Source organism: Acipenser ruthenus, chromosome 28, assembly GCF_902713425.1.
Source record: "Acipenser ruthenus chromosome 28, fAciRut3.2 maternal haplotype, whole genome shotgun sequence".
In the NCBI taxonomy this organism is placed as follows: Eukaryota; Metazoa; Chordata; class Actinopteri; order Acipenseriformes; family Acipenseridae; genus Acipenser; species Acipenser ruthenus.
The window spans coordinates 16,304,677-16,360,612 of NC_081216.1; the positions used below are offsets into that span (position 1 = coordinate 16,304,677).

The window sequence follows — 55,936 nt, forward strand, 5'->3', positions numbered from 1 at the left end:
AACAATCTTCAAATGTGCGCAAAACCAAATAATGAATAACGTCAACACAACACACAAACACCAGGGGGCAGTGTGATCTGGAGGAGGCTGGAAACAACTCCACAAACTCCACAAATTTGTTATAATGCTCTTCTCTTTTTAACCCAAAGGGTTGCTCTCAGATTTGTTAGTTTACAGTCTTCTATTAAATTTATAAAACCGACAAGTATATTCTGAAACCCAAACGAAGCAACCACAGCAAACCATCACGATTCAAGTATTACTTAATTAAAAGGGCAGTAAAATAGCAAAAAGGTCTCAGCTGCTACACATATTGTGTTGATTAAAAAAAAACAAAAAAACATCGTGGTTTGAATGGATGCATGTAATGATGGATTTAAGTTCAAACCAAATCCGTTGTTGCAGCTAATTGTAAATCTAATCCATCGATAAAATGAATCAACAGTGTGCGCAGCTTTAACGCGTGTAGCTGAATTCATGAGCTACTGTTTTGTTAATATGTGGAACATTTGGGCGACTCAGGTCTGTTGTCTTCGGTTTCTTAATATTGTGGTTTTAAGCGATTATACATCTAAATATACAGCACACGTTTGTGTCTCATGCCGTCTATCAATAAGAACTAATTTTGACTTTGTTAGGAAACCTTACCTCAGCCAGTGCCATTGAAATAATATAATAGAATTTGCCTTAGCTGTACAACACCCTGATACAAGGTAACATGAAAGCAATGTGTTTGTTTTACCGACTAGCAATCACTAAGCTTGTCAGCTCCCTTGAATAAGAATCTGTTTGTTGCGCACATACATCATTTTGTTTTAGAGACACAGCCATTTCAAAGGACTGGTTAGATACTGGTGAAAGGATGGGAGCAAACAAAGTAGCATGTGCAGAGACCTTCACTGCACACCCAAAGAGTGTCTCCAGTTAAGTTTGAGTAAAGGGTGGCAAAAAATACTGTGGCTCTATAGACAATACAGAACTTTTTGACAAACCCCAGATGTTGGAAGCCTTCACTGTGTTTCTACACAGATCTCAAGAACTATTGTAGAGATTAATGTGAAGTGGGGAACACAAGTCAAAACCAAGACAGCTCATGTCGTGTCTATAATCACCGACAGTGAACGTAGGGGCAATTGCAGTGACTAAAGCCAAGAGTGGCGTAGCAATATATAATACAATTTAGTTAAGATAACAAGACACAACTGAGGCTACACTCTGGAGTCGGTGAATACATTGAAAGATTAGATCATAATGTACATATACAGAATTTAGTATTTATGGGTTACAGGTGTATACAACTTATTAGGAGAGGATATGTCTACAGTAGACCACTTTCAAATTCTAGTCCATATCTGTGTATTACGATTAGTTGTAAGACGAACTTCAATTTTGTTTAGGAATTACATCAAACAAAGTTGCGGTGCTTTGCTTTATCTTTATAGACAGACTTGTAGTTGTGTGTGTGTGTGTGTGTGTGTATATATATATATATATAGTGGCGTTTGCAGGAAAATGAAGGCGGCTCACACTGATATTTGCAGGTTCTCAGATTCACGGTTTATTAAACCGGGACTCTACACTGGGCAGGTAAAAGCATGCTGCTTTACCAGCCAGTGGTACACTTACAGCTGAGCAGTGTAGTGCTACTCAGACTGTGGCAAATAAAAGAAAGTAAAAAATAAAAACACACACTGTTTCAGCTGTGTGCTACAGTCACTAAGTGTTGTCTCTGGTTTCTTTTTGCTGTAGTCCCGCTTCTCTTCTGCTCTCCTTGGCTCTGTCTTCTGCGTTCTTTTTCTCACTCCAGCTTGTCTCTCCATCTCAGCAGCAGCTTATTCCCATGTCCTGGGCACGCCGCCTGTACACCTGCCACCAATCCTAAGAAGACACGCCTTCCCGCTCTCGATACCCTGATGGTTGCAGCATCTCCTCCCTTGGTTTTGCCAACAATTTTGCAACCAGGTATCGTTCGCGTGGCAAGCGGAAACCCTGATATGTTGGAGTGAATTTCATTTCTCCTGTCAGGGTATGAATACTTTTGAATTAGCATTTTTGGAGTTTTGCAAAAAAAAAAAAAAAATTCTGAAATAAATAATTGTAGACATCTATTTCTTGTAACTTTTTTTTTATCCTCGTCCACAAAAGCAAAACTTTTGCTTCAACAGCACAGTACCGTCTTCCTCCTCCTTCATACATTGACGCACACAATACTGTGTTATTTTGTAGACATTAAATAAATAATACAGTGTAAGGTTAACTTTAACATATAGACTGTGATCTTTTTTAAATTGTATTTTATTTTTAATTAAACCGGTTGCTTTCTGCACAATACGGTGCAACGGGCTTTCCGGTGAACTGTAGTGCTGAAGTTGCTTGCCTACTGTGCTTGTTTTTGAAGTACTGGTGCAAGTTGAATGCAGGGGTGGGGCTTCTGCAGTCGGGAGGTGGGCGCAACTAAATGCTGTTCATAGCATTTCATTTGTGATCACCCAGTTGAACCACCGGGCTCGGCTGCATTGTTTAGTACCAGAGCAAAACCCCCTTTTCCAAAACACCGCTCACACGCTGCCTCCTGCCTCTGTGCCCAAAACAGGGATTTACCGGCTCTGCTGTCCAGCCAAGGGTTCCTCTGCATTGGTCCACGGCACTCGAGTAATCTCAAGGAAAGGTTCTGCTAATGATGCGCGGAGGAAGAAAATCTGCGGAGTTTTTCGCTACCTCTACTGCACCAAACTAAACTCCTGCTATATAGTAGGTAAGCACAGTTAAATTGACCTTATTATTTATATTTACAAACGGCTTTTTAAAATAGATGCATGTGTCAGGGGCTGGTCTTTTGTTGCACACGTGTGTGCGTATGTGTTTATATGTGTGAATTGATTTTCTTTTATTATCTCAAATGGACTTTATCAAAGATGCACGTTTACCAAAGAATCCCAGGACTATGGTTGAAACTTATGAATACTTAATCAGTAAAAATGTGTTGTTTTTCTTGAATAAATATATTATTACGTCTAAGGTACCATACCATACAATATGTGTGTTTTTTAAGCACGTTGTATTTTTATGGGGAAAAAACAGTATTTGAATAAAATGGACGTCATTCATCTGTTTATAATTTGCATTAGACCAGATTTCCGTTTTCATATTCTTTTTTAATACTTTTTATTGTAATAAAAAAATAAATATTTTATAGCATCACTGTCCAAAATAAGTTTGTGACATAATAATATCATTCAGTATTGTCTGTTTACTACATACATCAGTGATCCTTTGTGTACTTTATTAGTAAGCATGCTTTGTTGACAGCCTGGTTTGTTTACACCCCTGAATAGTCTTGTTTGAAGCTAAAACATGGATTCACATTTTTGGTTTTGTGTTTGTTTTATTATTAAATGTACAATTGTTTTTTATTTGATCAGGTAATGCAGTTTTTCTTTTGATGAAAACAAAAGATACACTAAAAGCTAACCCTCTATGTCAGTAAATGTATTTAAAAATACCAAATTGTAAGTGTGATAGGATTGTCAAATTTCTCATTTTATTTATTTATGTATGTATTTATTTGATTGGCTTTATTTAACTTCTATGGCATTCAAAAATAATCCTGATAAATGAACACTGATTGCAATGCTGCTGTGTACTGCTTTAATACTGCTGGAAGCTTCACAAGAAATTAAACAAAGCACAATGGTAACTATAAAAAAACCCCATCAAAAACATGTGCTGCAGTTACGGTTTAAGGTTTGTGTGTCATCTTGTAATTTAATACACTGGGTTGTATTTCAATAATCGAAACCTTGGCAGATCTTTATACTGAGATCCTAAGATTCATAAACCTCTGTTGTGTGTAGGAATGTACAGTGGATCAATAATTTAGCCCTGAGGAAAACACCACCAGAATTAAGTCAAAGAGTAGTTGTATGCAGATCCACTACTGTTTTCTAATAGACACAAATATGTGTTAAACACATATGTGTTATGCAAGTGCTATACTGGACATGTAATCTATAACATATAAAAGCTGCATCTCCCTACTGTAAATCTTTAAGTCACAAAAGGCAAGACAGCAGATCTGACAGAATTTAAATGTGGGCTCAGGGTTGGAAACAAGACTCCCATTGCATAGCAGTTGAATCCATTCCTGGTTTTACTATGAGTTTAATAAAACACACGTGAGCTTGTCACCTATAAACACTGGGGCTAATCAGGTACATATTAAAACCTGGAATGAGTGAAACTGCTGTACAGTAGGAGTCATATTTCCATCCCTATGGGCTGGTAGTTGGCGATGTGTTGGTTGGTGCACGTTACTGATTTTTTTAAATTAGGTCTTAAAAGTGATTATTTGTCATCTGGGGCTGTCTGTGTTCTTATCACTTATGCACAAGCATGTTAGAAGCACATGACTGCATATGAATTTATTAAATTATACATGAGCTGTACATCATATTTGGTCTTTGATGCCAAATGTCTTTGCAGACTGGGGCTATATTAAAGAGTAAGTAGCGGGGTTCCAAAAATATAGCATTACACGACCTCACGTGTTGCTACAACTGTTTAAATCGTGCACCTGTAATTTCTCTTCATTGTTAAAATCCTGACAACTTTTTACACTTATAACTTTAAAGTCTGTTTCAAAGCTCTTTTCAAAATGTCTGCTCTAGTGCACTGATAGTGTAAGGATTATTGTCCACATTGTCAAACAGGTAACACAGCAATAACGATCCATGATGTGGTTTGGAAAAGAAAAGCCAGAGCACTTGTTATGTTTAGTTTTTTTTTTTTAATCCGCTCTTCCTGCAGTGATTTAGAGGACAAATCTTAAACCCCAGAGTGCTAAAGTGGCCATTTTGAAAATAGCTTTGAAATAGACTTTAAAGTTATAAGTGTTTACGTTTAGTATTTCTAAGCTATGCAGTGGAGTGTTGGTCAGTCACTCTGCACTTTTCATAAACATCCTCTCAGTTTTCTTCAAGGCATTTTATGAAATTGCTTCTCCCATTAATGCTTAGATGTTTCTGTTCTGCTAACTGCAAGAATATTACCCAACAAAGTTTGAAAATACCTTTTGGTTTCGGTTGAGTCATGTTCTTATTTTAGGCTAATCAGATTTTCTTCCTTTCTTCTGTTATGTTGAGCTGCATTTTCTATTTTCCGTCTTTCTTCCTTCTGGAAGTCTGCCACAGTACACTGACAAAATAAATGTTGCCTCAGTAAGAAATGTTAAGAATGAGAGACTGTTCGGAATGCTTTTACGTTATTTTTTTTTCTATAAAGCATAGTGCCATCTGGAGGCTACATTTTGTAATTTCCCCTTCAAAGCATTCTCCAAAAGGGAACAATCCACTTTTTGTTGACCAGCATCCATTTTCTAACAAATGTTTTCTATAAAACATTTCAATATTTTCACGCATTTGAATTGTATTCATATTACAAAAGATTATACAGTAACTATAAAAATAGATGTTCGTGGGTGTTGGGGGTGTCATTTTAAATACATTTTCTTCCTATTTATAATCTCCAACAACTGTTTATGCCCTGCTCTGTCATAACTGTGGAGTCCAGGAAGAATATTACTGCGAATGTATTAAAATGAGTTTTGTGTTACTGGTGATGAATTGCAGGAAATATTGAACACTGGTAACAGGTTTAGGAACAGCATAGTGCAGTGAAAAAGCTATGTTTTTAGACCTAGGCCTCTGTGATTCACACAGCTGATGACAGAGCAGAACGCACTCTAGCACTGTACAGTGGCAATAGCATTTCCCCAGCTCTCATTCCTGTTGGGATTCTCTGGTTCAAACACTGCAGCACGGTTTGCACGATTGCTGTGCGTTTTGAGGTTTCTTTTGGAAGTCCCATGGTGCTTTTTAAAGAAAAATAAATATTTTCCTTTGGGAAATATTCCTACGTTTTAAAGTGCTTTTAATTCAGAACCAGAAATAACTGCAGTTTTTAGCTAGTTAGTGGATTAACTCCAGTGTTTCTAAATGTTATCACTAATAACAGTTTAAATATTTATAGGTCTCAGAGGTGCAGTTTTGAAAGGCACGCATGTTAAAGAAAATGTATTTTTGTTTCAAAATATGTGTTTCAACACTAGGAGGACAGCCACTGAACCTTCAGTTCTGCTGAGCTGTGTGGGGAATTGCTGCGGTGAGCGAACGTAATTGGACATTCTAAATTGAAGAGAAAAATAATAGTCCAGTACTCTAAACATTTTTTATAATATAAAACAGAAATATATACAGAAAACATGATGACTCAAGGTATTGTCCCAGCCCTTCAATAAATGCATTGGGTCGCAATAGTTTCTGCTAGACTCACAGCCCATATGGGAGTTGCTGGCTGTTGCTTTTGTCTTTGACAGACAGAAAAGGGATATAAAGGGTCTCGACACAAAACAAAACAAACCTATTAAATCCATCTTGACACTAATAGGACTGGAGCAGGCAGTAAAAGGATAACCCAAGTGACATCTGTTCAGTTAAGTAAACAAGCTTAATTTTGATATCCGTCACACTATTATAGATGTTATAATTGGGGCAACTAAAGCTAACATTGGAGGATGTCCATGAATATTGCTCATATTACAGCTATGGCCAAAGGTTTTGCATCATCCTATAGAATGAACACATTTTGAATGAAATCTGCTGAATAATGTTATGTAACCATATTGAATTAAGTACCGCTTTGTATTTTTCCATATACTTAGCCATAGCTGGAGGGTTGTCTTTTGGTTTAGGAGGGCAGGTGATTGTAGGTTCCTGATTAAAGCAAATTAGAAAGCAGTCGTAGCTGTACTAACTCAGAATGACCTCATCTTCGTCAGGCTTTGTTCTTGCTGGCTATGACAAGCTGTGCTTGCTTTACGCCTTCATTGTTGGTTTCTGTTACAGCAGGTCATCCATTCAGTGCACAAAATGATTTCAGATGCAGAGAATTGTTTCAAAGCTCTCTCTAACCTGATTACGATGGTTTATTTTTTTTTCAACGACCAACATCAGGTCTAAACTAAAATATCTGAGATAAGGTACAGAAATACAATTAATACATTTTAATATTACTGCAGATAACATTAAATATAATTCAAACTCAAGTGCAGTTACAGAGTTAGACTTGGATTCTATTGCATTTGAAGTACCGGTAAAACGCAAGATAGAAAAACAAATCGTGGGGACCAATAAAAATTATGCTTGTTTCAGTTTTTGTCTTCCTCAAAAAAGTAGTTGAACCGATGATCCGATTTGGATAAAAATATACATCTAGACACAAAACGGATTCATTTTCAAGAGAATCCATTAAACTGAAGTAAGCTCTGCCCCCATCTTTTGTAAGGCACAGTGCAGGTGCTGTGAGGGTATTGATGGTGAAAGGCAATTGCTGCATGATATATTATTCTAGTTCCTACTTCGAGTAGCTTCTGCAATCTACTTAAAAACAGTATAGTCCTGTGGCACTGGAGACAGCGGGGCTTCTCCCTGTGGCGCCGGAGACAGCGGGGCTTCTCCCTGTGGCGCCGGAGACAGCGGAGCTTCTCCCTGTTATATTTTTACTTTTATTTCCTGGAGTGCTGTGTTTTTCACTCATAAGGATAGCCGTAGACAACCAATTAACCCCTTAAGGGTCCGTCCTCCTTTGTGAAATAACCACAGTTCTAAATGAACGTTCGTGGAATTTTCTCTGTTTATCCCTGTGACAGAGAGGACACTGTCGCTGGTTCTTGCGCGAACGTATGCAGCTGGGACGTGCAACAGGAGACGCGTTGCTAGGCAACCAATTTAGCAGGTAGGCTCATCTGGCATTGAGGTCCTGATCAGTGGCATAGCCAGGATTTTATTTCGAGGGTGGATGTTTTTTTGTTTAATAACACTGGTGCGGGGTGGGGGTGTTGGCGGGTGCTGGTGATGGGTTGAGAATTTTTGCACATGACTAATATTTTTTAATTGTCTCACGTAGTTGAATAATTCATTTCCGGGAGGGAGTGTTAACACTTGTGTTTATTAAATCTGTGCACCTGTGCGGCATCTCAACACCCAATGCTCTGTGTCTGACTCATTATTATTATTATTATTATTCAGTGACAACCCACACAGGTAACATCCCCCTGTTACAATCCCCTCCCGGAGTTGCATATCCACAACATTTTACCAGAAAACTGAATCCCCACCATCTGCCATAATTTTCTATCCTATTTGTATTGCCCACAGTAAACTGCCAGTGAAGGCACATTTTTCACCTACACTGACGCAACAGTCCATGCATTTTTATTAAAATAAGTCTTTACAACTTCACCCAGGTTACAATGAGGATGTAGTGTGTGCTCTTACCCCATCACCGGGTGTAGCACAAGCCTTCCGAATTACACCCTTGGGGACCAGTATACTGTACCTCTGTACAGCAAATATCATCACCCTCTTTCATCACTGTGCCTCGCCAAAATTAAGTTCCATTCTTTTTCTCTTTGTTGTTCTCTTTGAAAGTCTGTAAATCAACCTGAATGAACTGTGCCTGAAATTCTTTCTGGTTTTGGTAATGACCGTTATTGACGTGCAATGGGTTTGCTCGTTAATGGATTTCAAAATTAGAAACTAAGGGAATTAACTTTATGGGAAATCTAAGGTATTGTCTCAGCTGGTGTTCCAGGACCATTCAAATCATAACATCACATACAAAACAATATTTTAATAGCTGTATAAAGATTAGGAGAGAGTTAAAAAGTGGTAGAAATCTTGTTCCTCTTTTGAAAGATCTTCATCAAACTCAGCACACTTGTAGGGATTGAGATGAACTTTGTTTGAACTCTGTAGCACTCTATAGTATTTTTTCTTATGGTTTTTGATTGAATTTAGTTCAATAAACCAAATGGTTTCAGCAAACAATGTGGTAATTTAGTTCACTAACATTTTCCAATGGGAATCTCTTCGCCTGGGTCCTTTACATGAGATCCAATTCCGCCACAGAACCTGGCGAACACTTGTGACTCCTTCGAGGCTGTGTCTATGCTGACATTTAACCTTTTCTGGGAAGTAAAAATGAGATGTAGTAACCAACTGGGTTTAATGGAGGCAGGTTTAAAAAACAGATTGGATTTGACAGTGTTGTATTTGAATCCAAATCTCACTGCACTTGACCTTTTATTATATTCACAATATGATGCTGTGTGTTGATAAAACCCTTTAACAAGTATTGTATTGGAATAATATAAAGCTGTCATTTTTTACCATGGCATAGCTGGATCACAGACATTATATTTGTGAGGCATTCAAAAGGTTAAACTTAACAAGCCGATAAAAAGTATATGAGATGCTTAAAAAATGAAAACAGAAGAGCTTTCCTTGTGATTCTCAATACACCTGAAAGCAAAGGGAATTCCTTTAGTCCTCTTGTACTTTGTGTTCTGGTACTTTTAACCTCCGGGGGAAGACGTGTCACTGTCCTGATGGATTCGAGACTGGGTCTCGTATCTACAGGGCTGCCTGTTCCTTTCCCTCCCAGCCAGGGATGACAAGAGACTGAATGAGCCAGGAAACCTCTGTCAAGGGAAATACACATTGATTTAATCATTGTGCATTGTCTGTGACTCAGGGTGTCATCTGGTGGCTGTGTTATTATAGGAATTAATCACCATTTCTATATAAACAGATGAATTATAAAAGTCAGTAGGGCCCTTTTGCAATGCTGCTGTAAAAAAGTAAATAAATAATCCTAACTGGGTTTGAAGAATCTGAGACAAGGCGTTATGTGCCCCTCTGGAAATGAATATATGGTATTTTACTATTTTAAGAGCAATCTCAATATTGAAAGGATCAACAATAAAAGTTAATACAATCTGCTTAGGGTGCCTCTAAAGCATTTTTTTTTAATTGAGCCGTATGTTCTATTCAAGGGATCTGTATGAAGGATAACAAGTAGTGGAATTTTGATAAACCCATGCCGGTGATTGGTTGATCTCTCTTGCATGATTTATATGATGAGTAATTTTTTTAGAAGTGATTCCATAATTGCTGTAAATCATTAAATGTAGTGTTGTATTTCACTTCGCACTGGTATGTGTGACTAATGCAAAAAACTCAATACAGTTAATCTGGAGAAGGATTGCCCAGGATCTCTGTTCTATTACAGGAACAGTCAAGAATTAATTACACACCGTATCATAATGTGAAGAAGACATGTAATTTTTTAAACAGGTACCCACAATCCACAGGAGCTGCCACTGAAGAACTGAACAGATTCCACATGTGACCTAATGTATTTACAATCACACTTTAACTGGTCATTAGTCACATACACAGGGAATTGAATTATCTTTTCACATTTCCAATGTGATGAAATTATGCATACTGGATTAAGAGGATACTGCACAGGGATTCTTTGTAGTAGTAATAAAGATTAAAGTGGGTATTCTACCTTCAGTTTTATACAAGATCGATTATAGGATTAGTCATTTACTAATTTAATCGGCCAATTGTGCACTGCCCCCTGGGAACTCCCGTCCACAGTCGGCAATGGAATAGCCTGGACTCCAACCGGCGACGTCCAGACTATAGGGCGCATCCTGCAATCCACGCTGAGCTCCTTTTACTGGATGCCCCACTCGGGAGCCCCCCAGATGAGATGTTTTTGCACCCACTATGCCTGTGACAGCCCTAGTGTGCTTCACAGTACAGGGTATTGGTGTGATGAATAGAACTAGAATAATGTGTGGCTCAGAATATGTTATCACACAATAAAATTGAGTTGATTTTGGTAAATAATGCATGCGTGGCGCAGAATGTGTTATTTTATATAATCTGTTTCTTAAAGAACACAAAAATGAATAACATACATAAAATATTTCTGTAGTTCTTGTTTATCAGTTTTTGTATCTGTTGCAAATGTTACAGGTAAACAAGGAATATAGAATAGTTTTTTTTTTATTTCTATTTTTATTCAAACTGCTGAAAGAATGTATAGTATTTTACATAACAAATGACAGGGAGGGAGACAACGATAGCTATAGATGGGTAGCTCCTTGTCAAAATTATAGCATTATTAAATAAGCAAAAATTCAGTATGAGCTTCATTTTTTTATGTAATTATTTTTTAATAATTTTACATCCATCTAAAAGGTTATTTTTGAATTAACAAATTTGCAAGAAAAATCTGATTTCCTGCAGGGTGTGACAGATGGGAATGAAGTGACAGGCATTCATAGCGGTTTAGTAATTAATTTCCTTTCCACCTTCTGCTCAAAACCTTGGTTACGCATCTACTTAATTTTATAAGGGCTTTGTTAAAAAAAAAAAAAAAAAAGAAAGTAATAACAAGTTAGTGTACAGCAACAACTTTAATGTTTTGAATAATGTATAGCGGCAGTGTTAATGTGTAATAGGTGAACCACATTTATTTTGTTGCTAGTTGTAATATATTTTCTATATAAGATAATAATACAAGCCCCTTATCGTGGGTTCCGCTGGGTGAATCACTCTAGAGTAGAGCTGTTGTTAGTTCACTGCACTGCATATGCAAGACGCTATTTCCTTTTCCTGTTTTGTTCTTGGAGGGAGAGAGTTAATTGGCGATGTACCTGTAAAGCTAGACATCTGCAAAATACGGTGACTGTACCATAAGAAAAGCCATACTCTGGTTAAATAAAACCCTTTGCATCGATAAGCAAGCAGTAGCCTACAATTGGAGAATGGTGTTCAATTTAAATGAGCTTTTACTCCCTGAATTTATTTTCATCACAAGTTTCATCACAATTTGATAAGAGGGTCACTCACTGTCTCGTATTTTTCAACCTATGATGTCAGAGGGCAATAGAGTTTTGACTATTGACTGCTGAGTGACGTCAAAAGGCAATATTGAGTGAATATTGGCTGGTTTGTGGGCAATAGCACTATTTTTGGTCATGTAACCCTGCAGTAGCCAATGGGGTAGCCAAGATTCTGATATGCTCAATTATATGGGCTGAGGAATGTTCAACTCAGTAACTGAGAAACCTTTTTTTTCATGATTTTAAGTTTAATTAATACTATCCAGTAAACAGTATATTAAACATCAATTTATGATTTTTTTTTTCTAATTAGATTAGGGTGTTGCAATATGTGGCAGGAATAGCCTAAAATATATGATTTCATAAAAAATCATGATTTTTTAATTTTATTTTTTTTATATATAAGAAGAAAACAAAGTGGAACATGTGCCTAATTAGAAATAAGATTAACAAAATGTGTCCTTGGCAAAGCCCCCATGCTTTCTCTGTAGAGGACACTGCTGTAGTGGCTTGTGCTCCTCAGGGAGCCGATAGCAGCAGCCTGGAAGAAAGAGAGCACGATTAAACGCCCACACACTTAAGAGAGCTGTTCAGTGCAGAGGGCTGTGTACTAGCCTCTCCGGCTTTGTTAACCTGGTTCCCCTGCAGTGCACTTTATTCATTTTTTTCATCTCAACATCACAGACTTACCAGCTAATTAAACACATCCACAGCTTCTATGGCTTTTTAAGTTTATTGGTGTTTTTAAAATTAAAATGAAACGCCAATTCTAGCTCGTTGAAAATGAGAAAGCAACATGAAAATAGCCCCCAAACGATCGCTTTATAGAAAGCCTTCCGTTTCACCTTATCCTACCCGTAACGGGGTGATGGTCCAAGCTCACCCCCACCCACAATCACATTATACTCTCAGGAACTCAGGCCAATTGTGCGGCGCCCCCTGGGAGCTCCCATCCACGGTCAGTTGTTGAATAGCTTCCTCCACATCCTGCTCTCCACGCGGAGCGCCTTTACCGGATGCGCCACTCTGGAGCAGCAGCAGCACTATTTTTTAATAAAGCTCTTAGAACCATGTCTAACCTCAGCATGTTGCTTCTAGTGGGTGGTAAGTTATACATTAGTACCACATAGAACAAATGTGGCGTTTCTTACATTCACTCAGGGCTGCTATGCAATGGGAGTCTTATTCCCATCCCTGACCAAGCTTTTAAAATCAACAACAATCTCAGAAATCATTTTCACTTTGACTCCTGGAGCCTGTCACAACACTATGAATCCCCTTCCTGTGCAACAGACATAAGGACCCCACCAGGCATAGACTGGGAGTCCTATACTGAGAGAGAGATTGGGTGGGATCCTAAGATAGTACCTGTTGCAGAGGAAGTTCAGTTATAATAATGTAATTGAATATAAAGTCTTAAACTTGACAAGGAGCTGTGTAAATGTCATTATAATGCCAATTGAGAAAATAGGTTTAAAACTAATAGTTAAACCATTTTAAGGTTGTTTTGTGTTTGTAAGGCAGTTTAATCTCCAGTGCAGGCCTGTGTTATTTCTTTTGCCAGTTCCTTTATTTACCATTGGGAGATATGACTGGCTAACATCGTTTGAAATTATGTGCATACATATTTGAATAGAGTTGACATTTGACTTTATTATTATTATCTACTACAATGTTTGTTCTGTGACACCAACTAACGTTTCTTTTCAAAATAAATCGATAGCAATAAACTTAACGACCCAATCTGTTGCTGAGGGCAAAGGCCATCGGTCTAATAACCATCTCCCGTCTCAAAATGTGAAAAACGAACAGTGCTAGAGAGGGCAGTGCAAAAACCTAAGCTGGCAAATGGATGTAGCTGTGGGAAATACACTTTTCACCGCTGCAAGTGAAGCCCATTCATTTGAGATGTCAAACTGAGGGCCATATGTTTTAAAAGTAATTTCTTACTTATAACCTCGAGTCTGTGTAATCCATTCACAGAAAAGAAAAGAAAGAAATACCACAGAGATACTGTACCGTTGAAATCCCAGAGGCAGATTTTCATCAGTGTTTCTCAGCTTTTTAATGAAAAGTAGAAAAAACAAACCACCTATGAGTACATGCAGTAGTGCAATGTTTTATAGGGGTCTTTCCAGCTGAAGCAGGTTGGATTTTTGGCAAGATGTTTCCTCTGTTTCAACTCCAGGTTCCAGTTTAGGTGCCATGTGCGTTCTAAAAAGAAACTGTGTAACTAGTCTGAAGGTGGTAAAGATTTTCTCCACCTTGGATGATGTAGACAAGCTTGTTTCTAAGGGCAATCCAACCAAAATAATGAATATATTAATTAATGCATCTTGAGCTGGAATGACCCATAATGAAGAAGAAAAAAAAAAAACTTATTTTGTTTCCCCTATGTGCATTGTGTACTGTATAATATAATATTTTTCTACACAGTAGCCTTTATTCTTCCAATTATTCTCTATGGATGGGTTTCCCCGAAGGTGTCCAATGTAAGGTGAGATTGGTTTTGAATAAAATAATTTGTACTCTACATAGAGGTGAGAAAATAATTCCAGTAAATCTGAATAGCCATTGCCATCACTGTATGTCTCACACTGTCTTTAAAAAAGACAGACATGGTGGTACATTAATTAATTAGTAATGTTAAGTATTAATGAACAATCCTTACCGATTTGCTCCTTGCAGATATTTCAGTACTTCACTTCTGGCATGGCCCCACATTAATTTCTTGAGGTCACATGATGGAGATCAGAAAGGTTAGAAGCTTGTAGTCAAAAGCAGCAATTGGTTAATGAGGAGAACGAAAACATGAGGCTTCTGGGAGCTTTCATTTTCAGCGTCCATGCATGTGATGCTGGAACGTGCCAGAAATGCAACATTGAAATATCTGCTAATTTGGATTGGATATATGTTAAAATGCACTGGAACTATTCTGTTGTCTCTATGGGCTTTAATAGTGTAGCAAGAACAGTAACCACAAGCAGGTGCTTTTTTATAGTGAAATAAAATTTAAATATGTTTCTACATCCAGGAACATACTAGTCCGTGCTGTGTGCCATCTGGGAACTCATTGTTTGTTTCTTTCTACAAAGTCAGAGGAAATTGAAAAAACAATTGGATTGCAGCCTCCCTGGGACCTCTGCAGGCATTCAGTGAATGCTAATTATTTTTCTGCAGAGAACCTTTTAGCAGAGCTACGTGAGTAGATGAGTCTCATAAATTGCCACAAAATTGGTTTAAATGTTACTTGAACCAAAGCAAGTTTAATATTCATAGTACTGCATTATGCAGTTATTATTATTTGCAAGTTTTTGTCACAGGGATATAGTGGAGATGGAGATTTATATCCTGTGTTTCCATATACATGCCACATTCATAATACAGACCTTATTCAGTTCTCATTTGGTCTGGCTTCTGAAGTCTATAGCGTATGAACCAGTTGACTCTGTTTCATGAAACTTTGCATGGACATATTTTACAATCCACTATTGAACTTGCTGTACTATCCATCACACCACAGGAGAAAATATTTCAGTGTCACTCAATGCAGCGCATTAACTTATCAGGGTCTGCCCAGTATTAAATATCCTACCGGCGACATGACATGTACCTGTAACCTTTATAGTTAAAGAGTTATAGCCACAAATCTAACTCTGTTGAGCTGAAAGAGCACCAAACAGGTGGCTATTCTCTGCACTCTGCCGTCCGACAGAGTGAACAGCATGGCCCTTGAGTCCAAAGATACTCCTAGATAGGAGGCTGTCTGAGAAGGCATGAGCTGGCTCTTCGCATTATTCACTGCAAGGCCCAACCATTGAAGGTGGCCGGTGACAACTTCCGTGTGGGCCTCTGCTGGAGACTGGGTGCAAATGAGCCAGTCGCCCAGATAATTGAGCACTCTGATGCCTTTGAGTCTCATGGGGCCAGGATAGCTTTCATGCACTTCGAGAAGGCACAGGGAGCTAGGGAGAGGCCAAATGGCAATACACGGAACCGCAGGTACTTCCTGTGAGCTGGTTTTATGGGGATGTGAGTAGTTGTAGTCACGCCCTGAAAGGGAGGGGGGAACCGTGCTTGAACTGCAGTGAGTAGCAGGTGGGAACTGTAGTAAGCACCCAGATGTCTGTGGTGCACTGACGCCAATAGTCCAATGGCTCCCTGAGAAAGGGCCCTGGGCCTATGGCAGCAAATTCCCAGGGCTGCTGCTCAGTCGGTGGCTTGGCCTGCGGCTTCTGTTTCTGTGCAGGACAGGGGAACCTATTAAAGCCTCCACTGCGAACAGCCGCGTGCCAGTTCCGAACATCATTTCTGGCTGCGGGCGCAGCTGGCTGTGCCGGTCTTTTGCTTGCAGCTGGTTAATGCACTTGAGGTGGTCGCTTGGGAAGCAGGTGAACCAACTCCTTCTTGGATTCTTGCAATGCAGTGTACAGGTGCTGCCTCAATCTGCTTATAGATGGCTAATTATGTTTTTCTGTGTAAAATGTAATTTATATCAAACATAAACCTCTGTGTCTCAGATCTCCTGTTCTCTTTGCTACAGGCCAGGCTGTTTAAAACAAGGCTGCTTATGTTCCTTTCATGTGTATCTAAAGATTAAAAAAAAAAAGACTTGATCTCTTAAGCGTTCACAGTGGTGGCCCTGCAGTATAGCTCCGGGTTACTCAGTCAGACTTTCACATGAAAGAATCTTGAAATATTAATTGTATTAATTGTGAAGCAGGTTATTGATTGGTCCACTGAAAAGGGCTGTGGGAAAATCCATGTCTGCAGGAGTGTCTACGCATAACTCAGGGATCAGACACCTTTAAACTTCAGGGAACTGTTTCATTATTGTTGTAAGCCTCCGAATGGCATTTTTGAATATTCTTTTTTTAAAATGTATATTTTGTAAAGCAGTAAGAATGTTAAAAATTAGTTTTAATTCCTTTGAGCACAAAGGCGTTTAAGTTTTTGTTTTGTCAGATAACATCAGGGCTGCATCTTATTGATAAGTTTAGAGAAAGGGAAACAGGTAGTAATATTAACAGTTCATAAGAGGAGGTTAAGAAACAATAGATATTCCTGCACATTTGTTTACAATTACTTTGCCTATAAGGGGGAAATATGCTGACATCATCTTAGAAGGAACACACTGTACCTGTGCAATCATTGGGTCAGTGTTGTTATACCCTACTGGGCATGCATGTCATATATATGTATGTGAAAGATTTACACCATGTATAGAGAACCACTTATCCAATTGTGATGAATGTTGCTAATGACCTTCTCACATATTATTGAGTGTATCATAATATCAGGGTATATGGTAGCTGGTCTGTCTGTCAGTTTGTTTGTATATCACACATACCTGTACATTTCTATATTTAGAGTATTGCTTATCTAATTGTGATCACACTTTCTAAGATGTTTTTTTAGCTCAAGTTATTGCATCGTAATCTAGGGGTGTTTGGAGTCTGTCTGACTGACTGCCTGTCTGTTTGTCACACATACCTGAACTTTTTTTTTTTTTTTATTTATCTGGAAAAGTGCTTGTCACAAGTTAATGAGTGTATCTGGGGTTATATGGAGGTGTCTATATGGATTTTACATTTACAGATATCTAGATTTTGTCAGAAGAATCTTTAATTCTCCTGTACAATTTACTGTCTTAACGTGGCTTAACCGTGAGTGACCAATATTAAGTTAATGAAATGTCACCCAACAATTACAATAAATTGTTTTTGTGAAGTCTTGTAAGTCTTACTACTGTTTCTAACATTCTCTCTACATTTCACATCATTTGATGAGCATCTGCAGTAAAACCAATCAATTCAAACATGATAAAACAGACAATAGGACTTCATTTGAACAGCCTTTCGTTTCATTTTTAAAACCCATTAAAAAATAACATTAGTTTTCACCGTTAATATAAACCTCACTCTGTCATCCTCTAAAACTGAATACATTTATTACTACCCCTGTTTTCATTTAGATTGAAATTAACTGTTTTGCTGTCTTGGCAAAAGCAAGCCTAATAAAATGTAATTACCACTGACAAGTGTTGCAGTTTTTCAGTAACATTAAGAATGATATTACTTGCTAGATTATCCAAAACAATCGTAAAGATTTGTATTTTTATTTATTTTTTAAGACCAAGATTCTGATACTTTAGTTTCATCACAGCTGAACAAGCAATTCTAGATATGATACAGATACACAGACAGACCTCCATAAGCCCCACTAGATTATGATACTAACGTGCTAAAGAATGTCCTTACAGTAGATAGTTTCATCAGAATTTGACAAGGGATTCTCTAGATGTAAACAGAACTGTAAAATATTAACTACTGTGCATGTGGTCCAGCTGGGATACTGTATGACCTCACATTTATTAGGCTCATTTTATTAGCTTTGGTACTGAAAGTAGCCCCTTCGCATTTGGGTTGATCCCTGCCTGAAGCCAGAATGGATGAGAAGACAGCTGCATAGATCAGTACCATCGAATATTTCCTTGATTAGCTGACCTGTCCCATACATGATTACATTATAGTAAATGTGTTGTGCTGAGTCAGACAGGCTGCTTTTGAAATGCTGCCTTCCTAGTGATTTTAGCTCATGCTTTCTTGTCTTTAATGTGCTATTCTGCCCTGCAGAATTTCTTATTATTCTCCTTGTGTTCTCATTCCCTGTCATGCGTTTTACCATTTACTGCGGTTGCATTATGTATTGGCTCACCTCACATTATCCTTTAGTTCAGTGTTTCTCAAATGTGGCCACCAGCATGATTTTGTGCGGCCACATCAGCCCCCAGCAGCTGGATAGTGCTGCTATCCAGCTTTCATTCAGCACAGTTCATGCTACTTGCATTCTGATCCCTCATTCTGTGTCGGTATAATCACTGCATGTTGATTGGCCGAACATTCATTGTGATCAGATTTCATTTTGGCATGTGTCACAAATCTCCGCCCATTTTGGTTTGTGTCAGTGCTCACTGGTTGATCAAAGAGAGTATACTTCAGTAGTACGTGAAAACAGCGGTATGGAGTAATACTATTTTCTTTAGTACTGAAAAAACTATCTGAATATTCAAACAAACATTGCAGCACATGAATTCGAAGGCAAAAATCCACACATTCGAAAATGCTTCATGCTTTCCAAACACTGGTCTAACTTGCAAAGTAAATGTTACCTATAGTGATCAACGTTTGGTTTTGTTGTGATTCTATTTTCTGTTATGAGGAGAGTAATAAACAAAAAACAAAATGGTGAGTTTTTTTTTTGTTTTCTTTGTACAACGCCCCCTCATCCACGATTATTTTTTGAAGAGTTTATTTAAGTTAAATTTGAGTTTTCACTTGTCTGTACATCTAGAAAAAAGGCATAAGTACACGTCGATAATATATTACTTGATGAAAATGTGTCTTTTGACAGTTTGTTTATTGTGCAGAAACTACAATGGCAGGGATAAAAAAGCCTTTAAACCTATTGTGGAATATTAGAGTTTTACATGTAATTTTGTGATATAACAGCATTGCAAATCATGATATGTTTCTTAATTTAGCTGGGAATTGTGCAGCATGAGATTGGAACAGGAAAGTCAAAGTAGTTTTTATATTCATTTAACTTAAATACATTAGTAATGTACTTTAGCTTAAGTATTGTATTAATTTATATCAAAGTATATGATTGATTAATCGTTTTATACATTGGTTTAATTTACATGATAAATCCTTTGAATACTGCAAGCTGTGTTAGGCAGACAACTGTGCCGACGAATAGTTCCAGGTCATCCAAAATGTGCTCCGTTGGATTGAGGTCCGGAGTCAATGTTCTGCTCCTCACATAATTCACACACGATTCTGGCAATTCGATAGCTGCATTATCTTCTGGAAAGTAGCCATCATCATCAGGGTACAAGTGCAGCACTAAAGCATGTGCTTGGCTTTCTAGAGTAATCAAGGAATCCAGGGTATACTAGGTGAACAGTCCCCACACCTGGAAGATGCCAACAGATCAGCCATAACTATTAGACACTCCTCAGAGGTGCTGAATTCAGAAGCTTAGTAAATTTAATCAAAGTCTTTTTTCAATGATCTGTCTACCTATTTGGAAATACCAAAATAAACTTAAATGAAGACCTTAAAGTCTTCTAGGTGAAATGTTTGAATGTATTAAACTTCATTGAATGTATGAAGTTTAATATTTCTAAAAAGGGAGATGGGGTCCTAAGAACATTTTCATCTGAGGAGGGTGGTTATCAATTATATCATTACTATTAAAATGAACAACAGTTCTTTACAAATATTACAGATACCAATATTTGTCTGTATTTTTTTTTGGGGGTTTACAGGGAAATAAAATGATATCTTCATGGACATGTTTGTGATTTGAAGCCTAGAGTGAAAATCTGCCCTGTGGATGCCAGCTGTGATACCAGAATAACAAGTGGAAAATCGTTTTCTAGTTACTGTCCTTTCACAGTGCCAGATACTGTGTGCTGGGGAGGGTCGGGACACATCTGATAGAAGGTGAATCTTTTTTGTCTGCATTTAATGATCTTTCCTGCTGTATTAAATATGTGTTTCATAATAACCAGAGCAAATCAGACAAGCTTTCAACTGAGTGAGAGAATCGGTCTGTCCTGCTGTCAATAGAGCTTTTTATTGTATAACTTGGTGTCTTACAATTCAAACATTCTTTATAATTCAGAAATACTAAAATAAACTTAAATTGAGAGAGATCTTTCCAATATTTTCATGTCTCCATTACTTTTTGCACTGTACAGTTTTTCCCATGGTTATACGATGCATTTATCATAGTGGTAAGGATTGTGGCAGTCCTGTTTCTTTTTAATTAATCAATGTTATTAATGATACTTTACAACAGTGAGTAAATTCAGACTTATTTATTAAAGCATACATTATTCAACATTTAACATTCAAAGATTATTAGTCATACAGAAATATTGCAATTATACCTCTAAACACAATTATACCTCTAGACGCTATATAATGGCCATCTAGTTTACAGTAACAGAATAGGTGCACAATATCTACCTGAACTGCCGGTATTCTTTCAGGACAGGAGTGGAGGATGCCATCGTGAGTCTTCCGAATAGCCCACTGAATGTATATGCTAACAGATATTAAGTTATCTCTATAACCCATGTGCTTCAACCTCTGTTCTGTTCACTCTGCCCCATACACAGTCTTTGTTCTGTTCACTGCCACGTATTCAATCTTGATAAGACCAGTTTTAGCCAGACTGGAGGATTGTTATTGTGAACCTTTATAACTCTTATTTCAAACATACAATTAACCCTTTAATAGTTTACCATAGACGTACAGTGCTTACCTACAGTGTCTTACATTTTGAATTACATCAACTTATTGGAAAAACTATTTAGGTATCTTTTAAAGATGTTTCTTAGCTACTAAAATTCCTGAGAAAATCATAACTTTTTTACCATCCTTTCACAAGTGATAATTCTCAATACCGAAACAGTGTACTTGATTTCATTTTCCTTCTGGACATCCAGATGTTTGAATTATTAAATGACTGCAAGACTGTAACTGCACTTGAACAGCAGGGAACATGTTTGCCTGTAATCCAAACAGTCTCGAACAAGCCCTTTGAGCTCTTAAGCAGTTTTTGTAAAAAAGAGTGTGCATCCCAAATTCAAATGTGAAGCTCTATAAACTGTGGAGCTCGGCTAAAAAAAAAAAATGTCCCTGCATTCTCAGCTTGTCTGCATTCAGGAAGTTTCAGATGCACTTAAGCTTGTTGCCACGGTAATGGGCCCTTTCGAGAGAGACATGGATCAATAGAAGCAGCAGTGACATTTTGCACTGGAGCAAAAAGCTTTGAAAGTTGTCCTGTGAGTGTTTCTGTGCTTCATAACACTATAAACTCCAGCTAATTTTCTGGGTGTGTTCTTGGATACATGGCAGAACACTTGCAACTCATTTGTTGTACTATTAAATCAGACATATGGAAACTCAACTGAATAAACAATGTATTACTTGCTTTCAACAGCAGAGGATTTCTATTTAAAGACAAGTCTAACTTGCTTCCTGTATTCAGCTTGATAGGCTGAATACACAAAGTTCAGTTGATTTAAAAACTACGTTCTGATCTTGTCAATACATATTTATTTATTTATTTATTTATTTATTTATTTATTTATTTATTAAAATTGGTATGAAATGTCAAAATATGCTTATATAGAAATAACATTATCTATGTTTTTAATTTAAAAGTTAAAAATGTGAAATTTTGATGTAGGTCATAGTACAACTTACAAAGCAGCAGGGCCCTTAAAACAAAATTCCAAATCTTGACAAATGACCCATACCAAAAAGGAAAAAAAGCAGTTAAATTTAAAAGTACAAATCATGTTATAAAGAGCTGTGTTTTTTCTTTGTTTGATTATGGTGATACTTTATTTTTACATGCCTCTGCTGAGCAATTAAAAAAAATGGATCAACTAATGAACAAAGCAGCTAGATTTGTATTTGAATGCCACCCTCAAACCCATCACTGCCAGTTACTGGATTCTTTAAATTGGAAGAAGGCAATTACACTGGGTAATTTTTGTGTGTAGAACTGTACTAGGTTTGTGGCCAGGTTACTTATGTTTGTTGCTACAGGTAAACATACCCAAGTATAGTTTATGATCTAGTCTTGCACTTATTTATCAGGTGCCTTGGAGAAGGTCCTGGGTTGGCCGATCAGCATTTAGCTACAGTGCCCACTATGGCATGGAATAGTCTGGATAAGAGTATCTGGGATATGATTGAGCATCAGATAAATAACCCAAATATATCAGCTAAACGAAGAATAATGACTTAAGATTAAATGTATTTTAATGAGTAGGCTCCAAGAATTATTAAAGTGTACATGTTTTTGATCCAGATTGAATGTATGTCTTTTAGAGTGATGTTATTTTGAGGGATGTGAAATTACTGCTGCCTGTTTCTGCTCATCTTGTCAGGACACTCTTGTAAAAGAAGCCTCGTGTCAATGTTTTTTATTTTTCCTGGTTAAAGAATGAATAAATGAAATCAAATAAATAAATAAAGATTGGCTTTTCTCACACCTAGCCAATCAGAATTGATAGAGGTGAGATGTAAACACTCTCAGCTCTGTTTTATTTATTTAACAACAGTCTCAAATGTTGAAAGTGAGGATTGATATTTGTTTTCTGACCAGTTGACGTGGACCGATGTGAACTGAATCTGTGCCTGTTTTTAAATGAGTACACTATTAAAAAATTCAAAGTTCTGGTAAAAAAAATGATCCCTCTTAATAATTCCGAGACATCCAACACTTAATGTCTGCAAGACAAGCAGCAAGTAACCCCAGCAAAAGTATTTCCTGGCTTTAGGGACAGATATAGCTGGGTATCATCTGCATAGCAATGGAAGTTCACTCCATATGTGTGGATAATGTCACATAACGGTAGCATATATAATGAAGATAACAAAGGACCTAGAATAGAGCCCTGTGGAACACCACAGACAACTTCAGACCTTTCAGATGTTGTCTCCCCAGTAGAGATGAAAGAAATATATCGGAAAGATAAGATTTGAGCCAGAATAGGACAAGGCCAGACAGTCCCACCTTGTTTTCAAGACAATTCAATAAGATGGATTGGTCTACAGTATCAAAGGCAGCACTTAGATCTAAGAGAATTGAAACTGATAGAAAGCCCAAGTCAGAGCTTATCGGCAGATCACTTACAACTCTGACAAGGGCTGTCTCGGTGCTATGTGAAGCACGGAATCCAGACTGAAACATCTCAGATACACCATTAAGAATTTTTTGTAATTTAACTTGCAGCTACTCTTCTAGAACCTTATCTAGGAATGGTAAATTGGAGATTGGCCTATAGTTATTGAGGACTTTAGAGTCCAAATTGTGTTTCTTAAGCATAGGCTTTACCACAGCTACCTTAAGTGCTGAGAGAACTGCACCGGAGGAAAGTGATTTATAATTTAAAACGTGGGTATTATTAGCACCAGAAACATATTTTAAAAGTTTTGTAGGAATAGGATCAATAGAGCATGTGGTAGCTCTCATGTGCTGAGCTAGCACTGTCAGTTCTTGTACATTTATCAGAGAAAGTCTCCATAGTAGCCTTAACAGTTCACATTAGTAATATTATGCTAGAATAATCCTCTGTATAATCTGATTTCTGATGTCCAATATTTTATTTTTAAAAAAGTTTAAAAAGTCATTGCAGCTAAGAGAGGAGCCAATGTCAAGGGTGGGACGATTTTATGACATACAGACGTGCTCAAATTTGTTGGTACCCTTACAGCTCATTGAAATAATGCTTCATTCCTCCTGAAAAGTGATGACATTAAAAGCTATTTTATCAAGTATACTTGCATGCCTTTGGTATGTCATAGAATAAAGCAAACAAGCTGTGAAAAGAGATGAATTATTGCTTATTCTACAAAGATATTCTAAAATGGCCTGGACACATTTGTTGGTACCCCTTAGAAAAGATAATAAATAATTGGATTATAGTGATATTTCAAACTAATTAGTTTCTTTAATTAGTATCACACATGTCTCCAAACTTGTAATCAGTCATTCAGCCTATTTAAATGGAGAAAAGTAGTCACTGTGCTGTTTGGTATCATTGTGTGCACCACACTGAACATGGACCAGAGAAAGCAAAGGAGAGAGTTGTCTGAGGAGATCAGAAAGAAAATAATAGACAAGCATGGTAAAGGTAAAGGCTACAAGACCATCTCCAAGCAGCTTGATGTTCCTGTGACAACAGTTGCAAATATTATAAAGAAGTTTAAGGTCCATGGAACTGTAGCCAACCTCCCTGGGCGTGGCCGCAAAAGGAAAATCGACCCCAGATTGAACAGAAGGATAGTGCGAATGGTAGAAAAAGAACAAAGGATAACTGCCAAAGAGATACAAGCTGAACTCCAAGGTGAAGGTACGTCAGTTTCTGATCGCACCATCCGTCGCTTTTTGAGCGAAAGTGGGCTCCATGGAAGAAGACCCAGGAGGACTCCACTTTTGAAAGAAAAACATAAAAAAGCCAGACTGGAATTTGCTAAAATGCATATTGACAAGTCACAATCCTTCTGGGAGACTGTCCTTTGTACAGATGAGTCAAAACTGGAGCTTTTTGGCAAGTCACATCAGCTCTATGTTCATAGACGAAAAAATGAAGCTTTCAAAGAAAAGAACACCATACCTACAGTGAAACATGGATGAGGCTCGGTTATGTTTTGGGGCTGCTTTGCTGCGCCTGGCACAGGGTGCCTTGAATCTGTGCAGGGCACAATGAAATCTCAAGACTATCAAGGCATTCTGGAGCGAAACGTACTGCCCAGTGTCAGAAAGCTCTGTCTCAGTCGCAGGTCATGGGTCCTCCAACAGGATAATGACCCAAAACACACAGCTAAAAGCACCCAAGAATGGATAAGAACAAAACATTGGACTATTCTGAAGTGGCCTTCTATGAGTCCTGATCTGAATCCTATCGAACATCTATGGAAAGAGCTGAAACTTGCAGTCTGGAGAAGGCACCCATCAAACCTGAGACAGCTGGAGCAGTTTGCTGAGGAAGAGTGGGCCAAACTACCTGTTAACAGGTGCAGAAGTCTCATTGAGAGCTACAGAAAATGTTTGATTGCAGTGATTGCCTCTAAAGGTTGTGCAACAAAATATTAGGTTAGCGGTCCCGTCATTTTTGTCCATGCCATTTTCATTTGTTTAATTATTTACAATATTATGTTGAATAAAAAATCAAAAGCAAAGTCTGATTTCTATTAAATATGGAATAAACAATGGTGGATGCCAATTACTTTTGTCAGTTTCAAGTTATTTCAGAGAAAATTGTGCATTCTTCGTTTTTTGTGGAGGGGTACCAACAAATTTGACCACGTCTGTATACGTCTCCAAGACGCTGTCAGTTAGATGTTCCACCTTACTTTAGCTGATGCAGGGCACTGTGAAATAAACTATCGTTGAATGTGGACTGAGCAACAGCAATTTAGGTAACAGGTTGCAACAAAACTATAAACTTTATGAAGCTTGACTGCCCATCTCCAGAATGGTTCTCTGATTGGAAATAAAATGTTTGCACCCTTCAGTGGAAGCGAGAGTCTTAACCACTATGCCAGGCTCCTCGCTCTTCATGGTCATAGAGCTTTTAACCCCACTTCATCTAATTTCACAGACAGGACAGTCTGTAGCGGAAGTGCATAGCAAAACATTGCCCGTAAAATACAATGGGGTGCAATTGTAATGATCCGATTTCCATTGTATTATTGTTGTATTTAGTGATATATATCCAAGTGAGGGGAGTTTTCTCTGTCTTTGTTGTCTGGATAATACTAAGCGCCAACACTGAACAGCTTTCCTCGTTTCATTCAAATCGTTTGATAACACGACCTTTCAACTCTGCCAGCCCCACCTAATCTACAAATATACTGTTCCTGGAGCTGGCAGAGTTCAATGGTAACAGTCTCACATGGTTTAAATGTAATGAGGAAGGCTGCACAGTGCCATCACTTGGGATTCTCCAGACAAGCTCAAAGCTAAGTAGATATGATGTTTCTTCAGGTACTACTCTGAGTCCTGATTGAGCATTTTAAAGTTATGGATGAATACTGTATTCATGTATTGTTTCATAGCCGGCTCCAATAGCTTCATTGCAGTTCTACATAAGCCTTTTTTTCTTTTTTAATTAAACTGCACTTAAGCATGTTTCTTATGACACCACGTACATCTCAGTAACTTAATATCAATGTTTATTGCTATAAGGGCTGCTGTAATTTTTTGATGCATGAGAAACTTGAATGTGGAAAATGTCATCCTCATGGGTAAATTTATTTGAATAGTACTAAAATAAATTTAGCATGAACCTATTTCTCTTGTAGGTTAATTTTAATAAACCCTATGGTGTAGCCATGGTAACCCCTGTTTGAAATATATATGTTATAAGAAGTAGATATAATGCAGCTTTTAATGTGCATCTGGTCTTTATCTTTGAAATATTCTCTTTCATGTTAAATTATATTCTAAACTAAAAATGGGAGTTTTTGTCAATAAAAAACAAAGCATCCCCAGATCGAATGTTTTGTAAACATGTGTGCAAGTGTAAAGGTTTCTACTGGACACCACCTTTATTGAGAGAATCATAGAATATAGTTGTGTACCACCTGTGAAGAGACTGAAAGTGAGTAAGTCTGTATCATTGGTCAGTGGTTAAAACAATGTGGCAATGAAACAGCTAACTGCATACCACCTGCAATGTGGCTTTATTAGGAGAATTATAGAATACAGCTATGTACCAACTATAAAGACCCTATGTCTCTTAAATTATCAATGTGCACTAACTACTGTATTTCAGGGTTTTTTTTTGCACATTTGTTTTAGAAAAAAAACTATTAGACACTAACACTAACAAAAACATTGAATTTGAACAATGTGCATAAAAGAAAAATGGTTAAACTGCTCAATAAAGTGGTTTCTTACGGCTGTCCTCATGACTAAAATAACGTCAGTACTCTAGGGAGTCCCTGTAGTTCAGTAGTAAGGCCAGCTGCCTGTTTGCACATTTTGTTGGTCATGTATGATGATTATTTTTTAAAAGAAAGAGCACAACATTGCATTTGAGAAATAAAAATGACCATGTGTTCTCTCCAATGTCAAGCCAACCAACCTTGTGGGACATAATGCATTCAAATCACCCAGCAGTGTTGACACTGAGAAGCCTGAATTTGTTTTGACATTTACTTAGAGAGAGAGAGGCAAAGATCAATTTATTATCATTTTCCAACTCCTAATGCGCAGCCAGATGCGCAAATGGAAAAATAGCTCATATTCTGTTGCCAGATTTAGAAACGGGAAATTAACTTAATTATGTATGGATTTTTATTATTGTTTTAATCAGTTTCATAACAGTAACTTTATACATTTAGCTTTTTGTAATATCACAAACAACCCCCACATACTTTTTTTTTTTTTTAAAGTGTAAATACAGAGGTGCCCTCAACAGAAGATTATCATTGTGACTCATGTTGACCAAGGGGGTTGATCTACCCTTTACCTCAATGGCTCATCAATGAGTTGACCCTTCTAAAAATGTAACATACTTAAAGTATGGCTTATTGTAATAAATGATTGAAAGCATGGTAATCATTGTAAAGCCCAGTGAGGTATGATAAAGTATATTTAAAAAGCATAGGAAACCAAGGTAAACTATGGGAAATAACCATGGGAAATACATGTGAAAACTACTAAATTACCATGTATATTTATGGGGTAATATTTTAAGGAGGGGCGGGGGGGGAAGCTTTGAAATCATACCAGCGTTATTTTTCTTGGTTCTCCCACTCACCCCCGAGTAAAGGCAAACACACATAGTAGAATTATTTATCTAGAAGATTAAAAAATGACTTTGTAGAGTTCTGTGTGTGAAATAATGTGAAAATGTTGTGTTTTTTGTAGGCAAATCCTTAAAGAATGTCTTCAGTTGCTGGACGAGATATAGCAGACTACCGTATAAGTGGTGAGTATGCAAACAAAGAGAAATCCATGTGCATGTCACTATTCACAAATTAAACATCAGCAGCTATACACTTACAGTTGATCCATATTAAATTGTTGCTGAACAGGCTGTAGAGTTTCCAGCAAAACACATTAGTTACCGTTGCTTCCTCCTATGTTGTACGTACTGCAATATCAGACATTGACATTGTCTGTTATCAAAATGTGCGTGTCACTTAGAGAATATAGTTCTGACTTGGTTTATTATACTTTTGGTTCAAAGAGGGCCCTTGCTATGGTAATTTGTTTTTCAAAGATTGCACCTTGACTCTTTAAATTGTGTTGTGTGTTCCTCTCCACGTGTTTTTTCACAGTGGACCCCCTTAGTTAACATTAAGAAATGGCAACACGTAAGCCCCATGGTAAATGGGATGTGCACCATTTATGTGATGATGCCATCGGTCATTGGGTTGACATGCAGGTTACTGGAGGACAGTTCCTGACGTACTTTGCTGTATGCAATTCAACTTTTTTTAATTACATTGTGGTCCAAATCTAATACTTATTGCTAACCATGCTTTAGCTTTTGGTAGTTGTCATCCATGCTCATTCATAAACCTGTTCACGCCCATGCACAGACAAACAGATGAACCAATCAGAGAGCTGAACTTCAGGAACCAATGTTTCTGGTTGCGTGCAAACAGCCATAATTGCAAATTATGTTGAAAACAGATAGTTCAGGAATATGTACATCACAGCAGGCAGCAATGGTAAGTCATGTTTTTCTGTAAGCCCTCACAACCTGCTCTGTACAACTTTCACACTGCACACATGATGACAATCCTTGAACTATTTCATTGACCCAGACAATAAACACATACTGCATAAGCAATATCCACGAGTTCATAAACTAGATGCAGCACAACTAAAACTGATTTCTCTTATCAACCTAACATAAACTGATGTAGGCAAACTTCTTGGCTGCAGAGATTTTGACAGATATTTGTCTGATTCAGCCAATGGAAAACCATGGAGTGCAGCAAATGTAATTTCGAGTGTACACAGTTAGATAAGCTATAATACTGGGAACAGGCTGACATTCATCAGAACTGGGACTGTATGATGGTGCAGTTTGGATGTATACCTCAGAGTGCTAATGGTAATAATGAAAATACTTCTGCTAGGTCACATGGGGAAATAAAAAATAAAACATTTCTTAAGTCTCTGAACTCTTTGGGCCTTTCTGGAGAAGACTTTGGTGCACATTTCCTCCCCCAACTCCCTTAAAGGAATTCGAGGTATTAATCAAGACACTTATCACGGCTAAATTACATATGTCTATGGCAGGTGTGAGTACTATTGTAGACAGTTAATATTCTTAAAAGCAATAAGGTAAGGGACCTCCAAAAACGGTGGCGTTTATTGGAGGTATATTATTAACTTAACAAATTAACAATTGCGTTTATTTTAACATATAAACCTTTTTCAATATCGCTCTCTGAAAACGATAGAGATTTACACGTTACCACAAACTACCAATAATTACTCATATTCCATTAAATTTTAAGTTCAATAAATCAAGTTTGTTCAACCTGAGTGAAGGATTCAATACTGGGAATCCCTACTTAGAAAAAACGGTATTTATTAAGCATGCAATCATAATACATTCGGAAATCACACAAAACAATTGCACATTTAATATCACATTAAAGGCATTACAAGAAGAACTGAGGATAAACAACAATTTGCCAATGAAATTGTAGTACATACTGACACTACAACAAGGAATCTCACAAGGCCTGAATAGGCTAGAAAGCAGTCGAGTCTCAGCGTGCGGTTACCTTGTGTTTCTCAAAGTGCCAGGGCCTCTAATTGTGGTATATTAATGCTGAGAGCTGAGCTCCAGGTACGGTCTTGTAGTTCCTTCTTTTTTTTTGAATCTGAGAGAGAGCAAGAGAGCACAGTTGTAAATTTCATGATGGGCTTTATACTTTTCAAACAAAGAGATTCTTTACATTTCCCACCGCACGCTCTGATTGGTTAGTTTGTGTCTGAATGGGGCTTGCAATCTTGATTGTTCGCCCCCCTCCTTTTCTTGCCTGATTTGAGTTCATTGTCATAATTTAGAAAAGGGAAACTTTTAAACGTACATAACTTTTGCTAAATCATTCAGATTTTATTCTGAATTCTTGTTATTTTTACCATGTGAAATTACATTTCTTTAGACTCCAAATGTGTCGGGATGTGACTTTGGTTAGACAAACAGTTTCATTTTCTTAGGGGGTTTCTACCTGCGTTATTCTGTGCTTTATTAGGTGATTTTTAAGGATAAAAACGCTTGCATCTTGTACTTTAGTGATTTTAAATCAAGATGATGTTAAATTCTTTCAGATCTCTTGTTTTCTTTTAGTTGATTTTAAACTATGTTGTTTTTTCCTTTTTGCCTTACTGTAGGCTTTAGTGTGTTAACCCCCCCCCCCCCCCTTCCCCCCTTCCCCCCTTCCCCCCCTTCCCTCACTAGACTGGGTAATTAAATCTCAAAAGAGACGGGCTTGATTAGCCTTTTGTTTCATGAGTGCCTGGCATATTCAAAGTGTTAGATAGATCGTTATCACCAGGCAAAGGTAGACATATTAGATTAGATTTAATTAGATTTAGTTTTCTGTAAAAATATACAATATCCATGACATTTGCAATATATTTGTGATGACAAAGACTATATGATCTACACAGGCAACTAGAACAGAAAAGAACTCGCAGTCAGTATAACTCAGTCATGCTGTATTTGATTAATTGCTTAGAGGAATGAGCTATGATAGGGTGAAAGAACTGAATATATTTAATCTAGAACTAAAAATATTTAGAGGGTACATGATCTTAAAGAGGCAACAAAGTTAACCCTAACCAGCGCAGCACAGACACCAGGACCAGAGGACACAGCTGGACATGAAGTGGAAATAGACTTAGGATGGAGGGTAGGACACACCTGTGCACATAGAGTGGTGAGGGTGTGGAATGAATCACCTATCCCTGTTATTGAAGCTGAATAACTGGGATACTAGGAACCAGATGAGCAGAGATGGGCCGAGTGGTCTCTCATTCATACCTTTTCTTATGTTTTTATGCTGTTATCTTTGAATAATTAATGAGTTAAAGCTTTGTGAATTGGGCCCGTCATCACAAAAAACTACTTTTTAGGGCTGTTTTAAACTCGCAAAACTACCCCTTATTAACACAGGATAAAAATCTGACTGTAATAAAACTCCCTCTTGAGAGCAGCTATAATGCATGTAATGTTCTTGCACAGGCTATGACTAGCAAGTACCCGAGGAGGACTGCAGAAATGTTTTAAAGGGCAGGGATGTCAGGAGCCTCCCCACTCTTTACCATTAACCTGATGGATATTAATTCCAGTGTTAATGGAGAAAGTGCCAGGAGTGTGTCTCTATGTCACAGTGTAGTGGCCCACCTGAAAACAGCCTTGTCTGCCCACAGGCACTGTTCCATAATAGATCTTCCATTTTAGTTACGAGACCATCATCTAAATTAAAAAGCAGCTCAATGAATAATTCATCCCACTTTCCAAAGTGAAGCAGAAAGGTGATTATGTGTTCTGAATGTGTTTTTTTTTCTGTTGCTTGTTATATTTTTAAGTAATTGTAATATCCACGCAAATATTGTTTGATGAACTGAACAGTATATTATAGACTGCAACTTTGCAGAAGACTTATATTTCCACTGGCAGCACTACCAGTGTGTTATATATACTGCAGTAGTATTGTAGTGCTTTGGGATGGTCTTAAAATGCTCTATATAAATTAAATGTTATTGTTAATGTTATTGTGAGCAGCATCATACAGGGGTCACACAATTAAGATGTGCCATAATACCGTCAATAGTGTCAGATGAATGGATTTGCTGATGTTCTGGTTTTCCTGAGAATTATTTGACGTGTGATCTGGTCACCATAGGACCAAAAGGATATTGTGACCTTGGAAAGAGCCCAGCAAAGAGCAACCACACTAACCCCAGAGCTTAAAGGAATGAGCTATGAAGATAGGCTGAAACAACTGAATCTGTTGAGCTTAGAACAAAGATGAATTAGTGGGGACTTGATTGAGGTATATAAAATCTTAAAAAAAGGAGTTGACAAAGTTAAGCCTAACCAATACTTTAAGCGCAGCACAGAAATCAGGACCAGAGGACACAGTTGGGAAATAAGGCAGAAATAGACTTAGAACAGAGGGAAGGAGACACTTCTTCACGCAGTGAGTGATGAGGCTATTATATGGGCTACCTAGTCATGTTGTTGAGACAGACAAGCATAGATAGGCCAAATGGCCTCCACTTTTTTTCTTATGTTCTTATCATTGAGTCTCCACATCAAATTAGCCACACTGATGCACACTTGTGATACATTTCATGTTTTGTTCAATACTAAAAAGTTTAGAAAATTAAATGGAAACTAAAACCCCTCGTAGCAAGTGCTCTTCAAGTGTTTTCTGGTTGTATCCAGCGCATTCTGCTAATTGCTTTACAAGTTAATTAAATCAAGTTCTGCTTAGTAATGTATTAAAAGTTTTTTTTTTTTTAATCACAAATGTTTATCAAACTACTAATGGTTTCATTTCAAGGACTTCATCTCTGTCTTTTTTTGTTTAGTGGTTCAAAGTCCGCCCGGATGGGAGGTAGGGATTTATATTGCTGGTTTCCTGGTGCTACTGGGAGTCGTGGGATTGAACTTGTGGAAGCTGTGGAGATCTGGAAGCTATCCCACCCCCTCGCCTTTCCCAAACTTCGATTTCAGATACCTCGAGCAGAAATACGGGACTTCCTGCTCAGAAGTCAGACAGAAGGTAATTGAATAAACTGTGCCTGTGAAGCTTCAGATTGCAGCAGTAAATTACTGTTTGACTTTTAAATGCACAAGCACTGCAAGTAGAAATGAGCTGTTTAGATGCTCTGAATTCAACGCAGATGCTTATTGCAGTACAGTGTATTTATTAAAAAGGCTTAAAGGTAATGAATTGATGCAGTAAATCTTCCATTAAGTGCAGTGCTACTCAATTCTCCTGGGTACAGAACCACACTTGATGAAAGTACCAGTAATATTTTATTTTACATGTTTCAGCAATATTATAATCAGGGCTTGAATTTTTCGGTATTTATTTTATGTTCAGTTCGACGAGGGGTTTTATCGGGTTTTTTTATTATTATTTGGCAATATCGGTTATTGTCAGTTATTAAATATAAACACCACTCAAACACATACATTTTCAGTTTCTATAATACACTGAATGTACGTTTCAGTAATACATATACAAAAGTTAACTTACTGTGTTGAAGTGAGGATGTACACATTAGTGTACTGTAGTAATTAATCTCCGCATACAATACATTATTATTTACATTTTTTCCTATGATTAAACATTCATCATGACACTCTGATTTAAGGTTTGATATTTATGTAGCTATAATAATAATGTTAATCATAATAGTAATAATTAGGCAGTCGTTGTACACAAGAAAAACTTTAGTATGCATTAGTAGAAGCATAACTGTACAGCAGTTTTTCATTTACAATGACTTTTTCAGTTCATCACTGAATAAAACCGTAAAGGCAAAAAACTAACTGGCGATGCCATGTTGCTGGTTTGTTTGGGTGGGTTCGTGGTCGCTAGGCCCATTGCTAAGCAACTGAAGAGCACACCCCCCACCCCATTTCTCTTGCTCTTGATTATATAGGCAGATGAACACTAACTCTGGTTCTCGTATTTGATTTGCTGCTTCGCGCTTATCCTGGTTTCTGATGCATTAAGTAAACCACGAACAAGAGAGCTTACGGCTTACGTATCTGACAGTGTGATATTCAACTAATGTGTAAACTACTTTGGTTACCTAAAAAACCTAGCTTCGTTAACATTTGTGCCTTCAACTTTGAGGCTTACTGTTTCAGTTCAAAAAGTCTCATTTACTCAGCACAGCACGTCAAAGCAACAACACAGAAACAAAAGAACTGCAGCAGCAGGTTAGAAATCTAGATCTGTACACACATGCAAGCCAGGGCAGGCAATACATTTTTTAAATTTTATTATGTACAAGTTTGTACTATTACTGTACAGGACCGAAATAGGATTTAACATTTAAAAATAAGCTTGAGACAGCAATACAATGTACTGTATTTTGCATACATTTTTTCCCCGTTGTATTTCATTTATATAAATGTATATTACTATACTGATTTTATTTCACTACAGTCCTTGTTTGTACAATGTTTGTTTTATTTCATATGTAGGCTATTTGCTGCAGTGTTCAATAAACGTATTCCGGAAACCCATTTTGTGTATTGTAATGTCATATTTATGAATGAAAAGCATATGCTTGTAGTATAATGCTCCCCCCAGTATAGCGCTTATTTTCCCTGTCCCCCTTTAACAGCGTTCTATCAAGGGATTACTGTGCTGTAACAGGATAAGGGAACAGTAAAAACAAATGTTGTCATTTGATGCTACTAATGTTAAGAGCCATTGTGTTAGTTTTGCAACCTTTCTTGCAGAGAGTAGCTGCTTCAAACCACAAGAAAGCTGCAGAAAAGATGCCTGCAAGCTGCAAGTCCAGCTTAAGGATCGATGACAACTATGAGAGCATCAACGAGCTGGGCACACTGGAGCTGAACAGAGACATGGAGCTGACTCCGTACGGGCCGATGCGCCGGTCCCTCTCCACCGACTCCCTCAGCTCCATCTCCTCCATCGGGAACAACTTTGGCCAGGACTTCAGCGTGGGGCAGGTGGAGGTCAACATGGAGTATGAGCTACACTCCAGCACCCTGTCCGTCACCCTGGTGCAAGGAAAAGACCTGATGGAGAAAGAGGAGATCAACTTCGAGTCCTGCTTCGTGCGCATCAGCCTGCTTCCTGACGAGCAGATCGTGGGCATCTCCCGGGTAAGTGCTTTTATTTTTCATTATGAATCTAGTGGTGGGTAACACTGTCTGTGGAGCTTCCCCTCGCATCACCACAGTCAGTCCTAACCATGGCTTTTAACAGTAACTAGGAAATGAATACCTGCAAACTGATTCTGCCCGGCATAAAGCCAAAAACATTAAGGTGCAAGTAACTTAAAATGTAGGATTGCATTTATTGCAGTGGCTCAAGTGCTTTTTTATTTTTTATTGATTTACAAAATGGTTTTGACTGAGTTCAGGAGGAGCTTTTCTAGTTGCCTGCCATAGAGATGCACTGCATTATGTAGGCTAGATCGGTGTATTTTTATTAATAAGCATCAGCACCCTCTTGTGCACAGCAAAACAAAAGGCGCTGAGCTGATCAAATGTTTTCCACCCCATTTTTTGTAAGTCGTGTGTTTTTTTAGTTTTTTTTTTTACTTCTAACGAAAGGTTTACAAGATCATACAGCCACTTCAGTATTTTAATTTGATGTAATATCTGTATTTCACATTTATACTGGTGCGTCATTGATGATGGCCAATATTCAAAAAGCTCCAGCTTCTAGTTCATAATCGATCTTTACTGCTGCCTCGCTTAATGATTTGGTGTAAGCAGGTCTTTTGCTCTCTCTCTCTCGCTCTGTTTCTCGCTCTACCCGTCTCTATCTGTTTTACAAAACAGAATCGTGACTAAAATCTTAGCACTGTCTTTCAGCTTTGGCAGTTTTTGGAAATAAATACCACCAGGCCCGGCTCCAGCTTCTCTAAACTGGAGGGGCTGATGTATTAGATCAGGGGGCCAATAACAACACGTGACCATGATTACAATTTAATTAAGATTTACTTGCAGCAGGTGCAAAGTTTGCTCCACTTTTTTTTTTCTAAATGTAATTTAAAAAAAAAAAGGTAAGAGCACTTAAATTAAGTTCTCTCCAGTTTGAAACCATTTGCTTTTTTTAATTCAAATTTGAAGTGGTGCAAAATGTGCTCCCAGTGCAAAAAGTAGTACGTTTGGCTATCAGCTAAAAACTCTTGAACAAACAGCACCATGCAGTCAGTATTCCCTTTGTTTATGGTTATAGTTGCATTTTACAAGGCTGAGATGCCACAATAAACACATACCAGTGACATCTGCACTGGAGCAATAGCATAAGGTTCTAGGTCTTGCTCATTTTGAGTGTCGTATTTTTCTTCATTTTGGGATAAGGAGCTCACACCAGCATCTATTTTTTCTTTCACTGCTGAATTAGAAACACTTTAAATGTAAGGACAATTTGTTCACAGTAACCACTTGCTTAAATATCATTTTAAAACCGTCCCATGGGTATGAATTAATGAAAAACCACTCACTCCGAGAAGAGAATGTGACAGTCAACCCTGGTATAGTTTTAATTGAATATTCTTCACAGCACCCCCGAAGCACAATTAGCATAATAACCCACCTGGTTCTCCCAGGCAGATTCAGGCAAATCTCGCGCTCATTTTTTTTTTTAATATACTTTTTGTCTACAGTCTAGCTAATGGTGTTTTAATAAATTGATGTTTTAAACCTTGCAGAGTCACCAAGGGAGGTATTTACATTTAATAATGTAAAGATCCAGGTTTAACTTCAATAGCAAATATTTGCAAATGCCATTTTTACATTTTTTAACTGTTTTGCCAGCTCTAGAGCTTATTTCTTTTGCATTCCCTCATTCGGGTTTGTGACGCAGTTACTATATCCCTGGTCTGAAGGGGGAGTCACACAGTGAGGTTTGTGACCTGGCTGTGTCAAGCTGTCTATCATGGCTGGGGAGCACGTTCTCCATGGGGTACTGGAGACACAATTGGCAGGGTCTGTTTGTCCCCTCAGTGGCCAGGGGCCTGGTGAGCTGCAGGAGGACACCAGTTCCAGGGTGTAAAGAGGCAATTGGCTTGGGCGTGGAATCGTGGAACAGGGAACAGGGATATAATCTTTTTTTTTTATAAAGCCTTGGTCAGTACTCCTTTAAGTAAAAAGTTGATGATCCTGTCAAGCTTCCCAGCGCGCTTGCATCATGTGTGGGTGTGCAGTTGCATACAATTTATCAATGAATTACTGGCTGTCCTTTGTTTTCCCACCAGGGTGATGTTCAAAGGTTCTGTCTGATTCGCATACATCAGCACGACAATCTGTATCCCTGCAATCTTCCACTAATTGCCTCCTATACTTAGCTGAACAGAATTTTCATCATTTTCAGAGGGTTTGAAGTCAGGAGTTGCAGTGATGCATGTCACTTTGCTAGATTAAGATAAGTGCGGATGATTAAAGTGGGGAAACTGTTTACAGCTAAACCTATTCTAATAATATACATTAGCAGCTTCCTTGAAAAACATGTCAGACAGCAGTCAAAACATGTGTGCAACAATTTATAGTGTTCACATTGAATAAGTGGTGTGTGTGTCTATCAGTTGGGAGTATAAATTACAGCATTGTTTTAAAAGGATGTACAGTTCTGTTTGACGCAGTATACTGCCCTCAAACAAGTTTCCAATTTTACCTGACTCAAACAAACACTTCCTTACTTACCAGTAGGGCTTTTAGTACACAAAACACATTTTTATGGAACAACCCATTTTTATTTCCATTTCTATAATCAGAAGGCCAGTAAAATATACATGCTTTCTTTCCTTAACTAACAATAGCAGTTTTTGGAGTTTCTTACTCTCAGCAGATTTTCTACTGGTAATAGAAACCCACAAAAAGGCTGTGCCAGTAGATTTTCTGCTGGTTCTCTTCACTCCGAAATATCTTTGTATCCCTGAGTATAGGAGTAACGTCACATTTGAGAGCATAGTTCAACCCATCTGTAAATATTTTAAAGAGTAAGCGTAATGGTTCACCAAATATTGTCCATTATCTATTATTCATCAGAAATAGGTTCTTGCATTGGTGACAATGAAGGCTGGTAAACCCTTTGGATGCTATTATCCCCTGCTTGAATGTGCAATTCTTACTAAGGACCTTCTGTAGCACAAGCTATCTAGTGTACCATGGTCTGCGGTATAGGGTGGCTGTAAGTCTCTCTGACCGCCTGCAACTGCACTTCAGATTGACTTCTCTGTCTGAATGTCATCCATAACTGTTAAACACTCAATGATTTAGAAATACTAAAAGAAACAAATTCAATGACAAAAAAAGACATTGACAAAGACTTCTACACTAGTTGTTTGTCATTGAATTTAAGTATTTCTAAATACAGTCTGACTGACATGTTTTCTTGGTCATACAAAAGATGGTGGTCTCTAATGTTGTATATAGAGTTGTGTTATGGGATGTTTTTCACTGACGTGCTTAGTAGTAATATTAGTATTAACAGTATTATTATTGTTTATACGTTTTCCTTACTATTATTACCAGTACTGATTCACTCAGCCAAGTGAACATGTTTTTTTTCAGTCAGCTGCCATGTTTGTCATGATCTAGTAGTTGCTATGATCACATAGAATAACAGAGCAGACTGATAAAATGATCAGGATGTATGTGTGTATTTATATCCGCTTGTGATTGCTCTGCTCCACCTCGCTGTTACTCTAATACTGCTCATAAATCCTTCCTTGGCACAGTCAACTGCTTTCTCCAGATCGATAAAACAAATGTTCTATGTGATGTCGAACTCCCATGATTTTACCAGTGTCCCACGGTGCTCTGACATCTTCATAATGTGCTTCAGCTGAAAGTGGTATTCTTCAACCAGGACCCCAGAAACTCTGTAACAAAGGACGAGTACCTTTTGAAACTTGGAATGGACTCTTTGAGCAGTCATGCAGTTCTATAGTCCTTACTAAACTGTGCTAAAGACAGGGGGGCTCCAAGCAAGATGTGCCCTGACTCACTCTCTACAGTGCAGGTAAACCACTGGCAAACCAATATAACAGAATGGAAACAAAGAGATCAATTGCTGTGAATGCCCTTAGAGATCTGACCGACCGTCAGGGTTTTGGCTTTAGCTGAATAATGTTATAAGATTTGGTGAAGCAAAAAGATTTAAGGAGAAAAGTTTTTAGAATTTCTTTTTTATTTCAATTAGAATCATTCAGGCTTTGCTTTTTAAAACCGGAAACTACCTGCCAATGTAATGCAGTGTAAGTTCAGAATGTGCTGTTACAGTATGATAAGCTGCAGTTAAGAGCAGAATCCCCAGTCAATGTCAGAAGCCGAATCATTTCACTGGCAAGGACACACATACAGAGCCTTTGCTCTCTGTCTTCAACAAGCTGGGTCTGGTGTGATAGCTAGCACAACAAGCCTTCATCCCTAGGAACATTCCTGTTCCAGTGGTTGCACAAAGTAATACACATTACCGGTTGTGCACTTCCATTGTGCAAGAAACACATGCTCTAGCAAACATTCGGTTTAAAACAAGTTGAAGAAATCTGTTTTGGTCAGATCACCTGGAGAGTTCAATTGTCATCACCCCTTAATTTCCTTTTTTGTCATTAACCAACAACCTGATTCCAAAGACACTGCTGTGAAATGACCAAAGAAGTGAAGCAATAAGACTTCATGTAATTCATATAAGCAAACTGTGCGCAACCATATAACATGTTTTCAAATCTAAATATGTGATTGCTTTGTAACATGTGCTTCTGTCAAAACTGCCCATTTAAGTCCTTAAGACCTACAATATATTACAAATGGCAGTGCTCAACAGCTAAGATGCAGGTAGTAACCTGTTGTGTTGGCTATAATCACGTGGTGATAAGCAGGACTTTACAATCAGTTTTCTTTTTTATAGTTAGAATTAGTAATAATACCGTATTCACAAAGGTCATTGGTTATTCAAAGAATGTTTGCTATTAAACTTTTCTGAACTGTTGTTCCATATATTGCCTCATCAGCATCCCCCAGACAAGGAAACAGTTCTGTCTCATGCCTGTCCTGTCCTAGGTCTCTCATTTTGAGACCATTTGCAAAGTTGCTCAGTGCCAATTATGAAAAGGGTGACACTAATTAAAAGGTAGGACTGCAACATAGTGTTGTACCTTCATATCATTGAAGAAGTGTATTCTATTAAACGTTTAACTGGACAGCGATGAGGTGTGTGGTGAAAAGGGTACAGGCAATACATATTAAATCAGGAATAGTGTAGTGCACTCCCATTGGTTCTTCTGTAACTCAGTCAGAGAATCAATGCAGTCAGCTTGGGTTAGGAACTGTGTGTGCATGCAAGCCTTTTAATTATACTTAGCAAACTTTCTTATGCTGGATACTCTCATGTGTACAGTATCGTACATCAATGAACACAGTAAATAGGACTCAACACTGGAATCTATCATTTCCCACATTGCAGGCATACGGGCATAAAAAAAACATCTGCTATGTTTAATTTTGACAAGGTGTTCTGCTGTCTGTGTGGATAATGGGACTGAGTGGCTAACTGGTGTCTCTCTGCCAGGGATATTTTTTTAAATAGACTCTCGCAGGATTGATTAGTTATATTCTGCAGCTTGCATCCAGGCATCTATTCTGTCCTGTATAAAAGTTGCATCTCCCTGCTACCACAGGTGGTTTTGAAGAGCAGATTTTCACCTGCAACTTCCCTGAAAGAAACAGCAGAGGTCATCGTTGAGTAATGGTCAAATAATGAAAATCTTGGAAGTTATTTTTTTCAATTATTACATTTTTCCACCAAATTTGAAATTCCGATTGTGGACTGAAGATCAACCGGCGAGCTTAGTATTCACTCATCGTCTCTTCGCCTGCTGAACTTTTAAGCTTCTGAACACTGGAGACGAGGGCCCAGTCTGGCTAGTCTCCGCCTGCCCTCATGACACTCCTGCCCAGTAGGGAGAGGAGGTGAACTATTCCCACTTCTTATGCATGAGAAAGTAAGACGCGTGTTAAAGGCTTAGTTTATTACCAAATAAGTTAGTAAAAGTGGTTACATTCATATAAATCTGGATCGCTTCTCACTGTCTGTTTGCAGTTATGTTTAGTGTCACTCATTGCTGACACAAAATCCTGCCACGTCGTATGCAATCTATAAACATGTTATTAATTATGATATTAACTGTTTAAAATATCAAATGCCTGAATAGCAATATATATTTTCCCCTAATATATATATATATATATATATATATATATATATATATATATATATATATATATATATATATATATATATATAAACAATTGGAAATTATTGTTGGATAAAGAATTTCAGATTTTTGTGCCAAACTACGTGTTCCGTTATAGTCCATCCATCCAAAATCACCAAAACACTTGCTCTCCTATTAGTGACAAAGTAAGTAAACTCTCCTTGCAACAGTTTTCATAGCAACATCTTTTAAATCCAACAAAATGATTGCATAACCCAGTCCAGACGGCCTCGGGAATCCATTTTCATCACAACTTCAAATTGTAGGCGTTGGAGGATAAAAATGTGTTTCTGAGGCTGGAGCAGGTAATGAGGAAATTGCTTTTTCTTAAAGCACCTCGCACGCAGTTTAAAAATATCATTCAAACACGGACAGAAACACACTGTACTGCAGCTACTTTTAATGATCAACTAGGTAGTTTCTAGGGAAATACTTCCATTACATCTTTCTTTGTGATCTGTGTCTAGAATTGAGTTCGCTCCAAACTAGGAGACTTCGACTGTATATTAGTCAAGGCTTTGAATACTACACTACATTAAGAAAGTTTGTACTCGGTTACTGTTTCACTTCAGCGGTCATTTCACCTCAGCAGTGTCTCTAGAGTTATGTTACGGACTGTAAACTATGTCAGTCATTAGGGGAAGCAGTAGCTGGTTGGTTAATGACAGGAAAGAAGATGTTGAACCCGTGTGTACAATTTCATGCTCATTCACTTTCTTGGTCTGTTAAATGACCAAGGAAGTGCAAGATTATCTAAAACCGATTTAGTATAGTATTGAAAATACAAGTGTATATATTTAGCAACCCTTTTTTAACACAAACCTGTTCTTTTTTCACCCTTACAAGGTGGTACCGCTGCATTTTAAGGGAAGATGTCTCAGCCGAGATTCCACAGGCCATTAGGGAACAGCAGGAATTATTTCAGTGAATAAATGGTAACAAATAAGGAATAAAACACAATATTAGTATCTTATAGTAAAAATAAATACCAAAACCACTATTAGCCTGCTGTTCTGGGTGTCGTTATCTTTCCTAGACTGCAGTAGCCTTCTGCTTGAGTGGAGTTATTCCCCAATACAGGCTTGCCGTGTAGATTTAAATCATTTAACTTGCTGGCTTATTGTGGCTGAGACTAATATCGAAGTGATGCAATCATATTTGTGCTGTGAGTATCCTTTAGAATCCATTTCCAGTTTCTCCAATGCACTTAGTACAGCAGGCGATATAAACAGTGGTTTTGACAGTCAAATTGTTATTTATTTTTGCAGTTGATTCCAACACTTTTAATTTGAGGCTTGTTTGGATTAGTAAGCATGGCAGTAAGATGTAAACGCAGCCAGAGGAAAATAACGGCCCCATCTGTGAAATGTTCTTAGCTTTGGGTTGATTAAAACAGGCTTGGCATGACAAATGTGTTGTTACCACGGAGACAGGGATGGATGTGAACTGTTATAACTTTACTCAGATAGAATCTTAAAAAGATTCAGAAAGGAATTACGAATTTCCACAATGTCCTCCTCCATTAACAGAAACCACAATGCTAGTCTGGTGTGATCTGCAGCTCATTGGGGGTGAATGTTACAGCTCAGATCTAAAATACTCGTAGAACAGGAGAAAAATGTTGACTGCATGTTAAACACTCAAATTTTTTTTAGTTTATATGATTTACATTAGTGTAATATTCCAATTTCCAAATATACTGCATTTTTAGCACAGTTTCTGATGGCACATATGGAGTTAGTATTTGATTTTAAAATACTGACAAATCCATTGTATTTGCTTGTTAAACTGTGGAAACTTTTGTGGCTTTTCTCTTGTAATATAATGTATTAAGTTGCATGAAAAGCAATATATTATGTGCGTCTCTGTGTGTGGGTAGATTGTCTATTAATAAATAATACTGTAGCTAAAGGTAGCGTAGGTTTGGTTCGTTTAGCCGAGGTACATTTAATAGCAGAAAGAGGCTTTGCTTTTTGTTTTGTTTTATTTGACAGAAGATTGTGCAATCAGTAACCAATATCAAACAAGTGATGATTGTCAAAAATTGATACATTGAGAACATTTTATTAAAAAGAAAGAAGACAAAAATGTAGACTCTTCATGAAATTATATATATATATATATATATATATATATATATATATATATATATATATATATATATATATATATATATAAAAATATAAATAAATATTACTATTCTTAACACGAATATTCCATGTTCTCCTCGGGTCCTTCTCCTGAATGATGACTGTACTCTCGATCTCTCATGGCAGCAGAACAGGATTTGTTTGGCTGGCCTCACAGCAGCTAAAAAGTTACTGGCGCTCCGCTAGGAGCCGCCCCACTCCCTCCCTTGGCAACATTGGTTCCTCACTTTCCTTGACATTATCCATATGGAACTGTCTACTGCTCGAATCCATGGTGTCAGGGGGGGAACTGTGGAGGCATGGAGTGCAGGTGCGACCATTGTCAGGTCATTATTATAAGATCCAGTGGGATGAAATCCCATAGAGGAAAGGGGGCACCAATGGGGGGGGGCAGTTTGTGTTTGTGTTTTTATATTATGTTGTGTTATGTATTGTTCCATGTTGTTCTTTTCTCTTTAAATAAATAAAAAAACATTTGTTCAAAAAAAAAAATATATATATATATACAGTACTGTGCAAAAGTTTTAGGCAGGTGTGAAAAAATGCTGTAAAGTAAGAATGCTTTCAAAAATAGACATGTTAATAGTTTATATTTATCAATTGACAAAATGCAAAGTGAGTGAACAGAAGAAAAATCTAAATCAAATCCATATTTGGTGTGACCACCCTTTGCCTTCAAAACAGCATCAATTCTTCTAGGTACACTTGCACACAGTTTTTGAAGGAACTCGGCAGGTAGGTTGGCCCAAACATCTTGGAGAACTAACCACAGTTCTTCTGTGGATTTAGGCAGCCTCAGTTGCGTCTCTCTCTTCATGTAATCCCAGACAGACTCGATGATGTTGAGATCAGGGCTCTGTCTATTTTTGAAAGCATTCTTACTTTACAGCATTTTTTCACACCTGCCTAAAACTTTTGCACAGTACTGTATATATATATATATATATATATATATATATATATATATATATATATATATATATATATGCGCTTTCAATGTATTGGATGAATACTGTCTTCCCAGTTATTGCTATCTGCAGAGGTCTGGAAGCTCTGTATAGCTGATTTGTATTCTTTGGCCGCGTTTGTTTGTTTGGCACAGATACAAAGGAATGCTTTTTCAGTGCTCTTTGACGAGAAGTTCTCCATTGCCTTGGACCCCTCTGCCTTGGAAGAGAACAGCCTGCGCTTCTCTGTGTTCGGCGTCGACGAGGATGAAAGGAACATCAGCACAGGGGTGGCAGAGCTGAAGCTGTCTGACCTGGACCTGTCCATTCGACCTTTCAATGCCTGGCTCTACTTGCAGGATGTCAATAAGGTACATTCGGAACAACCTGTTTTAATTATAGCTTTCTACATTCTACTGTGGATTCAGTCGAAACAGATAGGCGCTATTCAAGCAAACTTGAGAGGTCCCGTAGACACCACTGCGTAAGCAAATATGCCCAAAATGTATTAACATTCAATAGGCTTTTATTTTAAAACCCGTTTTTACTGTGCTTCTGTAAAGTTTGACTGAGTGTCACTGTGGAACTGAGCTCTATTTTCTGATTGAATACACCTATTCTATTCAATTGATCCAAACAGTGGTGCATCTAAATATTGATGTCATTTAAAACATTCAAATAAGAGCTGTCTGGAGTTTTTGATCATATTTTAACAAACCTGAATCAATTCAAGAGACTAACATGCTGTCCTGGATTATATCTATTTCATAATGGCCATGTAATTCATTAATTATACAGTGGCAGCCTATAGGCCGACACCATGTATATCAATTGAATATCCCTCTACGTACGTATTGTTAAACACATTAATTAGGTGAAAACACTCCCCTGCTGCTTACCTGTTTTTATGATGTTTGTAATTTTTCTCAGTTCTGAAGCTCCAACTAAGATTGTTGGAGAACACTGCCCTTGATAATTATTGGACATTTTTAAACTCATATTAAGGGGCACTATTGTTATTCCACAATTGAGGTGAATGATTGACACGCCATCCTCATGAGTGAAATAAACACAGCAGCACTCCACGATTGTTCAGAAGTATTCTGTTTTATATAAGTGAAAGGAAAAAAAAATGCTTAAACAGCTGAGTTTTGAGATGTACTTTCCTTAGGTCAAGCTCTGAATTAGTGACTTGAATAGCAGTCAGGATTCCAAAATGAGAATTATGTCCTAATTGTATGTCTGTGTTGCACCACAAGTCCCTAACCAGAACTGTCTGCTTGTGTTTTGAAAGGCAGTCGACTCAGTGGGTGAAATCCTGCTTTCACTCAGCTACCTGCCAACTGCGGAGAGGCTAACGGTCGTGGTGGCCAAAGCCAAAAATCTGGTGTGGACAAATGGGAAGAATAGTGCAGGTCAGTGCCGGGCGGCTCCTGATCTGTGTGACGAAACCATTAGGGTTCCCTGAAGCAATTGGCAGTTTCATGCAAACCTATGAGATGTTTTACTATTTTTAATCTTATGTGATAATATAATCAGCGCTCCAGATAAGATGTGTACTGGGTGTTTTCCGCATTGAAAAAATCTGAATTGCGCATGATATTTAAATTGAATGTGTAAAGAATACACACAGCACTTTAGCGGCATGGCTTGAGTCCGCATGGTATGAAGTTTCTAAAACTGCGTTGGCTCCCGGCGTCTCAATAGTCAATTGTGAATATAACTAGGGAATGGAAATGCTGGGACAGCTAATAATTGTAGCCTGACTCGGAATTGCCAGAAACACTTAACCAGGTTAAAATAATTAATACAAAACACTCACTCACGAAGCTTGTTTGTGACTGGTGAATAAGCAACTGGATTCTTGATCCTTAAAATTTGTCTGCGCTGTCTTAATCCCCCTCAACTAACCTACCAAAATTGTTGACGGTAAACATATATAATAAATACAATATTCTGTGTTTGGAGAGAGTCATTTCTTTATTTGCATTAGGGCAGTAATCGGTAAAGTTTTTTTTTTTTTTAGAAATATAGTAAATATAAGTGTGCATATTCCATCTGCAGCATTGGGGGAAAAAAATCTGTTTTTTGCTTCACAGCCATATTGTTTGTGGTCAATAAAGCAAATAAGAATAATTGTTGTTTTCATTTTAAGACTAGGTTGTTGTACAGTAGTTCAAAGTAACATTACAGTTAATATGTAAGGCTGTAGTTAATGCCTACCCCATAAGTTAGCATTAAAGTATGTACAGTATTTATTGAAAGTACTCATGACTTCAAGGTAATGTTGTATTTTACTCACATAGTATCTAAATTGGGAAGCAAATTACTCAATGACCCAAAACCTTATCTGGAGCGCTGACTAGAATATAAAAAAGTTCCAGTCGTGATTGGCACGTTCATTCAGAGATGATAGTAGACGCACTGTTCTGGCTGATACAGCTTGCTCAATACAGTACTTGTATTCAGTGTTTGTGTCGTCAGCAGTGACTCCAGGCCACACTTAGATAGATTGGTTGTTATATTCTGGGGTGTTTCCCATTCTTTACAGTCTGTATTCACGTCACATCCTATTCTGAAATCCTTTTGGGAACTGCAATCCATGACAGATATAAAAGCTAACAACTGTGACAGGGTACATGTGCTTGTAATTGTCTATTGATTTTTAGGTTTTCGAAAGTTAGCCCAATGGATTGCTACTGAACCGAAAACAAATATTGATCTCAAGATGGGCATGTCTACTTATAGTCTATTCTTGGTTTGATGTTTCAGTGCCAAATAGAATGCACTGTTATGCACTAACTGGCCAAATTAAAGTGACTTGCTAGATAGCTCCAGACACGTTGTGAAAACAGGTGACAGGTGACACTGTAAAACTTATCACAATACGTGATACGTCTGCAGGCTTTTGATGAGAAACAAGCTGGTTGAATCCCTGTGGTTTTCTTTTGATTGTTTCTGAATAGTTGCACACAACTCTCACAGTTTACTGTATATAGGTCTAGTGGATCTCATGACACTACATGCCCACATAAATTGGAATATATTGCAGAGTTGGGGATTTTAGTTACATTCTCTACGATATACTTGCTTGGCAGTAGAATGTTCTGCTACTTTAACCCTTTGACGCCTAGGTAGAATGACCATATTTAGGCTTGAATATGACCACTTTACATTTAGCGCTTGTAGCTGGGCAAACTTACATCAGAAATTAAAACCCAATATATCTGTAGAAAGGCCGTTAGTAGCCGTTTCCAATGATATAATGTATTTTTATTGTGGAATGTATTATATCTTTTTTATATATAAACTGCACCGCCCAAAAAAATTTTGGAAAATGTATAATAAACAGTATTTTTTAGCATATGACAGATGCAAAATTTTATGAGGATTTCAAATTTAAAAAATCAGATTTCAAATATCTTCTACTATTGAGGTGTTACAAGATTTTGCCCAAGCCATGGTCTGTATACCAAAATACCCCAAAACATCCCTATTTTCAGAACTGTCAGATATTTTATAAAGCATTTTATCATGAGAATGTATGAAAAAAACAAGGGAAAATGAAGTTGTTTTTATTTAAAATTAGGTAATTTATTACCTGTCAATTTATTACCTGCCAAAAATGAACTGTGGGACAAATAATATAACTAAACATTTATAGCAACAATTTTATATAGCATCTTACCATACCTGCAAAGAAAATCAAGGCTTATTAAAAGCTTTTACTGACTAGATTATGGCTGTTTGCCAATAATGTCTTGAAAAACACGATCTTTAAACACATTACTTATTGGAAAATACCATTTTTTTACTACATGTGATTTTTATTTTACAGCAGTCAGTTGAAGGACATTAACAGCACTAAGTAACTTTCTAGAAAGGTTATCCAAGGATAACTATTTCAGTTTCAGCATCTTATGTATGTATTTGAATGAAGCATCTTGTGTGGCCAGATAAAGGAGATCATTAATGTGTAAATGACTCAGTTTTCTCTCTGACTCTCCTCCATAAACAGATCCATTTGTCAAAGTTTATGTCCTCCAAGACAATAGGAAAATTAGCAAGAAGAAGACGGCTGTGAAGAGAGATGAGAACAATCCCATCTTTAATGAGGCCATGATTTTCTCAGTACCAGCCATTGTGCTGCAGGTAAGTCACAGACACAACCAGGATCTGCGTTGAAACAGCACTGCAGAAGGGATAGCACCTCTTCATAGTAATGTTAGATATGTTTAAAACATAAAATGTGTTATACAGTTTGCCCTTTCACCGAATACTTGATTAATTTTCTATTTCTGGTTATCCAAGTTATCTAAAATAATCATTCAAATAAGATCATTTAAATAAAATTAAATACATTTTTAATTAATTAAATTAACATAAATCTGGCTCATTTTACCAAGTCACTGTTTGGATTCAAAAAGTCTTCAATCAAGATTGTTTTAATTTTTTTGTATTCCGATTCATTCAGTATATGCTACAGTAATCAGAATGTGGTTATGGTCATCTTCATAGGTGAAATAAACACAGCACTCCATAAACTTTCATGGAGTATTCATTTCATATTACAAGAACACGCCATTGAAAAGAAATTATTTAACCATAACATTAAACAGCTGAATTTGTACAATTACCTTTTTTTAGATCAAGCCTAGCAATGCAGCATAATTCGGAACTGTATTCTGTTGTTGGATTTGAATGAATGCAAAATTCCAAAATGAGATCCGGTAGATTATACACTCTGTAGGAATGTTGTAGTAGTTTATATATTACAATGGATTATTCTTGAAATGTTATTGTCTACAACAGAGAATCTGAGTGGGTTACTTTATTTCACAAATGCAAGAGGGCCTCTCATGAAGGAGGGGGCATATGGGTTTATGCACAGGAAGGTTTCTACCTTCTTAAAAACTGTTGCTTGGTAGAACTGGAGTGTCACGTTGAAGAGGGACAAAGAGTAACAAAACTTACATTCCAAATACATCGCTAGTGTGAGCAGGCAATTCTAAAAACTCTAAGGATTGTAGTGTCTGGTGCTCAGTCTGATCTTGCTGCAGCCCGGAGCTTATAACTCTGTCCATTTCAAGTTATTCTTTTCTAAGCTATACAAATAAACATATATTTGACTTGAATAATACTGTTTGTCAGATGTATTTCCCTTCAACTCTGTAGCACTGAAATATAAGAAGTTAGCTAAAACTGCCAACACTAGTATGTGTGCTTTATTCTATTTGGTAGAGGCCTACTTCCAGATCATTACCAGTTATAAGGGTTGTTTTATAATAACTAGGATAAGTTTATACACAGTTTACTGGAAATGAAGGTTCTCATACAGTAGCATTAAACGCTAGTGTAGTGTTGTGCAAACGCATTGCGATGGGAGACAAGGCGATGCGTCACACAGATCCTGCCTCTGTGGGTTTGTCTTTCTGAGCTTCATTAAACATCTAACATGTAGTGACTGAACGCTAGTGAAGACTGAAATGACCTTCAGTACAAAGTGTTGGGTTTCAGCCGGGGCTAATTTTTTATCGTGACGTTCCTGCACTACGTAGCACAAACTTTTAGAATTACTGGCTGCATCTCCCTGTTGCAGATCTGACAGTCTTTGAAAGAGCTGATAGGTTTCAAAACTTCCTAAATGAATGACAACATTACTCAAAGAATCCTGCATCATAGGCAATATTATATACAGTGCTTTCCCATTACAATGCTGAAGGCCATAGCCATAGTTATGAGACTGTGCTATTTGTGTTCCGTCACATAAGGTGAATAAAAGTGCTAGTGCAATAGAATCCATGTCATGTTATAACTGGTTCTGCGCTATAAAGAGCTGTTATAGAAATGTGGAGCACTGTATTAAGCCGATTTAGCACATGTCTGTTAATTAGTCACACATTGATCTACACCACACATCAAAATGTGAACTCGTCCCTCTCTGCTTTGAGACATTTTACACCTGACAGAAATAGAGAGACAGTATTATCAATTATGCCGGTAATGGGACACCCTGTAGTTTTATATGCATCACCACAGCTCCCTTTCCATTCCCTGAAGACAATCAAAACATTCAGCCTTCAGAGCTATAAAACCAACAATGTGTTTCATGCTACAGCCAATCACAGTGCAAGATTTGCCTACTCGTGACACATCACAAAAAAAAACAACATCTTATGGCATCAACCGTACCATATTGACTTTTAAGTGGTTTATTCTTACTATTGGTACAGTTGACATCACCTGATTTAAAAAAATCATAACTGAATTCTCGGAATTTGTTTTAGCTGCAAAGTCACTTCAAAATGATGACGTCAGAATCAGCCACTGAACAGTATTCTCTTAATAAACCTTTTTTTCAATGGAAATCACAATGGACTAAACTGAAGTTGTTAATGAATTAAAAAACAAATATAGCTGGATTTTTTGTACTTGTATATTAACAATAAAGCAGTATATAATAGTTATAGGACTGTGAGCAACTGTGTATGGGTTATATTGAGCACAGAAACCATTCCTCCATTCACTTCTACTCGTACCAATATACCCTTACACCCAGACGCTTGCCGTCCTATAACCCTATCTTACACAACAACCGCTCTCTCTTAACTCAGTAACAGAAAGTATTAAACTAATTAACAACACCTTCTCTAAAACCACTGCCCTGCCTCAAAAAGTTCACCCTTTCAATGGACTGTTTCAGACAAACTTAGGTAAATAAATACACTTTAATGACTTTGCTTTGTCGTGTTCCTCAGTAATATTGAAACTGATCTCTCTCTGGCTTTATTGACTCGGGACTTCCATTTTCACCTTCTAACACGCCACAGCAGTGTCATGATCCCTTAATTAATATATGAAACGTTTCTTGTCTTCCCGCAGGACCTGTCACTCAGAGTCACAGTGGCGGAGTACTGTGAAGATGGCAGAGCTGACAATATAGGTCACGTGATCATCGGGCCCGAAGCCAGCGGGATGGGAATCACCCACTGGAAACAGATGCTGGTCACTCTGAGGAAGCCTGTTTCCATGTGGCATCCACTCCGCAGGAATTAACATCCTCCCCACTTCACTCCAAATACAAATATCTTCTTGCATGGTGCCTAATTCTTACAATAAAACTACATTGGTGTATAGGGGGCAAAAATAATAATGTGGAAAAATAAAAGGCTATTTTTTTCTAAATCCTTCTACTTTTATTATCTTTTGAAACTAGCAGTAGATATTGTGTTGTATAAAAAAAAAAGGTTATAATGGAGAGTCAGGCGTTTCATCTGGGACACGTTTCAGTACCAGTATAGTGATGGTAAGCAGGCATTTAAAATAATATTGATTTACTTTGATAATCTAAACAAAGATAATACACCTTTATGACCTCAATGTTATTTACAATAGAGAGCTGAATAAATTTGATTTTAGTACCACTATTTATTATTATTATTATTATTATTATTATTATTATTATTATTATTATTATTATTATTATTATTATTATTATTATTATTATTATTATTATTAGTAGTAGTAGTAGTAGTAGTAGTAGTAGTAATCCATTGTTTTGATAGAATTGCTAAATTAATTTTAATGGGCTTGCACCTTTTTAGATCTTTTATTTTTCAGGACCTCACAAGACACTGTAATAAGTCAGTCACCTTAATAGTATGCATTTGACTGGTGTTCTTCATTGGCACATCATGACAAATACATTACTCTAAAAGGTGAGTAGTTTATTAGTATTTTGTGACCCAGTGAAAAATAAATATTGAAAAGGAGCCAGTCGAATTATAAACTTGTATTTAGAGAAAATAACAGTGTCCTCTATTAGAAAAGGTCCAGAAAAGGTGTGCAGGAAAAATAAATAAATATATAGAAAAATCAGGTTCATTTTAAAACTTGGTTGTGACTTTTCTACTTTACTTTGAGACGTGCCAAATCTACCGTGAATGGAGCAATGTTTTTAGAGTGTGGATGTTCATAACTGACAGAGGTCATGACTAGATAATGGTAACTCAGACAGGTTTTGAAAAAACTGAAGAATCAGATCTTTGGTTTGATCAAATTGATGCACTCATCACTAACCTAACAGCTATTTAATTAAACTTAATTTGTTTGACTAAATTTTAGAAAATGTGTTAATTAAATGTTTTTTTTGGTTTTTTTTTCAACAAGACAGTTCTTGATTTAGTGTGAACTGTCATCTACACACATTTAATTTGCTACAAAGAAAACAGGCTATTTAAAAATGACTAAACAAAAGATATTGTCCTGCAAAGCTGAAAACAAGCACATGTCTGTTGGGGCTTGCTGTGTGTACACAGCTGCCTACAGTTTAATATTGACACGTCCTGATTCAGTCCCACAATTGACAGTTGAAGAAAGCACTGTAGGCTAGTATGTCACTGATATTGTTATCTCAGTAATGATTTCTGGATTTCCATTATCTTGCCCCAAGCCCTTCATTTTATGAACTAGAGAGTATTAATAGTTTTTCAATGCATGGAATTTTGCAGATTTATCTAAAGACTTTTATGGAATGTGTCACCAAGCAAATGTTGTTGTGTTGAGTATTTTTAAATAAAAAAAATCTGAAATTTGCTTTTGTCAAGTAGTATTTGTATGTGTTTACTGTGATATTTCTAAAACTTTTACTTGTGTCACTTACATGAAACACAAGTATCATAGCACTGGATGTTAAACAAGTGGTCCTAGCTGCTAAATGATATCTCTGTCAAGCAAAAAAAAAAAAAAAAAAAAAAGGCTATGGCAGTCTACTATGCTGCTGCAAATCAATATTCAGAATAAACAGCAGAGGGTCTCCGAGGCACCCCTGGTAAAAGCATGGCTTTGTTGTGTGCAGGGAGAGTCATACGGGTCAGGGGAGGGTAGGTTTGTGTCCTGGGTGTGTGATATTGCCGATCTTTGCTGGAGATTCCACAGGGAGCTCTGTGATGGGAAATTAAGCCATTTGAAAGGTCAACGAAGGTCCTGTTCCCTAATAAAGAATTGGATTTCATTTGAGTTGTCCTGTCGAGTTCCAATCTAGTATTTCCCTTGTGTGCAGTAACAGGACTAGAGAGATTGCATGTATCACAGGAGAAAAAAAATAACAGTCGGGGAACTACGTCTGGGAAAAACGTGTTTCTATTACAAATAGGTATAGTATAACGGAATATATTGTAACACACTTAATATCACCCCTGTTAATTTAATCGCCAGTGTCCTGGACAGAATATAAAGTAATAGGATTGAGTAGGGACAAGCTCTTGATAATATCAGTTTGGTTATTATCACTAGGTTACATAACTAATTTTCACCCTACTTAATATAACTTTTGAATAAAAGTTACATTGCCTAAAGTCCACATACACATTTTTTCCAGTAAAATCTTCTGTATAGATTAAAAAATAATTCAGAAATAAAAACAAAAAGAAATTCAGTATGAACTAAAAATATTTTTCAACATTTACGAGACAAAAACTGAGAAATGTTGCTGAACACCACTTCTTAAAATAGATTTGGGCAATATTCACTTATCCAACGACATATTCAAATCGTACCTCTTCTTCCTCTGTTTCCTAGAAGACTAATCCAACACCTTTCGCAAACTGAAACAGAATTCTGATGTGAATAAAATGTTTCAACACCTTACACTAATGTCATGAATGTCAAATGCGACCTTGGTCAAAGCAAAAAGTGCCCATTACAAGAAAACAAAAATGTGCTTTGTGCTGAACAGTCAAAATCAGTATGCTGTGGTTTATGCCAGTGTCCAATTTTTAAATTTGAAAGTTTTGTTTATATAGATATATATGTCGCCCAACCACTACAGTTATAGGACATAATCTCAAGGGGCCGCAACTAAATTAATTGTGAAGGTGAAGTTTCTGAAAGGTTCAGATCTATTTTCCTGTCTTTTGTTGGCTCCAGTACCATGATCTTTATCTTTTAAACTAAGAATCATTAAATAACTTGCTAGATTGGTTTAATATTACCCATTCTTACCGTATTAATTCCTGTACAGTATTTTTAAAATTATTATAATTTTTTGATTCACAAAACAGACTAGTATTTTATAAAAGTGTTGTTTAAACTGCTTTTGGTGAGCAAAAACTAAATTAAAATAAGTTCCTCATATTAAAAAGCTATGTATTGCAGTACCATTCATGATTAAATTCCTGTTCCTATCAATACTGTTTTCTCTGGGTCAGCTATTGGTGCAACGTGAACAGATCTATTAATGTTACTTTACCATTTTTTTTTTATTCAGCGTTTAAATCAATAGATGCAATTGATTAGACCAGCTTAATGCTTCTTGTTAATGAAAAAACAAGATCAATGGTTGAGTGGATTAAATGCTGCCTCTCCATGCAAGCGAACTGGGTTGGATTCCTGCTGATTACCTATGTACCTATCTATGATGTATCTGTTTAATATAAAATGGTTTACCACAACCACTTTTGCACTTTGTTGTGGGAGATTGGATACGCCAATAGGAAGTACTATGTCAGTCAACAAGAACAAACACAGGGATGGCCACCTGTATCAGACTGTTTGGTGAGCCTCTACAAAGCAGTGTGTATTTTGGAGCAGTTGGGATATCATCATCATTTGATATATTCTTGGTTTCACTGGGCTTTCTTTACTTCATTGCTGGGATTACCCCTATTCATCAACAACTATAGATCAATACACACCAATGACAATTCTGAATCAAATATGAATTACAGTACCTGCCTCCCTCAAAATGCAATGCATGCCCGGGTTTCCAATGTTAACTAAGGGTTTTCTGAAAAGGCTGAGATTTAAGTACAAATCCAACCAGCAAATTTTGATAACCACTGACTGTGGTGTTGTAGTTATAAAGGTTTCTTAAATTCCATCTGTTATCAAAGTTATTTTAACACAGATTTCATAATTGTCTGCTTTGATGTTTATTTTCACAGCACCGGACATCAGAATGTTGTTTTTTAAATGAATGGGGTAATTCAGCAGCAGACAAAGCGTGTTGATGAAGGGAATGGTCTCCAAGACAGAAACACAAATTTCTAATATGTTTCAATGATGTGCTAGATGGCAATACAAATCATGAGGAGTCGCGTTGATCAGTTTCATATGCAGTAGAGATATCCAAGCTGTCAAGCCAATCACCTATCTTCACCCCTGACTCACTCAATAATCGGACTTAATCATTATCCAAAACATTCAATCAATCGTACTAATAAATCTGGTTATATAAATTAGACAAACATTTTGGGAAGAAGTTTGCGCAACACAAATTAATCTTTGCTTATTTCCCATGGTTTGTCTATCCATTCTGTAAGCATGAAACAAAGTGCTCTTCAGTTTTATTGAGACAGGTAATTAAACTAAGTACAGCTTCAGTTTCAGCATCCCTGCCAATGACCTTTTTCAAATAGTAATTCCGCTGATCCAACATGTACCCTGCTAAGCTAATTAGTGCTGAGGAGTTGACTTTTCAACTTCGTGAACAAGAATGC

The 55,936-nt window shown here is 37.2% G+C and overlaps 1 protein-coding gene across 3 annotated transcripts; it reads left to right on the top strand.

Moving 5' to 3' along the window:
* Positions 1-2,415: 2,415 nt before the first annotated feature.
* LOC117434733 (synaptotagmin-12-like) lies at positions 2,416-53,023 on the top strand. 3 transcript variants are annotated; one of them, XM_034057363.3, is made up of 9 exons: positions 2,416-2,755; positions 20,094-20,271; positions 28,232-28,292; positions 32,933-33,126; positions 34,827-35,216; positions 44,594-44,809; positions 45,733-45,853; positions 48,457-48,590; positions 51,321-53,023. In XM_034057363.3, exons 3-9 carry the CDS (start codon positions 28,247-28,249, stop codon positions 51,492-51,494), a joined length of 1,275 nt encoding a protein of 424 aa, XP_033913254.1. In that variant the 5' UTR covers positions 2,416-2,755; positions 20,094-20,271; positions 28,232-28,246; the 3' UTR covers positions 51,495-53,023. The 3 variants fall into 3 exon arrangements, with proteins under 3 accessions (XP_033913254.1, XP_033913252.1, XP_033913256.1); XM_034057361.3 differs by lacking the exon at positions 20,094-20,271; XM_034057365.3 differs by lacking the exon at positions 20,094-20,271 and having other exon boundaries at positions 2,416-2,751.
* Positions 53,024-55,936: the final 2,913 nt, after the last annotated feature.

What these genes read in the sequence shown, in the direction of transcription:
- LOC117434733 (XM_034057363.3), top strand. Translation starts at nt 28,247, where the DNA reads ATGTCTTCAGTTGCTGGACGAGATATAGCAGACTACCGTATAAGTG. An exon ending in GCTCAGAAGTCAGACAGAAG is followed by an intron (nt 33,127 to 34,826) that starts GTAATTGAATAA and finishes CCTTTCTTGCAG; the next exon opens with AGAGTAGCTGCTTCAAACCA. An exon ending in AGATCGTGGGCATCTCCCGG is followed by an intron (nt 35,217 to 44,593) that starts GTAAGTGCTTTT and finishes TGTTTGGCACAG; the next exon opens with ATACAAAGGAATGCTTTTTC.